This window comes from Vitis vinifera, chromosome 6 (genome assembly GCF_030704535.1).
Source record: "Vitis vinifera cultivar Pinot Noir 40024 chromosome 6, ASM3070453v1".
Lineage (NCBI taxonomy): Eukaryota > Viridiplantae > Streptophyta > Magnoliopsida > Vitales > Vitaceae > Vitis > Vitis vinifera.
This window is the reverse complement of record NC_081810.1, coordinates 19315204-19376151: the sequence shown is the minus strand read 5'-3', so window position 1 is coordinate 19376151 and position 60948 is coordinate 19315204. Positions and strand designations below refer to the sequence as shown.

General features: G+C 35.0%; 3 protein-coding genes and 1 pseudogene across 3 annotated transcripts; 2 read left to right on the top strand and 2 right to left on the bottom strand.

The window, feature by feature from the left end:
* The first annotated feature begins 8032 nt into the window (after positions 1-8032).
* Positions 8033-13320, top strand: LOC100251670 (calcium-dependent protein kinase 34). The gene is made up of 9 exons (XM_002276594.5): positions 8033-8757; positions 9022-9165; positions 9295-9447; positions 9756-9871; positions 10119-10286; positions 10406-10533; positions 10626-10725; positions 11065-11114; positions 13168-13320. The coding sequence occupies exons 1-9, from the start codon at positions 8055-8057 to the stop codon at positions 13229-13231; spliced, it is 1626 nt and encodes a 541-aa protein (XP_002276630.3). The 5' UTR covers positions 8033-8054; the 3' UTR covers positions 13232-13320.
* Positions 13281-14725, top strand: LOC100256733 (flavonoid 3',5'-hydroxylase). Its single transcript, XM_002280626.4, has 2 exons — positions 13281-13553; positions 14096-14725. Exons 1-2 carry the CDS (start codon positions 13281-13283, stop codon positions 14723-14725), a joined length of 903 nt encoding a protein of 300 aa, XP_002280662.4.
* Positions 14726-16609: 1884 nt separating this feature from the next.
* Positions 16610-18772, bottom strand: LOC100246526 (phenylalanine N-monooxygenase). Its single transcript, XM_059737260.1, has 2 exons — positions 17673-18772; positions 16610-17560 (listed from the first exon to the last, which is right to left on the bottom strand). The coding sequence occupies exons 1-2, from the start codon at positions 18699-18701 to the stop codon at positions 16925-16927; spliced, it is 1665 nt and encodes a 554-aa protein (XP_059593243.1). The 5' UTR covers positions 18702-18772; the 3' UTR covers positions 16610-16924.
* A 32679-nt stretch (positions 18773-51451) lies between these two features.
* LOC100263664 (phenylalanine N-monooxygenase-like) lies at positions 51452-53546 on the bottom strand (annotated as a pseudogene).
* Positions 53547-60948: the final 7402 nt, after the last annotated feature.

Sequence of the window (60948 nt, the reverse complement as noted above, 5' to 3'; positions counted from 1 at the left end):
TTTTATATCTCTTGATTTAGTATATCTATGATGTGGGTTTTGTAAATGGTGTTTTTTATCGAGTTCCAGGGAAGTAAAAACTAGGTTTAACATTCTAACATATTTTTTGTTTCATTGCTAATAAGCCCCAAAACAAATGAAAACAAGAAAAATGAATTATTTTTAAAAATTTTGTCTAATTGAGAATAAGAGATACACTAGTTTGTAGTAATTTTTCGCATGAAATAGTATTTTATTGAAGACTTGACTATATTTGATACTTTTTTCCACCGTGCTAGAAGCGTTTTGGTGAAGTCTAACAATAGAGATTGACATCTACTACAAGATGATAGATACTCAATTAATCCAAAAGCACTTAAGTTATTTAGGGTTTTCTTCGGTTAACCTAAGAAAACATTCCCACTTTCTTTGTATTGAGTCACCTAAATAGAATAGAATATTGGGTATCAGAGTCGTAAAGGGTATTATAAATATGACTTTTTTTTTTAGAGTCACCTACATGGAATGAATTATTGGTAGGTGAACAAAATATTGGGGTGATTGTAATAGTTGAATTAGTAAATGGAAGATAAGTGTATGTTGCTTTGTTTATTCTATAAAAACAATAATTTTAGTAGTTGAAATTTACATGCTTTGTTGTTTTATAAAAACAATAATTTTAGTATTTGAAATTTTAAAATGTGAATGAAATGCCTGAAAATATGTTTTGAAAAATAGGATAGTAATAAATGGAAAATAACTCATTTCCTAAAAATATTTTGATAAATTAAAATAATATGTGGTTAAAATATATTTTTGTGAAAGTATTTAAAAATGAATCAAAATATTAATAATTGTTATTTTGTTTGAAAATAATTTAGGAATATAAAATAATATTGGGGATAATTTTTGAGTTTAAATTGGGTTATAAATGGTTAATTTTTTTAGGACTGTCCTTTTTGAAAATAATCCAATGATAATTTTTTTAAATAAGAATGTTGAAAATAATTTTAAAAATAAAATTTTGTTGGCAATGATTTTTCTAAAAGTATTTTAGGCATAAATGGAAATTTCTTGTATGAAAATAAGAGAATTTATATATATATATATATAATAGACATAAAAATAGACTTCTTTGATATTTAATAAACAAGTGAATTTTTCTCTAAAAAAAGAGTAAAATAAGAATTTCTCTATATAATAAAATAATTTATATATGAGATAGTTTTCAATAAGAAAGTTTTGAAAATAAATTTGGGATAAAATATTTTTTAGTAAGTTTTGTTTAGATAATTCAAGAATAAAATGGTTTATTAACTTTTCTTAAAAAATAACATTCTTCTTTCTTTTTTGAATTGATCAATTTTTTTAGAAATAAAATTGTTAGATTCTATTTTTTGTAAATGTTTAAGAAATTCTAAAAAATTTCTTTAAAAATGAAATGACCTTCCTACCACATTCCTTGTAATAAATAATTGTTTTTTTTTATACATATTGTAAAGTAAAAAAAAAAGTCTTTGTTTAGTTAACCTAAGAAGACATTCCTACTTTTCTTTGTGTTGAGAGTCACCTAAATGGAATAAAATATTCAATATCATAGGAGAGTAAAAAGTATTGTAGAAATGATTTTGTTGAGAGAGTTATCTAAATGGAATGAGATATTGGTAGGTGAATAAAATATTATGGTGATTGTAATAGTTGACTTAGTGAGTGGAGGAGAAGTGTATGTTTCTTTGTTTATTCTATAAAAACAATAATTTTAGTAGTTGGAAACGTGTATGAAATGACTGAAAATATTTTTTGAAAAATAAGAAAATAATAAATGGATAATAGCTCATTTCCTAAAAATCTTTTGATAAATTAAAATAACTTGTAGTTAAAATATATTCTTATGAAAGTATTTAAAAATGAACCAATATATTAATAATTGTTATTTTGTTTAAAAATAATTTAATAGTAAAAAAATAATACTGAGTTCAAATATGACTACTTTGTTATGAGATTCATTAAAGAAATAATTGTTGATTTTACAGTTATTGCATCAAAGGTTTTACTCGTTTAATGAATTGTACATAATTTCATACTTTCAATTATTGTGATATTAATGTTATTCTCATTTGATTTCAGTTTGATGACAAATAAAACATATTCTCAAGTAGAATTTGATGAAATTAGAGAAAAATAGATTACTTTTGTGTTATAACTAATCATGAATCATATTGATGTATCGTGATCATTCATGGTAAGTCCCTTATTTGTTATATGATTGAATTTTCCATTGATATTGTATAACATTACTTATTCTTTACGAACTATTTTTATACCAAAATGAGAAAAAGGAAAAAGAAAAAGAAAACATTAGTACTTAGATTTGTTTATTGTTTATAACATCACATTTTTATTTTCAATAAGAACTCTAAAACTCATTAAACTATGAAATGCAGGTATACACTCTTGGGAGGACAATATGAAGAATAAAAAGAAAGGAGAAAGAGGCAACAAGATTTAGGTTTTTAGATATGACTCTTATGTCATACATTATAGGACATAAATGTTACTTTATTTGGAATTGAGAATTTTGGGTTTTTGGATGCAACTCTTGTGTCATTTTATGGTTAGCCGGTTTTATGCATATGAAATGCAAGTATACATGAATGTTGGAAAGCTTAACATTTCTAAATCATGTTTTAATGTGTATTCACTTTTCTTTTTTAGTTTTGGTGGGTTTGATGTGTTTGATGTACTATCATTTTGTGAACATTTGATATACAAATATTATTGGATGATGTAATATGTTACAAATTAATTCATAAGCATTATGAAAATATAAGTTAAATATAATATGATTATTATATTTATGGACAATTTACACAGGTTAGTCTTATTTATTAATAAGCATTACAAAAATCTACAAACTAATCAACAAAAAACAACCATATCTTCCATAATCATTTACAATGATGTGACACCATAAATTAAAGGTGATACATTTAACGTGACACCATAACTCAAAGATGATGCATTTAATATGACACCTTATATATCTCATACAACTCTATATCAAATTAAGCATCACTAAAAATATATGTTGTCTTTTCTGAATGTGTCACCATTTATCTGCTTTGGTGTCACTTCCAAATACGTCACCAATTGATACCCTCTATGGTGTCAGTGGATAAGGTGACGCTATGTTGTAGTGACACCCATGGAAGAAAATATCGGTAATCACGGATATATCGGTACTTCGATTTTACGGATATATCGGATATATCGGAGATATATCGGCGGATATTCTGGAAAAAAATATCGATAGACTTAAAATTGTTAAAAACTCATGGAAATGCAATAAAAACCTCATAATAATATAATTAGAAGTATAATTGATATTTTAAAGTTGTTTTATTGAAAAATTTGATATAATTTGCGATATTAGATGTAATTACATCATGTCGATCTATAAAAAATGTTAATTTTGTAATTGCTCTCATTATAAAGTCACATAAAATATTTCATTTCATTAAATATCAATAATTTGTACACATTAAATTCATTAAATAAACATATTTCATATTCAAAATATACTATTTCATGTTAATTAAATTAATTAAATAATTTAGCATGTTAATTAAATTAATTAAATAATTTAGCTAAGTTAACTAGTTTAATTTAATTCTAAATGTGAAAATAAATCACAAATAATCATCTAAAATAACCATATCAATTTATAATTAAATAATCAAATCAACCTAAGTTAATTCAATAAAAATATAAAAATTAATTACAATTGAATGTAAAAATAGCATTAAATCATCCATATTGTAAACATACTAATTAATTGAAAATACATGAATTAATTACAATTGCAAACAAAATTAATTATAATTTAAAACAAATATACCTTAAAATAATTAAATAATTGAGCAACCTTAATAAAAATTGGAGTAATGTGAGAGCAAATGAAGAATGAAAGCAAAAATGGATGAAATAGATGAAATTTGGGTTATTTGTAGAAGAAATTTGGGCCAAAATAGCCGTTGGAACATTAATTTACTATTGAAAATCAATTTTAGCCGTTGGATAAAAAACTGGGAGCAATCGGGCCGTTGGATCGTCATATTACCATTGGAATCACATCTAGACCGTCGGATCAACACGGGCATGATCTGGGCCGTCAGATCACGTTGCATGAAGGAGGGGAAATATCACCAAAAAATCACCGATATATCTCCGATATATCACCGATATATCTTCTATATATCACCGATTTTTTGCCACCAGAGGAGATTTTTTGAAAAAATCTCCGATATATCTCCCCGAACCGATATATCGCCGATATTTTGGCGATATTTACGGAAATATCTCCTCTCCGATTTTTCTCCATGAAATATCGTGTCGACTCCTCCCGATACACGATATATCGGCGATATATCGCCGATATATCCCGATATTTTCTTCCATGGTGACACCCTATGTTTATAGTGACTTATTATAAATGTCACCATATATCTTTTTCCTTGTAGTGGGGAAATGGTTTCAAAATTTCATTTAAAAAATGGTTTCAAATTTATTAAAAAAAAAACACGATTTTAGATTTTAAGAAAAATGACTCTTTTTTTTTTTTTAAGGGTTATTTGATTAAAAGGGTAAATGAAAACCCAATTTTTAAAATTTAACCTTCTATCATTTTTTTTTTCATTTTGACAAAAATGCTTTAGTTATTTTATTCTAAAATTAAAAATTTGAAAACCTATATGTAAATACTTTAAATGATAAACAATATTTATATAAAAAATGAGTTACTTTTCAAAATAAAACATTGGAAGTGTTAGATTCATAGTTTGAGGATTATTTCATCAATTTTAATCAAATATTTCTTTTTTTAAAGTAATGATTTTAATTTATTAAAATATATATTTTTAAAATAGATATATTATTATCCATTTATTACGGTAGAAAACACTTTTAATTATTTTATTCGTCATTTCCCCTTTTAAAATACTTCACCAAAAATAAAAATCAGTGAATTAACAATAGTCATACACATTCACAAAAGAGTTAATTAGTTAAAAAAGATGAAATAATCCCTATATTTGTGAAGTTAACCTCTTTCATATTTTTGTTTGAAAAACAACCCATTTTTGACATTATTGTCTTTAATTATTTTAATTATTTATATGTAGGTTTAAAAGAAATAGTTATTTTTACAAAAAGAGAAAAGAAAAAGAAAAAGAAAAAGAATGAGGACATTTTTGTCAAAATAAGACAAAAATGATGGAACCCTAAATTTGTGAGTTAACCTCTTCCATGTTTTTATTCGAAGAGTAACCCATTTTTGACATAAATGTCTATAACTATTTCAAATATTTATATATAACTTTTAAAAGAAGGAGCTGTTTTTACAAATTCTAATGGTCCTTTTAATTAAATAACCCTCCACATAAACTATACATGTATTTTGTTTTTTTTGAGTAAATAAAAAAGACGATAATAATAATAATAATAATAGTATATTTATGGAATAACAAATAAAATAAAGCAAATATAGTAAAACCTAGACAAATACTTATATAGTAAAACTTCGATAAATAAATATTTGATAAATTAATAATCTCGTTTAAATAATATAATCTTATGGTTTCAATTAGGGTTAATATACTAAATTAATAATCTCACTAAATACATAAAATAATTAAAAATCTTTAAGGATCCAAGTAAATATAAATTAATAATTAAAGAAGTACATAAAAAAATAATAAATAAAATTCATAATACAATATTATGTACGTATGTATAATGAGAGAGGGAGAGTCGTCTTCCCCCTCTCACCCCCCATTTTTTCTGATTTTGGATACGGTTCTTATTATATATATATATATATATATATATACAAAAAGAGAGAGTCGGCTAACCCTTCTCACCTCCAATTTTTCCTACTTTTGGATATACTTTTTATTTTTTATTTTTAAAAATAAAAAACGTCAATATAAAATAAAACATTTTGTAAAAAAAAATATAAACTTATCTTATGTCTTAAAATTCACTTTAAAAAATTTTAAAAATTGAGGTGGTAATTTTTTTCTTGATCCTCAATTTTTTGAAATAGTTTGTAAAACTATTACCTTTTCAATATAAACTTCTAAAATTTATTGTATCTTACATAAAAGTTATCACTATTTTTTATTTTAAATAAACAATAGAAAATATACCTAAATAACCCCTAGATTAATTAGCATATTGAATAGGTTTAAGAGATTTGTTTTTTAAAACTAAAACCCTAGTTCTAAATATGAATTGGTCTTAAGATTCAATCCGAATCGAGATAAACTTTTGATCAATCCTAAAACATGAAATCGCTCTCTTTTTACATAAATTTGCTATTGAATTGTGAAGTTGACTAATAAATTCTTTTTGTTTTGTTTAATTCAATAAATATTTTCAAAAATCTTCATATGGTTACTTTTATTTATTTTAAATTAGTATTTTATTTAAGACTTCAAAAACTAAACACATTAGGGGCCGTCTCAGAGGAGGACAACTTGGATACTATTTTTCCTAGTTATTCTATTTCTGAATTTTTTTTTTGGTCGGAATTAATATGTATCTAGAATTGAGTATTAATTCAGTGTAGGCTAAAGGGTCCATTGTTTAGAAGTCAACCTCCAATCCATGATGTGCTTCACGTTCATTACACATGCTGGATCTTGGCAATTTTAAATTTTCTTTGAAAAGTCTGCATGTGTTAGTGGTAACCAATGTTTTCAGAACCGGACCGGTGATCGAACCGGAAAAGTTACCGGTTCACGGTTCACTGGTCGGACCGGCGGTCGAACCGCTATTGAACCGGTGACGTCATAAATATATAATTTATATATTATTAAAATTAAAAATAATTATAAAAATTTTAAAATATATATGAATAAATTAAAAATCAATAATATTATCAAATTAAATCATATTAATATTTTTAATTTTGTTAAATGAAATATGTAAAATATTTAAATATGAATATATTAAAAATGAAAATTTAAACTAATTTTATCATTTTTAAAAATATTATATTATTTTTATTTAACATTACAAAATTAATTTAAAATCTAATATATATTATTTTGTTTAGCATATTAACTAACATAAGCTGTGTAGCCGAGTGGTGCCTTGCATGCCTTCCGAATCTGGGGTCCAAGGTTCAATTCCTCCTGTGGGGGACTTGTTATTATTTTTTTCATTCATTTGGTTGGTTAGGAATCCCACATCGGAAACAAAGAGAAATGAGGAAGCCAAGGGTGCCTATAAATTCTATCCACATTGAAGGCCAATGCATTCCCTCATTGGGTGGGCTCAAGACTAAGCCCACAATAGGGTTGAGTGGGGTTTGGGCTTTGTCATGATGAGACAAGGCCCAGAATGGGCATTTGCCAAGACTTTTTTATGCAAGGGAGCCTTAAAAATGGGGGTTCAAATTGAACCGTTCGGTTCGATTAGAACCGTCCGGTTCGATCGAGTCACCGGTCCGACCGCCGGTTTTGGCGGTTCGTGGCCGGTTTAAATCTTAAACGGTTTAATAAGTAGATCGGACCGGAATTATGACCGGTCGACGGTCGAACCGGTTGGACCGGCCGGTCCGGTCCGGTTTTTAAAACATTGGTGGTAACATCGTGGTCTAAAATTTAAGGAAAAAAAAAGGAAAAAACAAATAGTGCAGTTGAAGGACAAATGATCAAAAAATCAAACGCAATGATTTGGCTATCATTTCCTTAAAATGGCTGCAAGGTATGCTGACAGTTGTAGGTTGTAGCTGTCAATGGTAGGACCCCAACAGCTAAAAAATACCGTTATTTTCCCTGGAAATCCTCTGAACCTCTGTCCCAAAGACTTGCCTCAAATGGACCCTTTCAACCCCATTTCTTTCCCCTACAATCCCTCGCCATCAACCCTCTCTGTTTTCCCCATCAATCCAACCTGTTTCCTCTCTTTTCCCACCTTTTTCTTCTGTCTCGGTGTACATGTTTTTCTCTCCCTAAGTCATCCCTTCTTCACGTCCATCACCACATTCTTCTTCTTCTCTCCCTTCCACCATGGGCAACTGTTGCTCCCAAGGCAACACCAACGATGGCCCAGCTAATGACAAGGGAGAAACCATCCCTGAGCCTACGACCAACCCGGAAACTGCTGCGCCTGAGAGTTCAGCCGCGCAGAATAAGCCTGCAGCCAGTTCCACTCCTGCTGCTTCATCCGGAGCGTCTACCAAGCCTAGCAAGCCAACCCCTATAGGACCTGTGTTGGGCAGGCCTATGGAAGATGTTCGTACCCTTTACACTATAGGAAAGGAGCTCGGTCGCGGGCAGTTTGGTGTTACCCATTTGTGTACCAGCAAGGCAACCGGCGAGCAGTTTGCTTGTAAGACAATAGCCAAGCGGAAACTTGTAAACAAGGAGGATATTGAGGATGTCAGGAGGGAAGTTCAGATCATGCACCATTTGACGGGTCAGCCTAATATAGTCGAGCTTAAGGGTGCCTATGAGGACAAGCAATCGGTTCATCTGGTGATGGAGTTGTGTGCAGGAGGAGAGCTCTTTGATCGTATTATCTCAAAGGGGCATTACACCGAGCGTGGTGCAGCATCTTTGCTGAGGACTATTGTTCAGATTGTCCACACCTGCCATTCCATGGGAGTTGTCCATAGGGATCTCAAGCCTGAAAATTTCCTTCTGCTGAACAAGGATGAGAATGCACCTCTCAAGGCTACAGATTTCGGTTTATCCGTGTTCTTCAAACAAGGTTACAATCTCGTCTGCTTAATTTTAATGAGCATCTTCTAAAAAGGATTGCTCATGCAATTTGTGGAAAACATTTTAAGGCAAATGGTGGTTTTATTATCTTATAAGGAAGATTCTATTTTCTTTTGCAGTTCCATATATGATATTTTCCTCTTGTATCAATTTTAGGCCATCGTCATTGACAACATATATCTCAATAATTAGCTGGATTCTGTCCTTTAATTGTACTACTTTTGATGATGTCCACCATCTTTCCTTCTTACAGGAGAAGTATTTAGAGATATTGTTGGTAGTGCATATTACATTGCACCTGAAGTATTGAAGAGAAGATATGGACCAGAGGTCGATATATGGAGTGTTGGGGTTATGTTGTATATCCTTCTATGTGGAGTTCCTCCCTTCTGGGCAGGTGATTATCAAGTCTTCTTTGTTATGCTCTTTAATTTTCAACCACTCCAATTACTCCACACACATGTATGCAGATAGAGAAGAAATATTTAAAATGATTTAAACTCACAAAGAGAAATTGGATTAACAGAATCGGAGCATGGGATATTCAATGCAATCTTACGCGGCCACATTGATTTTACAAGCGACCCATGGCCCACTATTTCATCTGGTGCCAAGGATCTTGTCAGAAAGATGTTAACTTCAGACCCAAAGCAGAGGATAACAGCATTCCAAGTTCTGAGTGAGTATTTCTAAGCAAGTTCTTGCATCAGTATTATGAAAACAAGGCACTGTATGATTAACTTTGGCAATATCAGTTGATTAATAAAAGTAAAGCAAAAGAAAGGTAGTAAGGCATTTTCGGAATTCTACAGCGACAAAATTAAGGTTATGGTGAGTTTTAGAACGATGGAATGGAATAAACAGTGGGGGTCAATGGCATGAACTTGACTGAGTTTGGAGATATTTAGGAAAACTTTGTTTGAAGTCATACTTAATTATGATGTTAGCCATTGCACATTTTTCTGATAAAATTCAATTTTTTCTTAGATCATCCATGGATTAAGGAGGATGGAGAAGCACCTGATACTCCTCTTGACAATGCAGTTTTTGAAAGGTTCAAACAGTTTAGAGCAATGAACAAGTTCAAGAAAGTTGCTCTTCGGGTACTCTTTCAGTATATTAAGTTTGAACTCACATTTTTCTTGTCTGGATATCATATCAATGAGAACTCCATCAATGATATTAATTTAGAAATCAGGATTATTGGAAGCACAATAATCAAGCTTAACCCCTTAAGGCATACTGGCTTGTCACTCATGGTTCTGAAACTGAAACTTTCTGGTCAATCTTGATGATCTTTACAAATTTTGAGGAAATTTCTTTATTGTTTATTTTCTCAAAATGTTGCAGGTCATTGCTGGCTGTCTATCAGAGGAAGAAATCATGGGATTGAAGCAAATGTTTAAGGGCATGGACACTGATAATAGTGGAACCATAACACTTGAAGAGCTGAAGCAAGGTCTGTCCAAGCAAGGGACTAAGCTGTCTGAATATGAAGTTAAACAGTTGATGGAAGCTGTAAGTTCTCACCCCCCAAAAATGATCTCAGTGAAGTTCTTTTGCAGATTACATGTAAATTTTTTCGATTTCAGCTGTCACTCTAATAATTTTGATGCTTTTTATTTTCCATAAAAAAGGCTGATGCAGATGGCAATGGAACCATTGACTATGATGAGTTTATCACGGCAACAATGCACCTGAACAGAATGGACAAAGAAGACCATCTTTACACAGCCTTCCAATACTTCGACAAAGATAACAGCGGGTAATGACAACAATAGTACCATTGAGAATTATTTCATGTTTCTAATGGTTAATGGCGTGGTGGAGCTAACGCATAACTACATGGATCCTCAGGTATATTACAACCGAAGAGTTGGAGCAAGCTCTCCATGAATTTGGCATGCACGATGGAAGGGACATAAAAGAAATCCTTAATGAAGTTGACGGTGATAATGTAAGCAGCAGAAGAACATTAATCATTCCCATTATTGCCCAAACTCCAAATTAAATCATTCTAGCTGCTAGAGACAGCAGACAAGGAAGGAATTGGGATCTTGCAGAACCATTCCACCTCGGAATAGTTTCTGCATTTTCAATTTCTTCTCCTTTTCCCTTAGCTTCTTTGGTGACTAGACATTTGGATTGCATACATGAGATAATTTTCCTTTCCTTTCCTTTCCTTTCCTCATTCTTCCAAAGAAACAAATGGAAAGCCACTGAAGCATTGCATTCATACTTTTGCTTTAACACAAGTATGGATTAGATGACATTTTAATGATTTAAATATTTTCAGGATGGCCGGATCAACTACGATGAGTTCGTGACAATGATGAGAAAAGGGAACCCAGAACCGAACCCAAAGAAGAGACGGGATGTATTTGTTTGATTTATTGATTTTCCAGGGGAACAGAAACAATGACTACCACACAATCCTGGTGTTTTACATTGTTAGAAAAGCTGATTGGTGTGTACATTTCTGAAGTGTCATGAAATTTGTAATCCATGGATGCTCATGTATATTATATAACACGTCAAGGTGAAGCTACTGGGAGAGGATGTGGGTGAGGAGTTGGCTCAAAAAGAAATCGCTGGTGGCTGTCTGGGTGTGAAGTTGGGTGGATACTGTTGGGTTGGTTAACCCTGTCAACAACATTAATGTAACCAGTTCAAAAGAGTTACCGCCTTCAATAATATTTAGGAATCAACTGGTGTTCTTTAATTTATTTAAATTTGTCCACCATTAGAAGTCGAGAAAATCAATATTAATTATTTTTCATCCATCAGTTCATAATATATATGAAACTGAATCTTGCTGGTTCAGTTTGAAGCGCAGTTGACTGCCATACAATTGAGCTACCAGGTTGATTATTGGAACAGATTAAAATCGAGACAAGGGGGTAGAGAGGAAAATCCTGGAAATACAAATCTGTTAATTAAGATTTCAATAAGTAATGGCTTCAAGTTAAAAATAGAAACAAAATTTTCCATAGAAATAAAAGATATATATATTTTTTAAAATAAATCATAATAAAAATATATACCATATACCAATGTTTTTAGAACCGGACTGATTATCGAACCAGAAAAGTTACTTGTTCACGATTCACTAGTCAGACAAACGGTAGAATCGATGACATCATAAATATATATTTTTATATTATTAAAATTTTAAAAATTAATAAATAAAAATACTAAATTCTATCTAAATTTTAATAATATCTATTGAATTTTTTTATAAATTTTTTTATCTGTTAATAACCCAATATTTTTTATGATAATGATACATAACACACTAAAAAAGGAAAAAAATCTACAAAATCAAAGTGAACAAGGATAAAACCTCCTCTTTTTACTTTAGACTGGTTGCCCCTTTGTTTATCTTTTCCTTTTATGGCTAATAGCTATTTCTCTTGTTAAATTATACAGGTGACCTGTCCTCTGTTTATCTTTTCCTTTTTTGGTTAATGGCTATTTCTCTTATTAAATTATATGCCTCTTAATTAAAACAAGGCTTAATTTTATTTAGATATTGAGATTTAGTGTAAATATGCTAAATCATCATAGGTCTTAAATTTCGTCAGTTAATATCCTTATAAATATATTTTATAAATAAATTTTATTTTTTAAAGAATAAAATTTAATTTTTGAAGAATTATTAGATGTTCTTATCTAAAATATTTTTTACCTAAAATATTTTTAAAAAATAAAATTTATAAAAGGAATAAATTTATAAGGGTGTTAATTGACCAAGAAACCAGTGACGTTCAGGTGTATTTACATCAAATATGAGGGTTCTCGATGAAATTATCCCTAATAACAATCCTCTATAAATATGGACTCATTTCTCTTTGTTCAAATGCATCTATCCACTAAGCCATGGCCATGGCCATAGACACAAGCTTCTTCATTGTGTCTGCTGCAGCAACTCTCCTCTTCTTAATCGTCCATTCCTTCATTCATTTTCTCGTCTCCAGACGTTCCCGGAAGCTCCCTCCTGGCCCAAAAGGATGGCCGCTTCTCGGTGTGCTTCCTCTTCTAAAAGAGATGCCTCATGTTGCCCTAGCAAAAATGGCCAAAAAGTATGGACCTGTAATGTTGCTGAAAATGGGTACCTCCAACATGGTGGTGGCCTCGAACCCGGAGGCCGCTCAAGCATTTCTTAAAACCCATGAGGCGAATTTTTTAAACCGTGAACCAGGTGCTGCCACAAGTCACTTGGTGTATGGTTGTCAAGACATGGTTTTCACTGAGTACGGTCAAAGGTGGAAGCTGCTACGAAGATTAAGCACTCTACACCTGCTTGGAGGGAAGGCTGTTGAGGGCTCATCTGAAGTCCGAGCTGCTGAGCTCGGCCGAGTGCTCCAGACCATGCTTGAGTTTAGCCAGCGAGGCCAGCCAGTGGTGGTGCCGGAGTTGTTAACGATTGTCATGGTCAACATAATATCACAAACGGTACTTAGCCGTCGGTTGTTCCAATCAAAAGAATCGAAGACGAATAGCTTTAAGGAGATGATTGTGGAGTCAATGGTATGGGCCGGGCAATTCAACATTGGCGATTTTATTCCATTCATTGCTTGGATGGACATCCAAGGGATCTTGCGACAGATGAAGCGTGTTCATAAGAAGTTCGACAAGTTTTTGACAGAGTTGATAGAGGAACACCAGGCATCAGCGGATGAGCGCAAGGGAAAACCAGATTTTCTCGATATAATTATGGCCAACCAAGAAGATGGTCCTCCGGAGGACAGAATTACCCTAACCAACATTAAGGCCGTCCTCGTGGTATGTGAGTGTACAACTCTTGAATTTCTTTTTTAGTATTTTTTTTCCCTTATACATAGATAATCCGTTTTAGGAATGTTTAATTTAGAGCTCTTAATTGTATTTAAGTATGATTTTAGTAATTGAATCTTAATAACTAGTTTTTCATGTGAAAAACATTTGCTTGAAATATTCCTCTATAGTATGGTTTTTTTATTTTTAATTTTTTATTTTTATTGAGGGTATGTTTGGTTTGGGAAAATAACAAGAAAAAAAAAATTAAGGAAAATAATTTACTCATATTTGATTATTAGATGAAAAATACCAGATAAAATAAAATATAATTAAAATTAGTTAGAAATTTATATTTTTATATTATTTAATTTTTATATAAAAAGTTAAAATAGGTAAAATAAATTTGAAGTAGTATATAAAATAATTTATTTATTTTAGATTTAATTTTTATTTATTTATTTAATTTTCTTCTTTAGAACCAAACATACCCTTCATTTTTCATGAGTTTGCGTTTATATTGAACATTTTCCTCTCCCATTATTTGTTAGAATTTATTTGTGGCGGGAACAGACACATCATCAAGCACAATTGAATGGGCACTGGCTGAGATGTTGAAAAAACCTAGCATCTTCCAGCGTGCTCATGAAGAAATGGATCAAGTGATTGGGAGGAGCCGCCGGCTTGAGGAATCCGACTTACCAAAACTCCCATATCTACGAGCCATATGTAAGGAAAGTTTCCGACTGCACCCATCAACCCCATTGAACCTCCCCCGCGTCGCAAGTGAAGCATGTGAAGTGAACGGATACTACATTCCAAAGAACACTAGAGTCCAAGTGAACATATGGGCGATTGGGCGAGACCCCGATGTGTGGGAAAACCCCGAAGATTTCGCACCAGAGAGATTTCTAAGTGAAAAACATGCGAACATCGATCCACGTGGGAACGATTTTGAGTTGATTCCGTTTGGGTCGGGAAGAAGGATCTGTTCCGGCAATAAGATGGCAGTGATCGCAATTGAGTACATTTTGGCCACATTGGTGCACTCATTTGACTGGAAACTCCCAGATGGCGTTGAGCTCAACATGGATGAAGGTTTTGGGCTTACGCTGCAGAAGGCTGTTCCGCTTTTGGCTATGGTGACTCCCCGGCTGGAGCTGAGTGCATATGCTGCTTGAGCTAGCTCGCTCATAGAACTAAGTCCATGCCAACCTGAATCCAGTCCTACCGGATGGCATCAAGTTTGAATTAAACCTTTGCTTGCTTGTTTTTGGTAACAGTTTGGGTAAATGCATGATTTAATTATTTGAGAAATAAAATTTTAGGCTTTGTTCTTGAGTTATAGGATCAATTTTGGGTTCTTGGAGGATGGAATTGCCTTCTCCATTAAAAACCCTAAGACTATGTTTGGTTCAATCTGCGGAAAAATGTAAGGAAAAGAAAATACAAAGGAAAAGTAAAAAGAAATAAAAAATGAAGAAAAATAAAAAATAGATTAAAAGTTAATAAATTATTTTTATTTGTTACTTTAAACTCATTTTATTTGTTTTAACTCATCAATATAAAGATTATATAATTTAAACATACTTAAAATTTTAATTAATTTTAATTGTATTTGATTTTCTTTTATATTTTTCATAGGATAAACAAACATGAAAAAATAATTTTCCTTTGTATTGTTTTCTTTCCTTAGTATTTTTCGGGAATCAAACACAACCTAAATATGTATATTGGGTTATCTATCAATATTCAGTATAGAAGTTAGATTGTAGAGTTCTAAGATCGTTCTTTGTATCAATTTTGTTTGTCTTGAGGTAAGCACATTTAACCTTGATCCAATACATTAAATTCATTTCTTTTAGGTTATACATTAAAAAAAATAAAAAAAATGAAAAAAAAATGAAAATGATAGAAAATATTGGTTTATACACAAAATGCATCATTTTTTATCAATAGCAAAAATGCAAAATATAAAATAAAAAAATAGGAAACTAAAAATAAAAATAAAATAAATTGGTAAAAAAGCATCCCTTCCTAATTAAGATACAGGATTGTGCTAAATTAGATTCTTTTTTGTTAACTTCTTTTTAAATTTTATAAATATTAATATACATATTTGTCATGATCTAATGTCATTTTAATTGGAGGAAAATTTTGGTGTAGGAGGAAATAAATAGTAAATACTCAAAGAAATGAGGAATGAATAAGAGCACGCCATTAATTAAATGAAAAATATATAAGTTAAAAGAAGTATAATAAAATGAAAGTAATTTTTAAATATTGACTTAATTTTACTTTTTAATTTAAGAAGACTTTAACTTATGATGGTGTTAATAAATTAATGTAATGATTTAATATGATTTAATAATTTAATTTAATTCATTAAGCATATTTAGTTAATGTTTTGAAAATCAAATCGGATATATTCATTCAATAACTATTGATCAATGGTCTTTTCAGTTAGGTGGTATTTGTTGAACCAATCAACAAATTTTCAAAACATGTGATTAAATCATTAGTTAAATAAAGGAATAAGTTTTAAATTAATAACTTAAAAATAATTTAATTTAAAGTCAACCTAAGTTATTAAATAAGTCATAAAATCAAATTCAATAAGGAGCTAAAGGTTGAAATCTTTTAGCCTTTAAAAAGGTTAAATTTAAGATTCATAGAAGTTAGTAACATTCTACTTAAGTTGGTGCAAAATGTTAACAAATTAATTTAGAGGAAGGAGTAAAATATACTAAATTTAAAATTGCACTTGATCTATAGCTGTCCCTATTGTTTTTCATTTTTGGATCATCTCCTTTACTGATTTCAACAAGCTAACAGATTAAATAGTTTTCTTGGAGTCCAGCAAAAAAAGATAAATATTTGAAAAGAGAAGAAAAAATTACATAACCAAGGGCATGATCAGAGCCAATCCATCTTCTCATCTTTTTCTCAGGTGAGTTGGCCTGAATGGAATTGCCTTCAGATGTTGTGTCATGATAGTCTAATGTTTCCTTTGCAACATCATAATTCAGTACAAACCTAATAAAATATTCAACTGACATACAAGTAGAAATAAAAGCAAATCAATCAACGTCAAAACAAAGAACAACTAAACGGTTAACAAAAGACGCACGGAGAACGTAGACCATTTCCTAGCTAACACCTCCTAAAGCACAAGGCCACATATTCAACTTTTGCAACCTCGTTGGGCACATGCATGTCTAAAATTTATTCAAAGCCATCTAGGACTCCAACAACTAATACCTGACAAGCAACTGTGATGTCACACTTTTCAAACAATCATTTCTTGCTTCACATGCAAATTGGAGTGGGTTTGCATGAGATCTTGCATTTTATTATATTGGTGCCTCATAAAGTACTAATTAATGAAGTGGGTATAATGATGAATGCAGACGTGGTTTTGCTAGGGCATGCAGAGGTTTTGCTAGAAAGAGATCATTTCTCGACTCTGAGAGATCAATCTCCTCTTGGCCCGGTGGCGGACTCCAAGTGAAGCCTTGAAGGAGCCTTACTAACAGCATCACAGTCATTGCAGACCCGAATGCAATCCCTGTGCACCCACGCCTTCCTGTACTGAAGGAAATGAGGCGAAGGTCTTGCTCGTTCAAATCCACTCCTTGAGCTCTACTAGCACTCAGATGGCGCTCTGGATTGAAAATGAGTGGTTCTTCCCAGATTCTAGGGTTCCGCCCAAGCCCCAGACGGCTGAGAAGGACATGACTGCCTTTGGGGATGAAGTAGCCAGCAACAATGGCATCGGCATTGGATACATGGGGAAGATTAAATGGTGCAATTGGGTGAAGCCGGAAAGCTTCCTTTATGCAGGCCTTAACATAGTTTAGCTGCTGAAAGTCGGATTCCTGGACCAGTCTCTCCTTTCCAACCACTCTATCTATTTCCTCCACTGCTTTCCCCAAAACCCTTGGTTGATTGATCATTTCTGCCAATGCCCACTCAATTGCATTTGATGGATTATCCACTGCTGCAAGCATCAACTCCTGCAAATTATGGAAGGATCATAATTGGATTCATCAAGTTATTTTCTAGTTAGGAAATGATCAACATGCAATGTAGCTCAAAATGTAAGCAAAAGTTAATTAGTTATCTTACTGTGCATTGGGCTTTGATCTCAGCCACAGACAGCAGTGGCTCCCCATTTGAATCCTTAACTGAAATGAAAACGTCAAGCAGGTCCTCAGCCTCCTTCTTTTCGCCATTCCTCCATTGTTCTACTCTTTGGTCCACGATCGGATCATGATACTTGTTAATGGTGTTCATAGCCTCCCTTACAGTCTTCTCATGGCCATCTATGTCCAGCACTCTAAGCCAAGGGAAGTAATCAGATAAAGAGAACGCATATAGATGAGCAAGTACGGTAAAGAGTGACTCAACATGTTGCTCCTCTTCAACTCCAGGGCCTCCATCTTTCTTTCCTTCACCAAAGTATCTTGTGTTGAGGATCATCTTCCTGATGGCGTTTCCGCTATATTGACGGGCTGTATTTCTGAGGTTGATAACTGAGCCAAGACAGTTATTGCTAGTAGAGATCTTACACTGGTTATAAACGTATCGGACAAGATTGTCGGTTTCTTCCACCCTCTTGTCATGCAGCCACCTAAATGTTGATGGATTAATCACGTTAGAAGCTAGAACCCTTCTCATCTTCTTCCACTGGTCTCCCCATGGCACCACCGCTGTGGTCAAGAAGCCACCACTTGAATACTCAGACGCCATTGTAATGGGCCTGGATGCAAATACTGCATCATGTTTCTTCAAAAATTCTTTGCTAATCTCTGGGGAAGTCACCGGGATTACATGAACATTGCCCAATTGAATACATGCAATTTCAGTGTTCATTTCTTTCATAAAGCCATGTATCCAGCGGAAAGTTGGCTTGTTGTTGAGTAAATGAGGTAGATTTCGGACTAGAGGCCATGGAGCTGGGCCTGGAGGAAGCAGCATTGCCTTGCTGTTGGTACTGGTTTTGAATTTGAACTTGGTTAGGATGAAAAAGATGGATGTGATGAAGGTAAGCAAGAGGAAGTTGAGATGAGACAACAGATCGTCTATGGTTGCAGCATTAGCTGGGGAAAGGAAGAGGACTGAAGAAAACAGGGTTGAGTTGCTGTTATCACCCATATTGCTTAATCTGCTCTGCAGCAACACTAAGTTGGCTCTTTTGATTAGGCATTTACACTTCTTTTATAGCAAAGCCGGCCGTGCATGTCCTTTCTTGGATGGATGCACATTTGAAATACATTATACTTATTTTCTCTTTTCAGATCTGATAATTTCCTAAAAGTATAAAGACATGAATCGCATGATTGTGTGTTGTATGAACCCATGAAACAAAAAAAGTCAAATACGGCTAAAGGAACGAGATGAAAATAAAAATCTTTTATCATGTATTTTTCTTACCATTTCATATGTTATCTTCTCCGATAAATAAGGACAGTTCCCCAAGTAAGCAATGACGTAACTATTATAATATTATTAAGATGAAAATAAAATCTTTCAATTTCATAAAAAAAAAAATTATATTTTAAATATTATTAATATTTAACATTACAGAAATTTTAATGTAAAAACCAAAATTTTCCCAATAATACAGTTAAGGGCACCAAAGGTTTAGGCGGTCTTTGTTTTTTAACTAAATAGAAAATCAAAATATTTTATTTTTTCTATTAAATTAAAAGTAGTATATTGATATTAACTAATATAATTAAATTGAATTTATTGGATATGGTGATGGCGTGGTGAACACATGAACTACCTTTAATTCATCTACCACCTATTCATCCATTTCCTCAATAGAAGGAGTATTCATCCATTTCCTCAATAGAAGGAGTTTGTAGATCGTGAAGTGAGACTGAAAAAATGGAAGGAATTGAAATCATTGAAACAACAAAGAGAAATTTTGAATTGAGCTGGGTTCGTAAGAGCTAGAACAAATAACTCAAGCAAGATGAAAATTGCCCCTTCTACGATTAAAGGAAATGCATTTCTGAATTTGATTTGAACCCCGAGACGATTCATGATGTCACGAGACCCTCACAACTTTTGGATCCCTGATAACGATATCATCATTGAGGAGAGCGAAACACTTTACCTAGATAAACCTTTTTCGCACAATACCACACTACACAGTGATGGGCAAACATGAAGAGAGGCCAAGAAGAAAGGTAACTTAAAGGGAAAAACACTCTTTTTATCGATAAAAAACAAAGGAACTTTTGATAGTTTTGGTGATAGTCCTCTTGTATTCGATACTCCGATCGGCTTTTCCGTTGCTATCTTAACTTATAGCTAATAATAAGTCTATTTTAATTATATCGGTTGATATTAATAAGTTATTTTTAATTGAATATAAAAAAAACCAAATATTTTGATTTTTTATATTCAACAAAAAAACGAGCACCACCTAAATCCAACTCTATCTTCTAATCTTTTGGTGGGTTCACGAGATCTTAGTATATAAAAGATGAGAATAATTATTCCATGTTTGTGATTCAATTTCAATCCAATTGTTTAGACTATGTTTGGTTCTCGGACAAGTTGAAAAAAAATGTGAAAAAAAGAAAAAGAAAATAATGGGAAATGGTAGAAGAAAAATATAAAAAATAATATTTAAATTAAATTGATCAATTATTTTCATATCATATTTCAAACTAATTTCACTTATTTAATGTGAAAACCAAAACTTTCTCAATAATACAATTAAGGGCACCAAAGGTTTAGGTCACGTTTGTTGTTTAGTTGAATAGAAAATTAAAATATTTTACTTTTTCTATTAATTAAAAGTAATATGTTGATATTAATCAATATAACTAAACGAAACATATTGGATATGGTGATACACTGGCGAACACATGAACTACCTTTAATTCACCTACCACTTGTGTGAAGTGAAACAGGAAGAATGGAAGAATGGAAGGACTTGAAATCACTCAAACAACAAAGAGAAATTTGGAATTGAGTCGGGTCAGTAGGAGCTAGAACAAATAACTCAAGCAAGATGGAAATTGCCCCTTCTACTATTAAAGGAAATGCATTTTTAAATTTGATTTGAACCTTGAGACGATTCATGACGTCATGATAGAACCTCATGACTTTTGGATCCCTAATAACAATATCATCACTGAGGAGAGTCAAACACTTTACCTGGATAAACCTTTTCCACACAATGATGGGCAAGTGTGAAGAGAGGTCAAGAAGAAAAGTAACTTAAAGGGGAAAACACTTTTTTTATTGATAAAAACAACGGAACTTTCGATAGCTCTGGTGACAGTCCTCTTACATCCAATGATTTCTAGTTAATAACAAGTCTATTTTAATTATATTAATTGATATCAATAAATTATTTTTAATTAAATATAAAAAATTAAATATTTTAATTTTTTTTATTCAATAAAAAAAGAAACACCACCTAAATTCAACTCTATCTTCTCATCTTTTGGTGGGTTTACGATATCTTAGTATATAAAAGATGAGAATAATTATTCCATGTTTGTGAGTCAATTTCAATCCAATTGTTTAGAATATGTTTGGTTCTAGGACAGGTTAAAAAAAATGTGAAAAAAACGAAAATAATGAGAAAAGATAGAATAAAAATATAAAAAATAATATTTAAAATTAATCAATTATTTTCATATCATATTTCAAACTAATTTCACTTATTTAATTAGTTTAAATAAGAATTAAATAATTTTAAAATATACAAGTTTCTTATTATTTTATTATATTTTATTTTCTTTTATATTTTTATAATAAAATCAAACATAAAAAAAATTATTTTTTAATTTTTTTCATTTCACAGTATCTAGAACCAAACATAATGTTAGTGTTCACCAAAAGAAAAACATTTTTAACATGTAAAATAGCATGGGGGAGCAGGCCAAATTAATGTGAGGTCCAGCTGATTCTGAAAGCTTGATTATGGCTTATCTGCTGTTTATAACCACAACCGCATGGGCAGAAATTCAAACAAGACTGCTGGTTTTGGATGATTCTTTTACTTCTGAAGTTTGGTCTTGTCCAGTTGTGCCACGTGTCAATTAAATAGTAAGAAACCGCCTACTTTTGGGTACGATCGCCAAGCCAACCCAAGCAACACACACCTCGTATTTATGCTACTACAAAGTGGGGATGTGTCTATGAGCCATGAGCCAACATGTGGCATAGTTTCCACCTTGATTACAAAATATCACTGTCCACCTTTTTCATAGAAAAGGCAAAGGTGGCAAAGTTTGATACGATTTCAACCTCATGTTTTTATTATTTTTTTAATCGTCTATACTCACATCCACATCAATTTCTATCAAGCTTGTGTAAATGGTTTAATAAATGAATTATTTTTGGGATATTTATTTAAATTAACTTATTTAATAATCGTGTAATTATAATCATAATTTATTTAGCTCATATTTGATTTATTTTAAAATTTGATTTTTTTTTTTAAATCGATCAATTGGGTTGTAAGACATGTCGAAATGAAAAGATTAATCATATTGCCTCAAATAAGGCCTAACTTGATTTGATTATTTAATGAGCTAATTGTTAAATAAATTATATGCTATATTATTCATTTAATAATTAAATGATGATTGGATTCATGTTTTTATCATAATTATTATTTGTAATATATTTAATTAGGTGAATTTATTTAGCCAAATGTTTGAATCAGAATACCATCCGAAACAACAATCCATTAATATGAATGGTGTGTTAATCAAATTATTTATCTTTAATTTAGATCTTAACTCTTCATCAATCGATTCAAGCTATGCATTGTAACTTAAATAAAAAAAAAACCGTCTCAAACGAGTCCTTATTTGAATAAAATATAATGAGTCATTAAGAAAAATATTTACTTTATTTTTCTTCGTTTTGTATATGCTACAACCCATTCTGATAGTTATGGTGTTTGTTTCTTTGACTTAATTTTAAATATAACTTAAAACTAAATAGTGTTTAATATTGTTAAGAATTAAGTAATTTGTTTTTTAATATTTTATTTTTATTAAGTATTAAAAAGTAAAGAAAAATCAATATCTTATTTTTAATATTAAGAAAAAAATTAAATATTTTAATTTTTTTATTTAATAATTTTTTTAAAAAAATAAGTCAAGAGTCAATCAAAAGTAAAAAATAAACGACTAATTGTGGGTTGTAGCCTAATGTCTTAATCTTAACACTTTTTGGACGGCATAAAGCCTAATGTCCTTATCTTGACATTTTTTGGACGGCATAAGTTGGGTTTGGGTTTGAATCCTATTGCAATCAGTGGGGATTTATTTTGTCAACATTTTCGGGGGCACCCGTGGGCCCTAGCTGGCTGAACACCACCTACGAGTGTGTAAGTTTTTCCGTTTTCGTGAAGGCATGATGTCGTTCTCCGTCTGGGCCATCACTTTCAAACAAAGGTTGCTTGCGGTTCAAAAGATGGATCTGGGCCGCCTAGGATTGGTTAACGATTTGTATCTGGGCTCCTTTAAACTCCACTATTGTGGCCCAAAATATGATGTAATTGTTCAAGGCTTTGTTTTCCTGTCTGAGCCTTTTGTTTTTAAATATACACTTTATTTTCATTTTGTTTTTAAAATATATATATTTTATTTTCATATATTTTGGGCTTGTAAGGGATTGGATTCATTGGAAGAAGTTAAAAAAAAAGAAAGAAATAGAATTAATTACATTGAAAAAAAAAATTTGATTTTGAGAATGATACTTCAAAAATATTTTTATTAAATATAAGAATAATATTAATATTTTAAAATTTTTCAAAAATAAGAGTCTAGAAAATGGGGACTTTATGTTTTTTTTTTTTTTTTTCAAAATATGAATAAATTGCATTAGAAAATATGTAACTTATGATTGAAAGTTGTATATAAATATTGTTAATAGTTGTTTTTAACCTTCAACTGTTGTTTTTAATTTTAAAATTTTAACTTTTAATTAACATTAAAAATAAAATAATTAAAATAAAAATAAAACTAAAAAATAAATTAAAATGTAGGAAAATTAAGCTTTATTTATTGAGAAAAGTGAGTTTTTACTCACTAATTTAAAAAAATATGGAAAAAAAAGAATTTCAACTTTTGTAAATCATTTTTATCTTCATCCATTTAAAAATAATATCATATAATATCATATACAATAACATATATATATATATATATATATATATATATATATATTTAGTCCTTTTTATTTACCAAACAAGATTTCATAATAATTTTCATTTTTTTTTCATCAAAAGTATTTTCAAGAAAAAAAATAAAAATAAATTAAAGTCATTTTAAGAAAATGATACTAGAAAAAGTTTTCCAAACAAAACACGACTTAGGTTTTTTTTTTTTTTTTAATTCATCATTTTAGTACTAATAAAGCATTAAAATAAAAAATAAAATAAACATAGAAATAAATCTCTCTATTATTTCCATTTTTTTTTCATCATTTTATTACTAATAAAGCATTACAATAAAAAATAAAATAAAGATAGAAATAAATCTCTTTATGATTTCCAATGAAAATTTTCTTTTCTTCCTAGACATTTTATTTTTCTCTTTTCTCTTTTCTCATTTTCTTCTCATTTTATTTTTTTATAATACGTTATCAACATGAGCATAATAAAAGAGCATTAAGCTATAGCAAAAGAGCATGGATGAGACTAGGCTATAGCCGAGGAGAACGACACTATAGCAAAGTAAAAAAATCTCATATTTTTTCAAATCTTTTATGTGTGTTAAGGCCAATGGTTAACTTGTAAATAACTGGCTTAGTTGTTAGTTTGAGTAGTTAGTCTGTTAAAAGTTAATAAGGTAGTTTCACAAGTAGTTTCATAATTTGTTATAAGCTTCTATTTAAAGAAGCTTTTGTAACCAGTTTTCAGTAGTGTGAATAATAAGTCCTCTATTTTTCTTCAATCCAAAATCCCTTATTTTCCTTTGTTTTCTTAAATCCTAATATGGTATCAGAGCTTTGAAATGCCAGCAATGGAGAGCTCTTCAATTTCCACCATGGGTGGAGCCTCATCATCTGCTTCAAGGTTCATCCCTATTTCCTTTAGTCACTCTATTTCGGTTTGATTGGATAACAACAACTTCTTGCTATGGTGAAAGCAAGTTCTTGTAGCAATTTGAGGGCACAAATTACAGAATTTTGTGTTTAGGACACAACCCCCACCATTGAAGTTCCTCGCACTAAGAGATGAAGAAATGGACAATGTTAATCCAAAATTTCTTGATTGGGAACAATAAGATCAGTTGCTGTTGTCTTGGCTTCTTTCTTTAATGTCTGAAGGGATTCTTGCACGTATGGTAAATAGTGAGAACTCTGCTCAGGTATGGCGAACTTTGGAAAGATATTTTGCTGTTCAAATTCGAGCAAGAGTGTCTTAGTTTAAAACACAATTGAGAAACACTAAAAAAGACTCTAATTATGAATGAATATTTGTTGGAGATCAGAGGTTGTATTGATTTTCTAGGATTAGTTGGTAATTCAATGTCTGAAAAAGAACACATTGATGCCATCTTTGAAGGTTTATCAACAGATTATGACACCTTTATTCTTTCAATTGAATCACACATAGACCCTTATACAGTTGATGATATAGAATCCTTGTTGTTAGCTCAAGAAACTAGGATATAGAAGAAGAATAAAGAGTTAGATTCTACACAACCTAGCTTAGCAAATATTGTTGTTACTGGGCAAAAGTCTCAACAATGCATAAAAAGGTATACTAATGGTTTTGCACAAAATTCCAATTCCAACTTTAGTGGTTCAAACACCTTTGGTAGTCAGTCTTTTTTTTGGTAAAAAGGGCAATTTTCAGAACAATGCTAGAGGAGGTTTTGGTTTTGCCAATCGAGGAAGAGGTTGTGGAAGCCACTTTAATGGTTAATTTGGTGGGTGTGGACCCTCACCCGATCCATCGACAGGTGCGACTTGCTATTTTTTTTTAAAAAGTAAAAAGGAAAGCTGATTTTTGAGTTTTGAAAAATTCTTCCTAGTGAGGAACAGTTTTTTTCGGAGTCGCCAATTTATGGACCCTCACCCGATCCACCGACTTGCGTGACTCGCTATTTTTTTTAAAAAAAAGTAAAAAGGAAAGCTGATTTTCGAAGTTTTGAAAAATTCATCCCAGTGAGGAACGGTTTTGTTTGGAGTCGCCACTTACTTTTTATTTTTATTTTTAAATGGCGAAATTTTAAGTAAGAACAAAAACCCCAACATGACTTCAATAAGGAAAAAACGGTATGCGAAAACTAGATTCTGGGTCCGGGGATCAGGTTACTTATTGAGAAGGTACCTCATGCGAGGTAACACTCCTCTAGGCCCAGAACTCGGTCTCTACTAATGAATTGGGTACATGGGAGCATATGAGTCAAAGATCAATCGATCAATCAGGCTAAACAAATGACATAGATCACACGAACTTGCTCAGTATCTAATGTGCACTTAGTTTCCACAAATCAAAACTAAAAGGTGCATACCTGAGGTCCTTAGCCAAGCGCTACATAAGAGGTTAGTCAAGCAATATAAACACACAACGAGCAAACATATCCAAGCCCCACGCATGCAAAGGAATCCAATTCCCAACAAGTCAAGTACGTACCTCGAGTCTCCAACCAAGCGCTACAAATAGGGGCAAATCAATAGACACAAGCATTTTTAATCAACCATCAAAATGTGCCCAAACCAAACATTCACAATAAGCCCCTGACCTTCCTAGCCAATAATACCCTCAACTCATAGGTGGGCCCATATTAATTCAAACCAAATCTAGATTCAGACCCTAAAGGTGGCCTACAAGTGCCTTGGAGCCTAAGGGCCCAAGCCGAAACAAAAATGGGGGTCAAAACACGCTGAAACTGGAGTTACCTAGCAGAACTGGTTGAATAGGTTCCCAACTGGCCCAACAGGTTGAGAAAAAATCTGAAAATTTACCAAAAGATTCCTCAGAGAATAAGGAATTCAAAATAACAAACGGCGCTCAATTCTGAGCCCGGATGAGGGAGAACCGACCGAAACAATGCAAAGCGCTTCAAAATTGAGGCTACTACAGAGCCACCTGTTGAACTGGTTCCCAACCAGTCCAACTGGTTGAGAAAATTCTAAAATTTTAACAGTAGATTCCTCAAAGAATAAAGAATCCAAAAAAAAGTAATGTCGCTCAATTCCGAGCCCGGATGAGGGAGAACCGGTCAAAACAAGGCAACGCATTTATAAAATAGGGCTGGACATGCATGACCTGTTGAGCTGGTTTCCAACTAGTTCAACCGGTTGAGAAAAATTCTAGAATTTTAACAATATATTCTCCAAAGAATAAAGAATCCAAAAAAAAGAAACGACGCTCAATTCCGAACCCGGATGAGGGAGAACCGGTCAAAACAAGGCAACGCGTTTATATAATAGGGTTGGACATGCAGGACCTGTTGAACCGGCTCCCAACTAGTTCAACCGGTTGAGAAAAATTCTAGAATTTTAACAGTAGATTCCCCAAATAATAAAGAATCCAAAAAAAGTAATGGCGCTCAATTCCGAGCCCGGATGAGGGAGAACCGGCCAAAATAAGGCAATGTGTTTATAAAATGGGAGAATGATTCAAAATAGATTTTTAACATGAACAAAATCAAACGGGATCAATGGCATCAACTGAATGAAGATCATGGAAAGATACAAAGAACCAATTTCAACATAACAATTTATGGCCCTTTTCGTCCACACTAATCAATAAAGCGTTAAGCATTCTGGAACGATCAAAAAGAGGAAAAGAATGCAAGTAAGAGTTCTGTGAGGAATCAGAAACGTACCTGAAGAACCGACCTTTGAGAGGTGCTTCTTTAGCTTGCAAAGCCTCTCCAAACGTATCTGAGACCCCCAAAAGTCTGAGGACCTCTTCACTCCACTCCCTCAGACCACTCACGAAAAGAAACCTTCCAAAAACCTCTTATAAAATTCTTCCCCCACGATTCCACAGAGTCTTCCCTCTTAGAAAAAGAAAAAGTCCATTCAAATCTGATTTTTTTCCTCTTTTATAGTCCCAGGCCTCCAGCCATCAAAGCCTCTTTGTTTTTCTCTCCTTCAAGCTCTGGAAAGAGCTCCAGTCAGTCTTGGAATTAGCTTCCCCATTAACTTCCCTCCTCATTTTCCATGCAAACTATTTTAAGCTTTCAACTTGCTTCCCCACCAAGGATCCATATAGATTCATGGTGGGCTATAAGGAATCCTAAATAAGGCCCAAAATGGATCCAAAATACAGCCCAAAACTGATCTGGAGCCTATGGGCCCAAGCCATGTAGGTATTGGGCTCCAAAATCACCAAAATCAGTGTTCCATACAAGCTGACTCGATGAACTGGTTGAACTAGATGCCAATCGGTTTAGCTGGTTGAGAAATTTTTTTAAATTTTGACAGAATGTTCCTTGAAGAATAAGGAGTCCATAAAAAAAACGGTACATGATTCCAAGGTTGGATGAGAGAGATATGATCAAAACAAGCCCAAGTGCTCCGAATTCGGACCTGATTCAATGAATTCTGCCTAAACTGAAACTTTAGGAACCGGTTGAGAAATTTTTTTTTGAAATTTTGATAGAATGTTCCTTGAAGAATAAGGAGTCCATGAAAAAAAAAATGGTGCGCGATTCCGAGTTTGGATGAGGGAGATATGATCAAAACAAGCCCAAGTGCTCCGAATTCGAACATGCTTCAATGAATTCTGCCCAAATTGAAACTTTGGGAACCAGTCGAGCCGGTTGAGAAAAAATTTGAAATTTTGAAAAATGTTCCTTGAAGAATAAGGAGTCCATAAAAAAAATGATGCGTAATTCCGAGTTCGGATGAGAGAGATATGATCAAAACATGCCCAAGTGCTCCAAATTCGGACCTGCTCTTATGAATTCCAACTGAACTGAAATTTTTGGGGGGCCTCTCTTCTTTCCCTATAGCATGATGTGAACGACTAGGGAAATTGGCCATGACGGAACTCCAAAATGAACTACACACCTGCACTACATTGGACCGCAAATGAACCTACACGAGGCTCAGAAACCGATCAAGGCCAAAAGAGGGTCGTGGTGGGGTCATATAAAAACATGGGTGCATGTGATACCCATAGGATAAAATGAAAGTGTCAAGGGACAAAATTGAGGGTCTACAGTGGGAAAGGATTTTGGTCTCAAAACAAACCTCAATGTTAGCTTTGTGGAAAGATTGGGCATGTGGTGATGAACTGTTATTATCATTTTGATTAGAGTTTCGTAGGACCATCTCAATTCCAGAATCAACAGTCTTCTATTCAAAGCCAATAACAAGGTGCAAGAGGCCAAATGACAACCATGTTTGCTACACCACAAGTTTTCAATGATACCAATTGGTATCTAGACTCAGGAGCTTCCAACCATGTTACTTCTGATGCTACAAACTTGATGACTAAGGCTGAATATTATGGATCAGATCAAGTTCATATTGGAAATGGTATGGGTTTATCCATTAAGCAAGTTGGTGAGTCTGTCTTTTCCTCTCCTTATACTTCTAAAATTATTTCTCTTAAGCAACTCTTACATGTCCCAACTATAACAAAAAAATTACTCAGTGTTTGAAAGTTCGCCCATGATAATGATGTTTTCTTTGAATTTCACTCACATTCATGTTTTGTGAAAGATCAAACTTCCAAAACTATGCTACTAGAGGGAAAACTTTAAAATGGATTATATGTCTTTGACCACACTCAAATTCATCTCAACCATCAGTTGCAGCCTCCATTGTCTTCCTCAAAGGTCCCAATTCCAGCAACATTTGTTCAAATTCATCCCAACTAGCAGTTGCAATCTCCATTGTCTTTCTCAAAGGTCCTAGTTCCAACCATCTGTTCTTGCCTTACATGTACCTGTTCTCTCTCATTCCTGTTCATTGTATGATGTGGCATGATATATTAGTCCACCATTCTAAAAAAGTTATAAAAGTTGTAATCACAAATTGCAAAATACCTCTTCTTGATTCAAATTCTCATTCTTTTTGTTCAGCTTGTTGCCTTGGTAAAATTCATAAATTTCTTTTTAGATTGTCTGATACAACCTACACAAAACCTTTACAATTGGTTCACTTTAATTTATAGAGACCCTTTCCAATGTTGTCATCTAGTGGTTATAGATATTACATCAGCTTTATAGATGCATTCTCTCGTTTCAATTGGATTTTTTTGTTAAAGCATAAGTTAGATGCTCTTCAAACTTTCTCAAATTTTAAGACACAAGTTGAGTTGCAACTTGGTTATAAAATAAAGGCTATTCAAACTGATTGGGGGGGGGGGGGGGGTAGGGGGGGGGGGGGGGGGAGAATATAGAGCTTTTACTAATCTTTTAATGTCTCATGGTATAATTCAAAGAAATTCTTGCCCTCATACTCATGAACAAAATGGAGTTGCAAAGAGAAAACATCTTCACATAGTAGAAAATGGTCTTACTTTATTAGCTAAAGCTTCTATGCCTTTAAAATATTGGGATGAGGTCTTTAGAGCTGCTATTTTCCTATACAACAGGCCGCCTACTTCAGTTTTACATTGGAAAACTCCTTTGGAAGTCTTGTTTTACTCTTCTTTGAACTACTCTATGCTTAGAGTGTTTGGATGTGCATGTTATCCAAATACTAGACCTTACAACAGACATAAACTCAATTTTAGATCAACTCAATGTACTTTTCTTGGTTACAACTTGAATCATAAATGTTATAAGTGCTTAGACACAAATGACAAGATTTTTATCTCTAGAGATGTTATTTTTTATGAATACTCCTTCCCATTCTCTTCTTCAAATTCATCACAAACATCTCTAGCCTCACAAACATCAAAGATCTCATCAATTTCTGGTTCTTCACCATTACCTCCTAATTTTCTTCTATTTTCTGATGGTCATCTACCTAATTGATCCTAAACACATGCTGAAACACATATTGGTCAGAAAAGTTCTTTTGTTGACAATGGTTGCAATTTGTCAACTTCTTTGGAAAAGACAACTGAACCTATTACTACTCAGGGAAAGACAACTGAACCTATTGTTGAACAGATTTTGGTGGGCTTTTTTATTCTAGCACAAACCCAAGTTAGTGGAAACACTCACAGTATGGTAACCAGGTAAAAAAATGGGATTTCTAGGCCAAAGGTTTATGCTACAACACTAGAACCTAGCTTAGTTGTTGATGTTTTGCAACAAGAACAATGGAAAGCAGCTATGATAGATAAATTCTTAGCACTTATGAGAAACAAAACATGGTCCTTAGTGTCTCTACCAAATGGAAGAAAAACAATTTGATGCAAATGGGTGTTCAAGGTCAAAGAAAATTCTGATGGGACAATTAACAAGTATAAAGCCAGGTTAGTAGCTAAAGGCTTTCATCAAGTAGCTGGTTTCGACTTGAATGAAACGTTTAGCCCTGTAGTTAAGCTAACAACTATCAAAGTGGTGTTAACTATTGCCTTAGCAAAGAATTGGGTTGTTAGGCAATTGGATATTAACAATGCATTTTTAAATGGAGACTTACAGGAAGAGGTATTCATGGAACAACCTCCTAGATTTGTGGATCCTAAGCAACCTCATTTGGTATGCAAATTACACAAATCCTTATATGGATTAAAGCAAGCCCTAGAGCTTGGTTTGAGAAACTACGTAATGCTCTCATTGCCTTTGGATTCATAACAACTAGATCTGATCAATCATTGTTTATTTGAATTACTACTACTCATACTATATTTGTTTTAGTCTATGTCGATGACATATTAGTTACTGGATGTAACAGTGAAGAAGTTCAAACTATCATCAATCAATTGAATAAGAGCTTTACCTTAAAGGATCTTGGTGAAGTAGACTATTTTATAGGCATTCAAGTAAGGCATACAACTGAAGGACTTTATCTTTCTCAAACTAAGCACATCAAGGACTTACTTTGCAAAGCCAAGATGCAGTTTTCCAAGAGTAGCAGTACACCAATGACTAGTGGACTCAAATTATCTGCTTATGGAAGTGATCTTGTAGAGAACGAACAGTTGTATAGAAACATAGTTGGAGCCTTGCAATATGTAACTATTATCAGACCAAAGATCTCATATTGTGTTAATAGGGTGTGTCAATTCATGCAAAACCCACTTGAACCTCATTGGAAAGCAGTTAAGAGAATACTAAGATACTTGAGTGGAACTTTGGATTATGGCCTACATCTTAGAAGATCATCTCAGCTGAACTTGGTGGGGTTTTGTGATGCTGATTGGGCCACGGATCTAGATGACAAGAGATCTACATCAGGTTATTGTGTATTTCTTGGTGAAAACTTGGTGTAATGGTACTCTAAGAAGCAACATACTATTTCCTGTTCATCCATAGAAGCTGAATATAGAAGTCTTGCAAACATTGTGGCAGAATTAATTTGGTTAACTTCTTTACTTGAAGAGTTAAGGATAACTACAACTAAAATACCTATAATTTGGTGTGATAATTTGAGTATAGTACAACTTGCAACAAATCCTATATTGCATGCTAGGACAAAGCATGTTGAATTAGATCTATACTTTGTTAGAGAGAAAGTTCTACAAATGATGTGCTGGTGCAGCATGTTCCTTCTATAGATCAAACAATAGATGTTTTGACAAAGCCCATTTCTAGCTCTAAATTTCCTTTGTTAAGAAACAAACTCAAAGTAGAAGACTTAGCTACTCTGAGTTTGAGAGAAGCTGTTAAGGCCTATGGTTAACTTGTAAATAACTGGCTTAATTGTTAGTTTGAGTAGTTAGTCTGTTAGAAGTTAATAAGGTAGTTTCATAATCTGTTATAAGCTTGTATTTAAAGAAGCTCTTGTAACCAGTTTTCAATAGTGTGAATAATAAGTCTTTTGTTTTTCTTTAATCCAAAATCCCCTGTTTTCCTTTGTTTTCTTAAATCCTAATAATGTGGTACGATGAGTCATGATATAACCTTTTCATTTATTTTCTATAGTTATTATATTCTTTAATTTTCATAATATAATCCAATTTGCCAATTTTTTATGGCCACAAGTTATGAGAAAAAAAAAATGATAGTGGACAAACAGAAGTTAAACTCATATAGCGTGAAACTATATATCATAAATTAAAATTATACATAACCAAAAATCTCCAATCTATTTGGTTCATCAGAAAATAAAAGAAAATGATTTTTTTTTTTTTTTTTTTAAGTTTTTCGATTTTCAGAAAGTTCAAATGGAGCCTTAGTAGTTGATTTTGAGGCTCTTGTTATTTGGTTTTTCCAATCCAAGCATTGGCAATGAATTATTTAGCTGAAATTATAGTTTTTTTTTTTTTTTTCATTTTTCATCATTTTCTCAGCAACCAAACAAAGCAATTACAAGATCACTGATTTGTACATATCTACATTTGATGTTGTACTACTTTATTGGTGTTATACTATTGTTCAATATTTTAATTAATTTCGGTTCCATATATTTTCTTTCCATTCAAACAAATAATATATGATATCATTAGTATGTGTAAACTACATCAAATATTTGAGACAAATTTGAGTTTTTTCTGTTGGTTTGGTGTGGATTTGTTTTCACATTTGTGCTTGTATCTATGTATTAAGCCCCTTACCAAATGAGTAAGTTTCACATTTTGTGCTTTATAAACTTCATTATTTATCATTTATGCTTCAAGTCTATATATATTTCTCATTAAATTATTTCATACATAATTCTCTAATAATGTCAAACCTCACCAAACTTGAGTTTGTCGCCTTTCATATATATATATATATATCTTCTGTAAAAAGTATTTATTACGGATATTGGATACTAAAATCTACCTATAAGCCATGAACCTTGGGATAACCATTAAGGAAATGATGCATCCTCCAAGATCACACAAAAGCCCTCATTATTTTGTTATCATATTGTTGGAGGGTTAAAAGGTGAATATCTCATTGTAAAAAATGCGCTCATTCTTTGAAACAATTTGAGAGAACAATATGATAACCAAAAGATTGTGATCTTGCTTAAAGCCCATTATGATTGGCTACAATTGAGATTGCAAGATTTTAAGTTTATTAGTGAATACAACTTTGCACTATTCAAGATCAACTCTCAATTGAAGTTATCTGGAGAAAAGATTATTGAAGAAGACATGCTAGAAAAGACATTTACTACTTTTCATGTCTCAAATGTGCTCCTTTAGCAGTAATGTTGAGATTGTAGATTTAGTAAATATTCAGAATTAACTTCATTTATTCTAGTTGTTGAATAGAATAATGAGCTTTTACTTTTTAAAACCAATAATCTCGTCCAATTGGTTCAATGTCATTCCTTGAAGTGAATGTCATCTCATCTCATGATTATGGATCTAGACAAGGTGGTTGTTAAGGACGCAATTTTGGTAATGGTAGATATAATTCCAAAACACCATAGTGGTCATCATTATTCTCAAAACAAGAAAAATACCCCTCACTACCAAAAGTGGAATAAATCCAAAACAATATCTGAAAAAGGAAAAAATATACAAGATAAAAAGACTCATAAGAATAAATGTTATAGATGTAACATGAAAGAGCACTGATTGCATACTTGTCTTACACCAAAATATTTAGTCCACCTTTACCAAAGTCTCGTTAAAGGCAAAAGAGAAGGAATCTGAGATGAACTTCATCGATAGCAATGAAATTAAAGATATAACCCACTTGGATGTGTCGGACTTCTTTGAAGATATCCTAGTAACAAAATTGACCATTTAATTGGAGATAGACATGTTCTTTATGATTAACTTCTACGTCTTGACATATTATTTCCTCTTCATATATTATTTCATCAACAAGGTAATATGTCATGCACTATTTCTATTTTTGATAAAGTCATGAATCACATGATCGTAAGTCTCGAAACCTATCTACAAAAAAACCAAAAACTGTGACTGAGGTGAGTTGGCAGAATGGCTTGGTGGCCTGATAATGATTCCTCTTGTACAACAACATGATCATAATTTAATGGAAATGACATTAAATATTCGAAAACAAAAAAGTATTAAAATTAAAGTAAAAATGCAAACAAATTTATTGAGTTTAATATCTGCTTGTTATTGAATAATTAATTACTTTATTGTTAATGTATTTACTTTTTTTTTTTTCAATTTATTTGTTATAGCTTACACGTGTGTATAAAAATTATATTCTTAATTTAAATATTTATGAACTTATAATTTCTAAATAATATTAGTTATGTCTAACTCAATACAAAACAATGCTTAGATAGATAATAATTAAAATATACTATGGGTTTTAGTGGTAAAGAAGTTTTTTTCTAATTAATTAAGGAGCTAACGATTTAAATTTTTTAGCCTTGAAATAGGTTTGATTTCCTATTTTTACACTTTAATTGAACTTAATTTATAGTTAGGTTTAAATTGAAATTAATCCCATGCTTGTCTTACACAATAAGTTTAATCAACCTAAATGTCACTTACTTAAACTAAGTTAAGCCCCAACTTATGTATATATATATGGTGCCTAAGTGAGATGACTCAATCCGATGCAATAAATAAAAGTAAGTGAGCAATTTTTGAGAGTTTTAAACTCCACACACACACACACACACATATAATTGAACTTAATCTATCGTCATGTTTAAATTGAAATTAATCGCATGCTTGTCTTACATAATAAGTTGAGCCCCAACTTTTATATATATATATAGGGTGCTTAAGTGAGCTAATTCGATCTAATGCAATAAATAAAAGTAAGGAAACAATTTATGAGAGTTTTAAATTGCATATATATATATATATATATATATATATATATATATATATATATCTTCATTTTGGAATAAAAGTTCTTTTGTTTTTTTTTTCTTTTTTTTGTTTGGTAAACCAAGTCACTTAATAACTTAATCTAAGTCAATAAGTAAATTAAGTATGTGTGGACCTCATATTTCTGTTCATGCGCTTCTACTCGATGACGAACTCGCTTTTTAATTTGAAAAAGATTTATTTTTTAGAAAATGACTTGGAGTCGCCACTTATTTTTGTTTTATTTTTAAAGGGAAAAACAAAATAAGAAAGAAAAACCCTAAGCGTGACTCCTTATTTGGAAAAGATGGTCTGTGAAAAACCGAGTAGAGTCCGAGGGTTAGGTTACTTATTGGGAAGGTACGGTAATGACCGTAGCACCCCTCTAAGCCCTAAAACGGGTCTCTATTAAATAAAATGAAGCTAATATGACAATTGATTATCAAACATGGATACCAAAAAAATATCAATCTAAAAACAATCAAATGAACAAGAAAGGTGAAGAGTGTATCTGAGTTATGAACTGATTGCTTTATAGAAAACAAAGGTTAGTAAACGAACACAAAATAATCGCATGCATGTCATAGAGTGAGGCAAGTCAATACAACATATCAATCAATCAATTAATGAGAAAATGACACATGTTGGGCCCCACCAAAACCCAATTTATTTTTGCACAAATCAATTTCATGAATTCCATTATTTGAAATTATGAAATTTATTCACGCTTATTTTAAAAATTAAGGAAAATGAAAAATTATTTTAAAATCAAAGAAAATTTGAGAAAAGTGCTTACCTGAAAGGAAATGTAGCAAGTTTATTTAAAAATAGGATTTTTAGTGACTCAAAACCCTAATGAATGATGAAAAGTGATAGAATTAAAAAATATTTGAAAATTGGAGTGAAATTAAAATTATTTGAAAAAAAACTATAGTTTTGAAATTTATTTGAAAATTGGAGTTTTGAAAATTAAATTTAAGAATTGGAATTTTGGAAATTAAATTTGAAAGAAATTTGAATTTTGAAAATTATTTAAGAATTGGAGTTTTGAAAGTTAAATTTAAGAATTGAAGTTTTGGAAATTAAATTTGAAAGAAACTGAAGTTTTGAAAATTATTTGAAAATTAGGGTTTTGAAAATTAGATTTAAGAATTGGAATTTTGGAAATTAAATTTGAAAAAAATTGGAATTTTGAAAATTATTTGAGAATTGGAGTTTTGAAAATTAAATTTAAGAATTGGATTTTTGGAAATTAAATTTGAAAGAAATGAGAATTTTGAAAATTATTTGAGAATTGGAGTTTTGAAAATTAAATTTAAGAATTGGAGTTTTAGAAATTAAATTTGAAAGAAATTAGAATTTTGAGAATTGAAGTTTTGAAAATTAAATTTAGGAATTGGAGTTTTGAAAATTAATTTTGAAAGAAATTGAAGTTTTGAAAATTAAATTTAGAAATTAAAATTTTGAAAATTGGGATTTTGAAAATTATATTTAGAAGTTGAAGTTTAGAGTTTTTAGAATTAAATTTGGAGATTAAAAATTTGGAAAATTAAACTTTGATATATATATATAAATGAAGAATTAAAATGGAAATGTGGGCTACACTCCCATGAAAGAGAGTTGAAAGAAATTTAAGTGGAGGAAATAGTGAGAGAAAGAAAAAGAAAAAAGAAATAAATAAATAAAGAATGGGTTTGGTGGTGGAACGAGTGGAGGTTATCAAACTCAATGTCTTATTCATGACCCAATTTCCCATATTTGTCAAGAATCCATGCAACATTACTTTGTGCCGCCTCATAGCCTAGCTCAGCCATCCTAGAGTACAAGAGGAACACCTTCCCCACATCACCTTTTAGGTATGACTCCAGTGCCCATCTGGACAAAGAACTCCATGGTCCTTGTTCTGCAACTAGTTTGTATAATGCAATAGCCATAAGAAGATTCCTTTACCCAAATCAACTTCAAATCCACCATTGACAGAGAAAACCCATTTTCCGGACTCATCGATGGCATTAGAAAAACCTCTCTTAGCACCAGACACAAAGCCCTTAAAGAGACTTGAGGGAGTACCCATTAATCTTGTCCTCCAAATCCTTGCCTAAAAGAGAGACTCCTAGCTGAGAGAACCAGAGTATAGGGATAGATGTAGAACAAAAACTAAGAAAAAAAAAAAACCAGGAGAAACAAAAAAAAAAAAAAAAAAACCAATGAAACCTATGAAGCCTCATTTCATACGTCTTCCATGGGTTGTGTAGGTGAGACTATGAGAGAGCAATGTCATGATTATCAAATATCCGACTCAAAAATATTCCATGCATCAGTTGATTACAGGAGAAACCAAAATGGGACCAAAACAGATCAAGTTTATGAGTAGTCAATTCCAACAAAACAATCGAGTGACCCTTCATGTCCACACCAATCAACAAATCAAAGCTCAGAAAATCAGTAGAAAAGACATGGAGATTATTGTAACCTCACCTGGAGATCTCCCTCAAGCTGTCTTCTTCGTGCTTTGTTTTTATCTTCCAGCTTCTTTCTCTGCAAAACCTCCTTCCTCTCTAGCTTGTTCCCTTCTCTCCAAGCTACCCCTAAAAAATCTCCTAACGGCCTCATTGTCCATAACAGCCACAAAAACACGTGTTGCTCTCTCATTGCTTCCTCAACCCACTTTTATGATTCTCCAATGATCAATCTTGGGGCAACACGTGGTCCTCCAAAATCTTGACATGTCGCAAAAATGAATAGCTGAACAAAGCTCTCTTGTATGCTACAAATAATGACCCAGGGTATACAGTATGTTTAATAAAATAACTTAATGATATGATTAAAAGTAAAAAATAACTTTAAATAATAAATAAAAATAATTAATTTATTTTTAAGTTCATATCTTTATTTTATCTTTTTATCCTCATTTACTCTAATTATCTTTATAAGTTTTTTTGCTATTGTACGATCTATATTGTTACTCAATTTCCTTTATTTTAGGTATAATTTATGAGAATAAATATGTGAATTTGATGATTTAAAATAAATTTTAAGTTAATTTTATCAAATCTTAATATTTAAAATAAAAATTAAATAATAAATTTTAAGTCAATAATTTAAATATAATTTAACTTAAAATTAATTTAAATTATCAAATAATAAATATTAAATTTTACCAAATAAATTACGTCATAGAAGGAAATATCTGTTTGTAGGGGAGAACAAATACTCTTATATAAATCAAGAGTATGCTGAGGAGAATGAGTAAAATTCTTATATCGTCTCCTGTTTTTCATTTTTATATATATACGGTCTCCTTTACAAATTTAAAGAGGCTAACATATTATAAACTATTTCTATTTCTTTTTGTTGGAAAGCTTAATGATTAAATAGTTTTCTTGAATTCCGGCCGCAAAAAGACAAATATTTGAAATTAAATATTCAACAATAGATAAGTATAAAAAACTAAAGTTGAAATAAAAACAAATCAATCAACGTCAATAAATTAATATTAAAATTGAAGGAAAAAACAAAAAAAAGTTAGTGAGTTTAACACGTGCTCCGGATTTATTTTATTTTTAGTTGATATGCTTGCGTAAAAATTATATTCGTAAGTTAAATATTTATGAATTTATACTATTTAAATAATATTAATTTTATTTGGCTCTATAAGAAATTAAAATGTTGAAATAATATTTAAAATACAATAATGAATTTGGTGGTAAAGAAATTTCTTTTTAAAACTAAAAAAAATGGCAAAGGTTGAAATATTGGATTGAGAGAGATAATGAACATATGAAATTTCTTTTTTCAAAACTGTCTTATAATCAACAATGCGGAGTTAAACTTGAATTCAAAGTAAGTTAAGACTGTTAAAATGTGCGAACCTAATTATTATTCTAACGGTGTTTATGTAGATTGACCTTATGCAAAAATAACAGATTACATGAAATTTTATAAGAGTATTCTAAGTTGGGGTATTTTTAGGATTTTACACATATAGTTTGATTATCTTAATTTTGTTATATTTAGGATAGTCGACTTGGTGAGTTTGGGATATGTAATTGAAAGAGATAAAAAAATGCAGAGAGAAACCTAGAGTGTGAGGCGTTTATGATTCTTTTGTAATATTTCTTTTTCATCATAATGAAAATTTATAGTGACTGCAGGTAGATGTATCTCTTACGTTGAGAGTGAACTATTATAAATTTCATATGTTCTTATACTTTAATTTATTTCACATTCATTTAGTGTTGTTTTTGGAAAAATAGGATGAGACCCTTGTAATCCTAATAGAAGCAACTTGAAGAAAAGTTCTTCGACATATGCTTTTAACATGGAGAATGGTGGAGAAGCTTTCTAAAAGGTTTTGGTTTGTGGAGTGGGGGCAATGATTAAAATATCTTGATATATTTGCGATATCTTCAATATATAAAATTTGGGAAGATATATCCATCAACTGATATTTTCAAATATTTTATCGATTTTTTGATTTTTTTCGTGTTTCAACCGATATTTCATTGACATTTCCGAATATTTTACCAATATGTCACTATTTTTTTTATTTTTTTTTATTAAATAAATAAATTATAATTATTTTATTTTTATATTTGATTTAATTTATTACCAAAAATATAAAAACATACTTTTCTTAATAGGTATTTTTTTATATAATCTATATAATTATTAAATATAATAAATATAAATATTAAAAAAATTATACATATATTATTATTTATTTGATATCATTGAATACGTTTAAATTAAAATGGATCATAATTTTAAATTAAATATATTTTTTTTATTGATATAGAGGACATTATTATCAAAAATGACAAATTATATATATATATATATATATATATATATATATATATTACTTCTTATGTAATTTTTTAGAATTTTTTTAATATTTTTATTAATTTTTATGTTACCGATATTTTGTGTCAAAATATCCATCGATATATATCTGATATATTAAAAAAATCAAAGTACCTATATATCCATGATTACCTATATTTTCATCCTTAGGTGGAGGGTGATAGATGGTAAATATGTGGGTAGCTAGGTTCTCAAAGAAGAAACTCACTAGGGAATCCATAAAATAGTATTATACAAAGTAACTATATGTACAATTTTTATTTTTATTTTTTTTTAAAAAGAATTAACCCCATAAAATACAGTCGACTTTATCTTAAACAGTTAAAAAAAAAAAACTTGAAAAATGCAACACATGATCTTAATTATATTGTAAATTAACTAATAAATAGCATGGCATATAAACTTAAGTGGTGGTTGTTCTTGTCCATGTTACTAAGAAAGAATCTATTATTGTCTAATATAGAAATTGCAATGGCCTGCTATTAAGATCGATTGTCCTTAAACTTTGTGTTGCAAAAATTACTGTGTTACAAAAATTACAAAATTAGAAATTTGATTGCTCTTCATTTTAAACTTGTTTTCTTTGTTAATACTTTGATGATTGGTGTTTGGGTCGTACGGCTAACCATACCTGTTGTCACCTCGCGTATTAGGTGGGCCACGTTGCTGCTAGATGGATGGACACGCGATTCTCAACACACAAGGGGTTCTTGATTCAGTGGTTGTACCTGCAAAAAGGCATCCGGACAGGGTGTCCGGATGCACCCTCCGATGATGTTGTTAGCCATGGTAAGAGAATAAGATATATGAGGCAGTTGGCCTTTTACTAGGTGTCAAGAGGTTACCAGGAGATCCTCCTTTCTTCTTCGTGTGAAGTCATATATATACAACTTCAGGGGTACTGTTCCTCTCATTAATGGTGGGGAGATATTTTCTGTTGTGATGATGACAATAGGTGTTAGTAGGAGCACTATCATCCTACGAATGGCTGTCAGAGACCATGGTAGGTGATGCGGCTGTCAGAGATCGTGGGAAGCGATTATGCAGAATGATCGTGGAAAGTGACTTGCTGTCACTTCCTCTTGTCTTCTCATCCTGCAGGTGATGGGATGTGGGCCATGGCTGCTTGTTGTGATTGCGTGTAAGACTCGCTTTACTTTAATTGACCATCCAGACGATTTATATCCGGATGGATCATGCTGAATATCCGGATGTGTTTGTGGAGACTACCCGGGTGTCTACGTTCTGCCAGCGTCGTTTGCTCTTCCTTGGATAGGAGAAGCTGAAACGTTGTTTGTCTTTCCTTGGGGGGTTCCGGATAGGATAGTCGCACCATACGTATCTGTAGGGGAATCCGGATGATGATGGTCCGGCTGACAGTACGTGCCACGCGTCACCATGAGCCGCGTGCCACGTGTTTCCCAAGGGGAGGGGTCCCTACATTGCCCCCCTTTTTAACTTGCCTATTTTGCCAAAAAATGGGCGGGTTAAAAATAACTGGGTTTTTGAAATTTGAAAAAGTCCACTCGTCTAACTTGGCCACGTGGCGAGTGGGGGTGCGGAAGCCAAAAAAGGCATTTATGGCGAGCCGCCGACCCTGTGTATCCCCAGGCAATATGTCGTTTCAATGATAACACAGCTGTTGGTTTGGCTTTCCGAGGGGCTGTCCTGCTATAAATAGGGCACTGTACCTCTTTTTGTATTTTTTCTACTGCATTCTCTTGAGAGCCTTCCTTCTTCTTATTTTTTCTGCGTCCTTTGCTTTTCTGAGAAAAACTTCGAATGACCTCGTTTGTTTGTTGCCGGTGATTTTATACCGAGAGAGTAACCGTTCTTCTTCTCCAGAGCTCTATTTGGTACGTACCTCTTTTGCTATTGTCATTCCTTTGGTTGCGTTTGCCGGTTTTTCAAACTTGGTTCCTGGTTTTGTTTTGAACAAGCCGCTTGCAATTGTTTGTTTAATGTTGGTACTTTGTTGTTTGTTTGGAGGGGTTTTTGAGGGGTTTTTCTGACTGCTTTGAGTTTGTGTATTTTCTGATTGCTTGGTCTGGACCGTTTGCATTGTTTTTTGCGTGTAGATTTTGCTTTTGGCTTTGTGATAAGAAATGGCTCCAAAAAAGACTGTTTCGTCTGTCCGGGTCAGCGAGGCTGGCGAAAAGGCGATAGATAAACTAAATGCGAAGGAGTTCCGGGAGCGATTCCGCATCCCCCATGACGTATTGATAGACCTGGTGAACGAGGAGGCGGCTATTCCCACTGAGAAAGGTGGAAAAAACGCTATCCTCTTCACAAAGGAACAATTCAACGCGGGGCTCCGGTTCCCTCTGCCAGCCTTGTTCAAGGAATTCCTCCACTTCTCTCAGATTCCACCCATCTTCATTCATCCCAACCTTGTCCGGGTGCTGATGGGATGCAGCATTATCAACATGCTGTACAGCCTCGACCTTACGCTACTGGAATTGTTCTTTGTCTATTCCCTGAAGAAAGCAAAGAATGATATCTTCAGTGTGTCCGCTCACCTGCCCTCCCTTCAAATGGTGACAGAACTGCCAGATTCGACAAAGGGAGGGGCGAAGGGGCTGGTGGCAGTCTGGGGTGGATGGGCGGGGCTATCGCAGCATCCGTCGAGGCCTTTTTCTCCGAATTATACCTTACAAATCCCGGGTAATCTTGTTTTGCGATTTTTTATCCGGATTTTGCTTTGCTGATTTTTTCTGATTTTTCCGGACAGAATTCTCACCCTTTGTTGCTGACAATGCAGGTTTGGAATTGAGGGGCCACCTTATGGATTGGGTGGAAAAGGCGTCATTTGCCTGCGTCTGCAAATTATTTGAAATAGACCCCAAGGAGAGGGCCTACAAAACATTGCTTTCCGCGCGGAATTTGACGGAGGTCGTCCGGGAGCCCCAGGAATATGTTATCAATATTCTTCCTAGGAAATTGGCAAAGGATGAGATAGTGCCTGGGGAGCATTATACTGTGAAGGAGCTCCCCCTCTATCAGGAAGCCAAAGAGGCTGACGCTGAAAGGCGGCGAAAGCTCCTGGAGGATAGAGATCAGAAAAAAACTGAAGGCACTATCCGGAAGGCTCCCGGACAGAAGCGGGGTCCGGACTCTCCTCCAAAGAAAACTTCAGGAAAAAGGGGGAAGCTGGTGAAGAAGCATGGGAAGGACATGAAGGAACCCACTCCTCCCAAGGAGTTTCCTCCTCCCCAAACTACCTATGAGGGGGAAGTAATGATAGAGGAGCCAGTAAATGCTGCTCCGCACTCTATCTCAAGTGGCCCCGGACGCATGTCGGGGTTGAATCACTCAGGTCCTTCCTTGGTCGCGGCTGCGCGTCTGGCTAACGTGGCTGAGGAAGCTGCATCTATCAATTGTCCGGGCAACCTTAATCCGGATGCTGATGCAGCTGAAACGGCCCCGTTGGAGGAAGCGGGAGCAGAAAGCCAAAGTCAGCCTTCCGACGACCCGGATCGCCTGGCTATAGTCCTGGTGAAAGGGCCTCCCCTCAAGAAGCCGCGTTTGACGCGCGATCTACAGTCCGGACTCTTTGAGCGGCTTCAAGAGCGGCAGCAAGAGATTGAAATTAGCTGCGCTTTTGCTCATGACGCTCATCCGGATGGAGGCGAGGTGGAGATGGCTACTGAGACCTCAGCTGCCCCGGCAATAATTCCGGCTGAGGATGCATCCGGACCTATGTGTCCGGACGAAAATATGGGGGCTCCGATTCCGGGACAAGAGTTACCCTCTGCTTCCTCACCTGAGGAGGAATCTGCTGACGATGCCGCTCCTGCTAGCCCTTTCAGCTACGCGGAGTTGGAGGTTAAGTTAAAGCAGATTACCCCTGACTGGAAAGCCATCAAGCCCTCTGCTCAGATGTTTGATATGATAGAAACGGTATATCGTTGTCTTGTGTTTTTGCTTTTTGATTTTTTGTTGCACTGATGTGTTTATTGTAGTGTAATTTATGTCTTTGCTTTTCTTTTGTGTGTCAGCTGGTGAGGGGCCTCCGCAGCATGTCTCAACAACACGATCTTTTTACTCAGCTGCTGCAGACTGCAGACTATATGAGGACCTTCTCCTCTCGGCACCAAGAGATTGAAAATCAACTGCGTCTGAGAACGGAGGAGGCTGAGGCCAGTCTATCCACCCTGCGAGAGGAAAATGAAGCCCTCCGGGTGGAGTTGGCTGAGGCAAAGGGTCGAGAAGAATCAACTGCGGGCCGCCTTTATGAGGCGGAGGGTGAGGCAGCCCGGCTAAGGGATGAATTGAGTCGACTCCGGACAGAAGTTTTGAATGAAAAGAAACAGAAGGAAGACTTGCAGCTGCGTCTGGATGTGCAAAAAGAGGAACTTGAACGGGAGTTTGCTGTGGAAAGGGAGGAACTTGCAGCGGATTACCAGAAACAAGTGGATGATACATTTATCTTTGGGTATCGCTGCTGCATGAAGAAGAACGGTATAAAGCGAGATACTCCTTCAATTCCTCCAAGTGAAGAAAAGAAGCTCCATGAGAAACCTGCTCCCTGATAGTTTATCTCTTTTTGCAATTCTTCTGCTGTAATTTTTCCTTCTGTATATTTTCGTGGTCCGGATGTCTCTTTGTAATTACATTTACCCATATCAATAAAACTTACTTCTTTCTCATTTGCACTCGTGTACACTTTCTACTGATAATACTGCTTTAAATTGAACACATTCCATGGTCTGAGTAACGGAGTGCCATCTAGCTTTTGTAAATGATAGGCTCCATTTTCATTTGCCTTAGACACTATGTAGGGTCCTTCCCAATTGGCTTGGAATTTTCCTGCGCCTACTTCAGCAGTATTTTCAAAAACTTTTCTAAGTACTAGCGTACCATTTTTGAAGTTTCTGGGCCTGACTTTTCGATTGTAATGCGCTGATGCTCTTTGTTGGTAATCTGCCATCCGGATGGATGCGCTTTCCCTGACTTCGTCTGTCCAGTCCAAATTTCTTCCTAGTTCCGTGTTGGCGTCTTTTTGCTTTGCTGCATCAGTCCGGATAGTAGGGAGACCTATTTCAGTGGGGATGACTGCATCCATTCCATATGTGAGGGCGAAAGGCGTGTTTCCTGTTGGCCGTCCGGGTGTGGTTCGATAGGCCCATAGGACGCCGGGTAGCTCCTCCACCCATTTCCCTTTGGCTTGCTCAAGCCTTTTCTTTAAGGCATTGATTAGAGTTTTGTTTGTGGCTTCCGCCTGCCCATTGCTTTGAGGATAACGCGGCGTGGAGTATGAATTTCGGATGTTTAGTTCCGAACAGAAATTCCTGAATGCAATGCTGTCAAATTGTGGACCATTGTCAGCTATGATGACTTGGGGAATTCCAAAGCGGCAAACAATGTTCTTCCATACGAATTTGGTGACATCTTTGTCTTTGATGCTTGCGTATGCTTCAGCTTCTACCCATTTACTGAAGTAATCAGTGGCGACAAGGAGGAATTTCTTCTGGGCGGGTGCTGCTGGGAGGGGTCCCACTATATCCATGCCCCACTGCGCGAAAGGCCATGGGCCTGATACCGATTTTAACGCTGCTGAAGGCATATGTGGAATGGGAGCGTATCTCTGACATTTATCACACTTTTGGACATATGCTGCTGCGTCTTTCTTCATTGTTGGCCAATAGTACCCTTGTGAATGAGCTCTATGTGCTAGGGATCGTCCTCCCGCATGATTTCTGCATATTCCTTCATGTAATTCAGCTAGCACATACTTGGCTTCTGAATGCCCAAGACAACGAAGATAAGGCCCTGTGAAGGATCGCTTGTACAGGTGCCCCCCAATAAGGGTGAAACGGGCAGCCTGCACCCGGATTTTGTGCGCTTGTTTAGAATCTTCGGGTAAAGTTCCTGTCCGGAGATATTCTGCAATATCATGCGTCCACTCTTGACCATCCGTTTGGTTTGTCTCAATGATGTTGCAAATGGAATTTTCTGCGACAGAGGGATTGGCTTGCACATGTATGGGCAAATGAATGGCTTCTTTGATAGGGAGGGAGGCAGCTATGCCGGCCAAAGCATCAGCGTGCCTATTGTCAGCTCGCTTAATTTTTTCGATTGTCCACTCAGTGAATTGCTGTAAGGTGCTTCTTACTTTGGCCAAGTAACGCGCCATGCGTGAGTCCTTAGCCTCATATTCTTTCTGGACGTGCCTTACCACTAGTTGCGAGTCGCTGTAGATCCGGAGTTTGGAGACGGATAGCGCAAGGGCGAGGTCCAATCCGGACAGGATGGCCTCGTATTCTGCTTCATTGTTAGACGCGGAGAATTCCAGCCGGATGGCTTGCTCCAGTTGTTCCCCAGTTGGGGACTGTAATAAGAGCCCAACTCCAGAGCCTGATGAGCGTGAGGCTCCGTCAACTCGTAGTGTCCACCACTCCTGTTCACTTGATTCGTGGTGCTGGTTGGGTCTTCGTGAGTATTCGAGCACAAAGTCGGCCATTACTTGGCCTTTTTTGGATAATCTGGGTTGGAATTCGATTCCAAATTCGCTCAATTCGATGGCCCATTGTAGCATTCGCCCGGTTAAATCTGGTTTGTGCAGAATGCTACGAAGGGGTTGGTCGGTCAGTACAATCACTGGGTGGGCTTGAAAATAGGGGCGGAGTTTTTGGGCAGCACTTCGAAGAGCTAAGGCTGTTAGCTCCATTTTTGAATACCTGGTTTCTACATCTGCCAATGCCCTGCTGACATAGTAGACAGGTTTCTGCTCCTTTGGTGAAGGGCAGCGGAATAGAGCGGCGCTGATTGCCCATTCTGAGACAGCTAAATACATATATAGCTTCTCCTTTGGGATGGGGCTGCTCAAGATGGGTGGATGCATAAGACAATGTTTAATTCTTTCCAACGCGTTTTGGCAATTGTCCGTCCATCCCTGGGTTCCAGCTTTTCGTATCGCTAAGAAGAAGGGTCGCAACTCATCAGTGAAGCGGGCTATAAAACGTCCTAACGCAACGAGCTTGCCTGTGAGGCGTTGTAACTCCTTTTTGTTCCTGGGGGGAGGTGTCTCCATGACTGCTTTGACTTGATCCGGGCTGACTTCTATGCCTCTTTGGCTGACCATAAATCCCAGAAATTTGCCAGCACTTACGCCAAAGGCACATTTGGAAGGATTTAGCTTCATTCCATACTTTTGCAAGAGACGAAAAACTTGTTGTAAATGGAGGATATGCTGCTCTCGAGTTTTGCTTTTAACCACGATATCGTCAATGTATACCTCGACCGAGTGGCCTATCAGAGGTTTGAAGATTTTAGTCATTAATCTTTGATATGTGGCGCCAGCGTTTTTGAGTCCGAATGGCATGACTTTGTAGCAATAGAGGCTGTGCGGTGTTATGAATGCTGTTTTTTCTTCGTCATCCGGGGACATGGGGATTTGATGATATCCGGAGAAGGCATCCAAGAAAGAGAGCATTCCTTACCCGGAAGTGGAATCCACAATCTGATCTATTCGTGGCAAGGGAAAACTGTCTTTTGGACACGCATTGTTGAGATTGGTGTAATCTACACAAACTCGCCACTTTCCTTCTTTTTTGGGTACTACGACTACGTTTGCCAGCCAATCCGGATAAGAAACTTCTCTGATGAACCCGGCTTCGAGCAATTTATCAATCTCGTTTCGGATGATTCTTTGTCTATCCGGGTGGAAGCGCCTGATCCTCTGCCGGACGGGTCTGGTGGTTGAAAAGACGTTAAGCCTGTGAGATGCAATGGAGGGATGAATTCCCTTCATGTCAGAATGTGCCCATGCGAAGATGTCATGGTTCTGTCTGAGGATTTTTTGCATGCCTTGGGTTTCTTCTTGTGTCATGAGGGAACTGATGTTTGTGAGGTGATCACTTTCCTCCGAAATTTGGATTGTCTGTAAGGGATCTGCTACCGGGGGATCTTTGTCCGCCGGACCCAATAATTGCTATTGGTCGTGCGCAACGCTAGGTTCAGGGGGAGATGCATCCTCCTGGTTAGCTACTGCTTCACGTGCTATTTGATAGCACTGGCGAGCGGCTAACTGGCTGCCATACAAGTCAGTTTGTCCTTCGTTGGTGAGGAAACTCACCATTTGATGATATGTGGAAGGGATGACTTTCATGTAGTGAAGCCATGTGCGTCCCAAGATGACATTGAAGGGTGATAACTCTTGTACCACTGAGAATTGCACGTTGAGAGTGACTGGGCCAGCTTGGACCGGTAGTATAATGTCTCCTAAGGATGTGGTTGAAGATCCGTTGAATCCGGATAAGATTCGTCCGGGGTTTTCGAGACCCGTGAGACTATGTCCCATATGGCAAATGACTGATGCTTGCACCAGATCGGCTGAACTGCCTGGGTCAACCAAGACGCGTCTTACATCGAAATCTCCTATTCCTAGGGAGAGGATGAGGGCGTCGCGATGTGGCTGTAGCGTCCGGGTGGGATCTACTGGTGGGAAAATGATTGTCCCATCTATGGGGCGAGGGCCCTCTCCGGTAAGACCCGGCCGGATGGAATTAATGCGCTCACGTATTGACGCGGCTCGCAGCAATTTCTGCCTTTTCCGCCTGGAATCGTATTCTTCGTCGGATGGGCCCCCATTGATATAGTTTATGACAGCCTTGGGGGCGACTGGGGCCCTCGGGGCCCCAGAGTTATGATGTTGAGACGCGTCCCTTCCTCCAACATCTGAGCGGAGGTACTGTTTTAAATGTCCTGCTCTGATGAGCCTTTCAACTAGATACTGGAGGGACCGACATGTCTCTGTTGTATGACCATGGTCACTGTGGAAGGCGCATTTCTTGCTGCGGTCTCTCATGGATGGGTCCGTTCCAATGGGTCTAGGCCATTTGAAGTCGGACAATCCCTGGATCATTGGGAGAAGTTTCTCATACGATATGGATAGAGGTGTGAGAGGCGGCATTTCCGGGCGACTTGGCCCTTCCTGCTTTCGGTCAGACGGCTTTGGTCGATCCGGAGGTTTATTACTTCCCTCCGTAATATTTCTAGCTGGCCGTCCGGCAACCAAAACTTGCTGAGTGGCCGCACGCACATCATCTTCGAGCATTGAATATTTGTTAGCTCGTCTGAATAAATCGTCCATCGTTGTAGGAGGCTTTTTGGCCAGCGATTCGAAGAATGGAGTGCCTGGACAGATGCTTCTCTTGAAGATCTGTAGGACAGCATCCATGCTGCAAGCCTCTATTTGGAGTACGGCCTGGCCAAATCGTTTCACAAATTCCCTCAAGGATTCGTTGTCTCTCATTTTTATGTTCTGGAGGGTGCTGATATTCTGCCTGTGTCGGGCAAAGCATAAGTACTGTCCTACGAAAGCTTCAGAGAGGTCCCTGAAATTGTCAATAGAGTTAGGAGGTAGGCGATGAAACCATGAGAGGGCCTGCCCTTGAAGGCTGGCGGGGAATACTTTGCATAGTAATGCATCGTTGCCAATATCGAGCGTCATAAGCTGTCGATAGTGCATGATGTGATCGAAGGGATCGTTGGTCCCATCGTATGTGGAAAACTTTGGTACGAGGAATCCCCTTGGGGGCTCGTAATGGGTGATATGAGAGCAGAAAGGCGTGGAGAGCATGTCATCCAGCCTCTTGCTGATGGAGCCAATGGGTGGCCCGTTTGGGATGTTTCTCCCAGCTGGTCGTTCCGCTAGGTGTGAGTGAACGTTCCGCATCGCTGGGGTGACCATGGGGTCACGATGCGGAGGTACGTTCTGCACCATGGGAGCAATCATAGGATCGGGGCGTGGCGCCCGAGTTGTGGCTACTGGTGGCCTTAATCTCCCAGGCTCCTGTGGGCCCAGTCTTGAGCGCATAGAACTTGACAACTGTGATTTTCTATCACGTTGTCTTTTTGCTGAGAAATGAGTGGAATCTGAGCTTTCCTCACGGGGAGCTCGAGGCATGGGTGTGCGTGGCTCATGGGGCCTTGCGTTGTATGTTCCTGGGACAGCTCCTGTTGACCCAGGATATATTGATTCTGGCTCTGGCCTTGAGTTTGCCACTTGACCTTTTGAGCGCTGATGACGAGGAGGTCCCGATGTTGAGGCTTGAATGCGTAACACAGCGTTTTCTTCCCTTAACCTCTCCGTCTCCTGGAGGAGAGCTCTTAGCTGTTTTTCGCTCGCCAACTGTCTTTTTTCGATGGCTTGACGCCATTCGTGATTATCTTCTTCCTCTCTACCAGATGATCGACTTTGGGAAGGTGTGGCCATCTTTGCTAGTGACTGAATCAAAATAAAAAGTAAAACCTTCCCACAGACGGCGCCAATGTTGTCACCTCGCGTATTAGGTGGGCCACGTTGCTGCTAGATGGATGGACACGCGATTCTCAACACACAAGGGGTTCTTGATTCAGTGGTTGTACCTGCAAAAAGGCATCCGGACAGGGTGTCCGGATGCACCCTCCGATGATGTTGTTAGCCATGGTAAGAGAATAAGATATATGAGGCAGTTGGCCTTTTACTAGGTGTCAAGAGGTTACCAGGAGATCCTCCTTTCTTCTTCGTGTGAAGTCATATATATACAGCTTCAGGGGTACTGTTCCTCTCATTAATGGTGGGGAGATATTTTCTGTTGTGATGATGACAATAGGTGTTAGTAGGAGCACTATCATCCTACGAATGGCTGTCAGAGACCATGGTAGGTGATGCGGCTGTCAGAGATCGTGGGAAGCGATTATGCAGAATGATCGTGGGAAGTGACTTGCTGTCACTTCCTCTTGTCTTCTCATCCTGCAGGTGATGGGATGTGGGCCATGACTGCTTGTTGTGATTGCGTGTAAGACTCGCTTTACTTTAATTGACCATCCAGACGATTTATATCCGGATGGATCATGCTGAATATCCGGATGTGTTTGTGGAGACTACCCGGGTGTCTACGTTCTGCCAGCGTCGTTTGCTCTTCCTTGGATAGGAGAAGCTGAAACGTTGTTTGTCTTTCCTTGGGGGGTTCCGGATAGGATAGTCGCACCATACGTATCTGTAGGGGAATCCGGATGATGATGGTCCGGCTGACAGTACGTGCCACGCGTCACCATGAGCCGCGTGCCACGTGTTTCCCAAGGGGAGGGGTCCCTACAATACCTACTTCCTTTAGGATAAAAACAAAACAACCAGTTCCCCTGCCCTCCTGCTCTAGGAGGAGAAAAGCAAAATCACAAGGAGCCACATTACATAAAAATAAATAAATTAATAAATAAGAACAAGGATAAAGGCTAGAAGTATGGTAAATGATCCACTAATCTTATTAATCCGATCTGCAACAACAGGTAAACATACTTAAACAAGCCCAAAAGCACAAGGCCACATATTCAACTTTTGCAACTCGTTGGGCACACGTCTAAAATTTATTCAAATCCATCTACGACTCCAACAACTAATAACTGACAAGCAACTGTGATGTCACACTTTTCAAACAATCATTTCTTGCTTCACATGCAAATTGGAGTAGGTTTGCATGAGATCTTGCATTTTATTATATTGGTGCCTCATAAAGTACTAATTAATGAAGTGGGTATAATGATGAATGCAGACGTGGTTTTGCTAGGGCATGCAGAGGTTTTGCTAGAAAGAGATTATTTCTTGACTCTGAGAGATCAATCTCCTCTTGGCCCGGTGGCGGACTCCAAGTGAAGCCTTGAAGGAGCCTTACCAATAGCATCACAGTCATTGCAGACCCGAATGCAATCCCGGCCCTGTGCACCCACGCCTTCCTGTACTGAAGGAAATGAGGCGAAGGTCTTGCTTGTTCAAATCCACTCCTTGCGCTGTACTGGCATTCAGATGGCCCTCTGGATTGAATATTAGTGGTTCTTCCCAGATTCTAGGGTTCCGGCCAAGCCCCAGACGGCTGAGAAGGACATGACTGCCTTTGGGGATGAAGTAGCCAGCAACAATGGCATCGGCATTGGATACATGGGGAAGATTAAATGGTGCAATTGGGTGAAGCCGGAAAGCTTCCTTTATGCAGGCCTTAACATAGTTTAGCTGCTGAAAGTCGGATTCCTGGACCAGTCTCTCCTTTCCAACCACTCTATCTATTTCTTCCACTGCTTTACCCAAAACCCTTGGTTGATTGATCATTTCTGCCATTGCCCACTCAATTGCATTTGATGGATTATCCACTGCTGCAAAAATCAACTCCTGTAAAGTATGGAAGGATCATAATTTGGTTCATCAAGTTATTTTCTAGTTGGGAAATGATCAACATGCAATGTAGCTCAAAATGTAAGCAAAAATTAATTAGTTATCTTACTGTGCATTGGGCTTTGATCTCAGCCACAGACAGCAGTGGCTCCCCATTTGAATCCTTAACTGAAATGAAAACGTCAAGCAGGTCCTCAGCCTCGTTCTTTTCGCCATTCCTCCAATGTTCTACTCTTTGGTCCACGATCGGATCATGATACTTGTTAATAGTGTTCATAGCCTCCCTTACAGTCTTCTCATGGCCATCTAAGTCCAGTACTCTAAGCCAAGGGAAGTAATCAGATAAAGAGAACGCATATATATGAGCAAGTACGGTAAAGAGTGACTCAACATGTTGTTCCTCTTCAACTCCAGGGCCTCCATCTTTCTTTCCTTCACCAAAGTATCTTGTGTTGAGGATCATCTTCCTGATGGCGTTTCCGCTATATTGACGGACTGTATTTCTGACGTTGATAACCGAGCCAAGACAGTTATTGCTAGTAGAGATCTTACACTGGTTATAAACGTATCGGACAAGATTGTCGGCTTCTTCCACCCTCTTGTCATGCAGCCACCTAAATGTTGATGGATTAATCACTTTAGAAGCTAGAACCCTTCTCATCTTCTTCCACTGGTCTCCCCATGGCACCACCGCTGTGGTCAAGAAGCCACCACTTGAATACTCAGTCGCCATTGTAATGGGCCTGGATGCAAATACTGTGTCATGTTTCTTCAAAACTTCTCTGCTGATCTCTGGGGAAGTCACCGGGATGACATGAACATCGCCCAACTGGATACACGCGATTTCAGTGTTCATTTCTTTCATAAGGCCATGTATCCAGCGGAAAGTAGGCTTCTTGTTGAGTAAATGAGGTAGATTTCGGACTAGTGGCCATGGAGCTGGCCCTGGAGGAAGCATCATTGACTTGCTGTTGGTACTGGTTTTGGATTTGAATTTGGTGAAGATGAGAATGACGGATATGATGAAGAGCATCAAGAGGAAGGTGAGATGAGACAACACATCGTCTATGGCAGGATCATTAGCTGGGGAAAGGAAGAGAATTGAAGAAAATAGGGTGGAGTTGCTGCTACTACTCATATTGCTAAATCTTCTCTGCCGCAATATTAAGTTGGTACTATTCGCCATTTACACACACGTCTTGTATAGCCTAGCCATGCATGTGCTTTCTCTGACCTGGACGCACATGTTTCCGATTTTATCCTATTTAAAATCCTCACGCATAGTCCAAATAAGTTTGATGAATATTTCTTAGTTTAGTAATTTTAATGGGGCACGTAAAATGTGTCCAGGTTCATAAAAGCGACATCAGATATTAGTAGAAAGAATGTAAATAAATTTTATATTTTTGGGAAGAATCCTATTAAAAATTATTTTTATTTTATTTTATTAGTCTTATATTTTTAGAAAAAGTTCTATTGACAATGTGTTAGTAGAGTCTCATTTCATTTATAAGTAGAACCCCTTCCACTTTGAGTCATATTATAATTACAAGTAAAGTCTTATTGGGATTGTGTTAATAGCCTAAAAGGCAAGTCACCTCTCACTTTCTAAATAAGAATACCATTTTTTTAGAGAGTTTTTTAAAGAGTATTTTCATATATCTATATGGAGGAATTTTTTCAATTTAAAACCCGAGTTGTATTTTTACTTTACTTTCAACTATCTTATATATAGTTATTTAAAAAAAAAAGAAAAAAAAAATCAAAGTATTGGTTTGGTATCTATGGAAATCTTAATATCGACTTTTGAAAATATATGGAAAAATCTAACTTTTTAAATGTAACTATAAAAACTGAGACTAATGTATAAATAAATGAGATTAAGTTATAAAACAATCAAACTAAAGGAACACATTTCTTTCCTTTAAAAAATATCTATATCATAAATTATTGAATTCTTTAAAATAATTTTTAAAGGTTTTTGCTACAAAATGATTAAAAGCGTTGAAAATTTCTAATGATTTTTTTTTCTATTTTTGAATTCTTTTGAATTTTCCTTTAAATATTCTTAATAATGTTTTTTAATATAAAATTTAAAACTTTTTTTAAGTGTTCTTAGTACCATGGTCATTTAATTTGATACATTTTCATAATTAATATTTAAAATTATTTAATTTTTTAGTAATAATATAAAATACTATTATTACCTTACAATTTATGAATGATGACTATAATATAATATTTTTCTTTGAAGCCCCCTAGCAAAAATCTCCGACTTTGCCAATGTTTAAGACAACGATTGATTGTATAATATTTGAATATTCTATATTTTAATTGAAAATTTAACTAAAAATGAGGTGGGATAAATTATTTGATTGAATTTACATGAGATCGAATGCATGTATTATACATTTCTTGTTATATCATATCTTATATATAACAAATCAAATATAAATAAAAGTTGTGTCAATGGTGTGGTGGGAATAGAGAGATTTTCTAATCTCATATAATATATATATATATATATATATTAAATGATGAGTTAGATTTTCGAAATTGGGATTATATATATAAATTAAGTTTTGCGAAGGATCAAACTTGAGGTGATGTGTGTATTGTGGAGGGCCCACATTTGCCTTAATGTATGTTGGGCATTATAGTATGTGGGCCACAAAACGATATAAGTTATTCCAATAATTTCGTGGGTCTAGCAATCCACTTTCCTTGGTAGAAAAAAAATGTTTTGCCAAGGAGATCAAACTTGAGGTGATGTGTGTGGATTGTGGAGGGCCCACATTTGCCTTAATTGGGCATTATAGTACGTGGCCCACAAAACGATTGTTCCAATAATTTCGTGGGTCTTCCAACCCACTTTCCTTGATAGAAAAAAAATGTGGATAAATTCAATTCACACAAGGATGTACACGAACTTCACTAACATTTAATATAATTTACCAATTACATCAATATTAAGAGGAGATAATCATTCCAATATTATATTATAAATAACATTAGAGAACATAAAAACTCATACAATTCGAGTCCCAAAACATCTCATTTTTTCTAACTTTAAAACATATTCTATATAATACTCTTTATCCAAGGGGAATATATTGCTAGGAATTAGGTATTTAGGACAAATTTTGACATGAAATTTCATAAAGTCAATTTTTTATATTGCATATTCCACGCAATGATTCTTTTTGTGTGCTACATTTTTCTTATGTGTCATGATCTCCCTTGCACACCTTGGTTCTATTTTAAGACATGAATTGTCACACCCCAGATTCTAGACAACCTAGAATTCGACTCGTGATCCTAAGTCAAAGGTTTATCCATAAGGGTTACTTCTATCCATGTTGACAACTAATCCTAATAACCTGATCTTAATTTAATAAATTTATTTAAGATTAAATACTTATTTATTCATGAGTCGAATTATGGGTTGTCCAAAATTCAGTGTGTGACATGAACACTCCTTGTTTAGCTTATATATCTCTATGAATCCAAACACTTTAGCCACTTTAGTATTTCCATATTTTAAAATGCAATTGTTAAGGAACATGATATGTATAGTGAAGTAAAATCCAACAAATTTAAACATTTAGGAAAATTGGTTGTTCACCATGGTATCAAAACTTGGTTTGACAAGAAGTCTCGTGTTCAAGCCACCTCACAATCCAAATTCCACTCTTCCTCACTTCATCTCAAATCTATTTTCCCCTCATATCTATTTGGATACTCTAACAACTTTCACTATTTCACTAAAAAATCTAATATTACAATCCATTATATATATAACATAAGAGATATTTTGGGAATATTCTTTATCAAATGAAATATATATATATATATCAATAGTATTAAATATTTTTTAATAATTGTATTTTTAAAATAGTTTTTTTAAATTGTTAGCTTTCTAAAGTAGAAGTTCTTATTATTTTTAGTTTTTGAAATTAGAAAATAGGAACTGTTCTATGTTCCCTTTATAAAACCAATATAATAATTCAAAATAAAAAATAAAAGTAAAAGCAAACTCATCTATATTAAAAATGTACATATTAAAGAAAAGCAACACATGCAAAATAGACCAAAAAAAAAAAAAAAAAAAACTAAAATTAAGGTATTGATGAAGAAGTAGAATGAGGACATGTTTATTAGACTTTGAATATTAAAAATGAAATGAGAGTAAATTAAATCCAAATAGAAAGGAAATATAATGAAATAAAATGGATGGAATCAAAATCAAGACTAAAAATTTTCATTAATTTTTGAAGATATTTTTGTTTTTACTTTTTTATAGGGAAACCAATGTGTTTCCTCGAGGGGTATTTAGAGCAAACCTATTCCTCATTATTATAATAAAATTTATCAAAATTAGATGGATTTTATATCTTTTTGCTACTTTCGATATCAAGTAATCATAAAAAATAAATTTGATCTATGTGTAAATCAAATAAAACTTGTATAAGAAATGATAGTACCCACGCTCAAAGCATGTATGACTAAAGGCATGAGATTAGACCCCGTTAAATAAATAACTTAGGCCATTAAATGAATAACCTAGTGTCACAAGATGCTTCAAATGACTCTCCCCATAGGCTTATATATGAGGTGGAAAGCTTCTAGAGATCCCTGGAGACATCTACACTTAGTTACAAAGTGGAAGAGTATGGAAGCTTCTAGAGAGGGTTAGAGATGTCCACACATCTCTACACTTGGCTAAGAGAGAATTGGAATAGTGTGGGGTGTTCTAGAATCTTCCAAAGTCATCTTGTACATACCCTTGTACATAGACTAGTGTAAGAGCTTCTAGATTATTCTTTATTTATAAAGAACCCTCCAAGGTTCCAAAGAGTTCCATTGGTACTTATAAATAGGTGAGTCGACCTTCATTTGGCTAAGGCACCACCCAAAAACCACCCAAATCACTTCCTAACCAAGCAAGTGAGTTCCCAAAGCACTTGTAAAACTTCTTTTGAGCAATAAAAACTTCCATTCTTTAAGAGTTGCCTACTATGCCTTCTAAAGCTTCCAAGTTGTGAGCATCTTAGCTTAGCAAGCTAAGTATTCGAAGTAAGACTGACTTAGCAAGATCAAGTGTTTTGACTTGTCTAAGTGTCGCATGAGCTTAGGAAAAGACTAAGTTCGTGATAGTTGGTATCAGAGCGCGGTTGCGAAATGGGCATTGTGAAAGAAGCATGTTGGGGTCCAATGTTGAGGACACTAGTGAGCAAACTCATGGAAGGGAGATTGAGCCTACTACACGGGGCAGAAGTGGGAAGGATAAGTCTCGTGATGCCGTTGCCAACATGGAGGTAAGGTTAGCCAAGGTGGAGCTAGCCATGGCGGACACTCGGGAGGGGTTGGACTTGATCGAGTAAGGAATGGAGAAGGGTATGAAGGATTTTAGGGAATAGATCCAAGACCTTTGTGAGGGAATGCTAGTCTCATAGGTTCAGCCAGTGTCGCACGAGGAGTTTGTGTCCTTCCAAGAAAAGGTCTTGAGCATGCTTGCTAGCATGAAGTCAACGATAGAGGCTTTGGACATTAGAATGGAGTCTTGAGACCAGGAGGTTAGACAAGAGTTGACCATCTACAAGGCTACTGTGTCGGCACGGGTCATGGCCAGACGGGAGACATCTAGGTTGGAGGTGCCAAAGCCATAAGGGTTTAGTGGCAAACGGGATGCTAAGGAGTTGGACAACTTCTTATGGCATATGGAGCGATACTTCGAGGCTATCACACTGACTGATGAGGCGACTAAGGTAAGGACTACAACCCTCTACCTTACTGACACAACTACTCTATGGTGGCTTTGAAGGTTCGTTGCTATGGAGAAAGACATTTGCACCATAGAGACGTGGGAAGACTTTAAGAGGGAGATCAAGAAGCAGTTCTACCTTGATAACGTGGCTTACCTGGCTAGAAAAAACATGAGGTGTCTCAAGCACATAGGCTCGATACACGACTATGTCAAGGAATTATCTTCGCTCATGCTTGAGATTCTTAACATGACTGAGGAGGAGTTTCTATTCAACTTCATGGATAACCTCCAAGGGTGGGCCGAGCAGGAATTGAGGCGCTAAGGTGTTCAAGACTTAGTCACTACTATGACAGTAGCAGAGTCTTTTATAGATTACAAGGGAGGAGACTCCTCCAAGGTTAAGTCTTTGAAGGATAGCTACGCCATAGGTGGGGGAGACAAGGTTTCAAAGGACCATAATGCTCATAGAATGGGATCAGGCAATACGCCTAATGTCCGAGAAGGAAGGGGTGAGGTGAAAATGAAGGAGTTTACACCTAAAATCAAATGCTTCTTATGTGACGGTCCACATTGGGCACGAGATTGTCCAAAAAGGAAGGCACTGAGTGCTATGATTGAGAAAAGAGAATAGGAAGATGAAACACATATGGGCTTGATGTAGCTACTAGGTACCCTCCAAGTCAACCCAAAGCCTATTACGCCTAAAACCCCTTTACTATCAGGGGTGCAAGTAAATGAGGCAAAAAAGGAGCAAGCTGAGGTAGCCCACACACACATGGACAAGGTCACCAAGGAAAAGGTGAACTCGATAGGCAAGAGGAAGCAACACTCAAAGAATCGAAAGTGCAGGTGTCTGCATCCATCTGAGGCCTCACGGGAGAATGAGGTGAAAAATATCTTAGCTGAGCGAGTCACTAGGAGACAAGGGGTCCTTCCTGTGATAGAGTATCTAGTCTGATGGAAAAGACTACCTAAGAGGCAGGTAAGCTAGGAACATGTGGATGCCTTGAGAAAGTTCTAGAAACACATCGAGAGGTTTCAAGAAGAGGCAACGACAGAGACATCGACGGCATGGGTGGAGGAGAGTGTCACAAGATGCTTCAAATGACCCTCCCCATGGGCTTATATAGGAGGTGAGAAGCTTCTAGAGACCCCTGGAGACATCTACACTTAGCTACAAAGTGGAAGAGTATGGAAGCTTCTAGAGAGGGCTAGAGATGTCCACACATCTCTACACTTGGCTAAGAGAGAATTGGAATAGTGTGGGGTGTTCTACAATCTTCCAAAGTCATCTTGTACATATCCTTGTACATAGACTAGTGTAGGAGCTTCTATATTATTCTTGATTTGTAAGGAACCCTTCAAAGTTTTAAAGAGTTCCATTGGTGCCTATAAATAGGTGAAACCCTCATTTGGCTAAGACACCACTTAAAAACCACCTAAATCACTTCCTAACCAAGCAAGTGAGTTCCCAAAGCACTTGTAGAGCTTTTTTTGAGCAATAAAAGCTGTCATTCTTTAAGAGTTGCCTACTACGCCTTCTAAAGCTTCCAAGTCATGAGCATCTTAGCTTAGCAAACTAAGCATCGAGAGTAAGGCTAACTTAGCAAGATCAAGTGTCTTGACTTACCTAAGTGCCGCACGAGCTTAGGAAAAGACTAAGTCCGTGACATTAGGCTCTATTCAAGCAAGTTTTCAAAAACTACTTTCAAAATATAGTTTTTTAGAACAATTTTTAAAATCAATTCTTTGATGTGTTCTTAAACAAAGTCTATGAGAACTTGAGATGTTTTCAACTTATTTTTTTTTATGTTTTTTAAAAATAAATTTTATATATAGTGTTTTATTTTTAATTATTCTTCATTTTTATATCATTATTTTTAAAACGACTCTTAGAAAATAAGTGAAAATAATTAAAATATATTATCAAAAAATATCTTATTTTCTATTTTTAAGAATAAAAATTTGTTTTCTATTTTCTAATTGCTAAACGTATTTTTTTAGTTTTTTCTTAAAAATATAAAACTATTTTTGAAAAATAATTAACAAACATACCCTTAATTTTCTTTTTACCCTTTCTATGGATGATTAATCCCTTTTTTTCCTTTTCAAAGTTTCTTTAGAATTCCAAGTGTTTATTTGAGAATATTTTTGAAAATTGTTATGGAAAAACAATTTTTTAGAATCCATTTGAGAATTGGCAATGTTTTCAACTTATTTTATTTTATTTTATTTTTATATTTTCAAATAATTTTAAAAATAAATTTAATATGATTTACTTTTAATTATTCTTCCTATTTATTCAATTATTTTTGAAAACTACCCTCAAAATATAAGTGAAAACAATTCATGAAAAAACATTTTATTTATTTTTAAGAATATAAAATTATTTTATATTTTTTCACTATCAAACATGTTCATCTATTTTTTTGTTATTAGAAACAAAAAATTGTTTTCAAAAAAAAAGTTTAGCAACAACCTATATGTGCCTTTCCATTTTATTTTCCTCCATGAACAACTACCATAACTCATTCCCTATTTGCTTTGGGAATCAATTATTCCCGATTTGCTTTGAGATTATGATCAAGGCTCCATGGTTTGGGAATCAATCTAAAACTTCAGTAAATAATACCTCTTCACTTCCCAAATCTTGATTGCATATCATTCCCATTCCCCTTTACTATTTCAATAAGCTAATTATTATTATTATTATTATTATTATTATTATTATTATTATTGAGACATGAATCATGATAATAAGGACCTATTTGAAAATTATTTTTGAAAACAATTTTCCGTTCTTCGA

Coding starts and splice junctions, on each gene's coding strand:
- LOC100251670 (XM_002276594.5), top strand. CDS start 8,055: ATGGGCAACTGTTGCTCCCAAGGCAACACCAACGATGGCCCAGCTAAT. Junction 10,287..10,405: donor TTAAACAGTTGATGGAAGCT/GTAAGTTCTCAC, acceptor TCCATAAAAAAG/GCTGATGCAGATGGCAATGG. Junction 11,115..13,167: donor ACAATGATGAGAAAAGGGAA/CCCAGAACCGAA, acceptor AGCGAGGCCAGC/CAGTGGTGGTGCCGGAGTTG.
- LOC100256733 (XM_002280626.4), top strand. CDS start 13,281: ATGATTGTGGAGTCAATGGTATGGGCCGGGCAATTCAACATTGGCGAT. Junction 13,554..14,095: donor ACATTAAGGCCGTCCTCGTG/GTATGTGAGTGT, acceptor ATTATTTGTTAG/AATTTATTTGTGGCGGGAAC.
- LOC100246526 (XM_059737260.1), bottom strand. CDS start 18,701: ATGGGTGATAACAGCAACTCAACCCTGTTTTCTTCAGTCCTCTTCCTT. Junction 17,561..17,672: donor AGATCAAAGCCCAATGCACA/GTAAGATAACTA, acceptor CATAATTTGCAG/GAGTTGATGCTTGCAGCAGT.